This window comes from Pristiophorus japonicus, chromosome 4, assembly GCF_044704955.1.
Source record: "Pristiophorus japonicus isolate sPriJap1 chromosome 4, sPriJap1.hap1, whole genome shotgun sequence".
In the NCBI taxonomy this organism is placed as follows: domain Eukaryota; kingdom Metazoa; phylum Chordata; class Chondrichthyes; family Pristiophoridae; genus Pristiophorus; species Pristiophorus japonicus.
The window spans coordinates 130,023,988-130,096,076 of record NC_091980.1 but is presented as its reverse complement, the minus strand read 5'-3'; the positions used below and the strand labels follow the sequence as shown (position 1 = coordinate 130,096,076).

At 46.9% G+C, this 72,089-nt stretch overlaps 2 protein-coding genes across 2 annotated transcripts in view; both read right to left on the bottom strand.

Annotated features, from left to right (window-relative positions):
- Positions 1 to 34,848: 34,848 nt before the first annotated feature.
- Positions 34,849 to 37,949, bottom strand: LOC139262211 (ferritin heavy chain, oocyte isoform-like). Its single transcript, XM_070877357.1, has 4 exons — positions 37,849 to 37,949; positions 35,788 to 35,935; positions 35,256 to 35,381; positions 34,849 to 34,887 (listed from the first exon to the last, which is right to left on the bottom strand). The coding sequence occupies exons 1-4, from the start codon at positions 37,947 to 37,949 to the stop codon at positions 34,849 to 34,851; spliced, it is 414 nt and encodes a 137-aa protein (XP_070733458.1).
- Positions 37,950 to 69,269: 31,320 nt separating this feature from the next.
- Positions 69,270 to 72,089, bottom strand: part of LOC139262210 (ferritin heavy chain, oocyte isoform-like) — a 2,925-nt gene continuing 105 nt past the window's right edge. Inside the window, exons 2-4 of the mRNA XM_070877355.1 lie at positions 70,297 to 70,443; positions 69,764 to 69,889; positions 69,270 to 69,422 (exon numbers count right to left, since the gene is read on the bottom strand). Of these exons, the coding sequence (XP_070733456.1) occupies positions 69,270 to 69,422; positions 69,764 to 69,889; positions 70,297 to 70,443 (426 nt within the window). The remainder of the gene's footprint in view (positions 69,423 to 69,763; positions 69,890 to 70,296; positions 70,444 to 72,089) is intronic.

Sequence of the window (72,089 nt, the reverse complement as noted above, 5' to 3'; positions counted from 1 at the left end):
GTCTCGGCTACCACAAACCAATGTGTTAGAATATTGAATTACTGCATTAAGTCAAATTTATGAGGTGAATAGCATAGATGTATTTGAGGGGAAACTAAATAAGTACATGAGGGAAAAAGGAATAGAACGATATGTTGCTGGATAAAGCAAGGTGGGAGGACGACATCTGAAGCTGATCACCAGCATGGACCAGTTTGTCCAAATGGCTGCTTCCTGTGCTGTAAATTGGAACCAACTGCTTTACAATGTATTGGGAACAATCAGTCTAAGGGGAACCAAACAGAAGGCCCCTCGTTTATGGAGCCAAACCTTGATGTCTGCCAAGATGATTCGGCCTCCACGCCGATTCTGGAATTCCATCAGTTTCTCAGCATGCTCACGTTCCTCATGTGACTGCTCCTTGAACTCGGCAAAGTGACACAGGGAAACATCATCCCGGTCAAAGTAGAAGGACTGCGGAGGGATCAGAAGAGTAGTTGGGCATCACATGGCAGACCCATTATTGTGGACATTGTACATAAAGCCAAACTCTTGCTTTCAAGGGCTCAGTCTCTCTGAACTTGTATGTACATAATTATGGAAACTAGCACCTACTCAACTAACCTGGCAAAGATAGTGGATAATCTCACCTCCAGAAATAGGGAAACTGGCAAACAGAAACTTCACAAAAACATGAGAAATAGGAACATGAGTAGGCCATACAGCCCCTCGAGCGTGCTCCGCCATTCAGTCAGATCATGGCTGATCTGATCATGGACTCAGCTCCACTTCCCACCCGCTCCCCATAACCCCTTATCGTTTAAGAAATTGTCTTTTTCGGTCTTAAATTTATTCCATGTCTCAGCTTCCACAGCTCGGAGAGAGCGAATGTCACAGATTGACAACCCTCCTGAAGAAATTTCTCATCTCAGTTTTAAATGGGCAGCCCCTTATTCTAAGATCATGCCCTCTAATTCTAGTCTTCCATCAGTGGAAACATCCTCTCTGCATCCACCCAGTCAAGCTCCCTCAATCTTATACATTTCAATAAGATCACTTCACATTCTTCTGAATTCCAATGAGTACAAGCACCCCCCGCCCCCAGTCTCATTGTACTGTGGCACTTGCAATCTTTCTCCATTTAAATAAAAATTTGCTCTGATTTTTTTTCTGCCAAAGCACATGACCTCACTTTCCAACAGTCATAATTTTTGCCCACTCACTTAGCCTGCCTATGTCCTTTTTCAGAATTGTGTCTCCTCCTCACACATTACTGACGATACAAAGATGGGAGGAACAAACTAGGCTATGTTACCAACTTGGGAGGGACAGAGTAATAGATTGTAAAAAGTTGGGGTTCAAGCACTGATCTCTCCTAGTTACTGGTTGCCAAACAGAATGAATCAATTATCCCAACTCTGTTCTCTAGCCAATCCTCTATCCATGCTAATATATTACCCCCAAAGCCTGTGAACTTTTATCTTGTGCAGCAATTTTTGTGGCACCTTGTCAAATGCCTTCTGGAAGTCTAAATACACCACATCCACTGGTTCACCTTTATCCATCCTGTTCATTATATCCTCAAAGAATTCCAGCAAATTTGTCAAACACAACTTCCCCTTCATAAATCCATGCCAACTCTGCCTGATCAAATTTTGCTTTTCCAAATGTCCTGCTACATTAAAAATGGACTCCAACATTTGCCCAATCACAAGTATTAGGCTTAACTGGTCAATAGTTTCCTGCTTTTTGTCTGCCTCCTTTTTAAAAAAAAAAATGAGCATTACATTTGCAGTTTTCCATTCTGCTGGGATCTACCCAGAATCCAGGGAATTTGGGTTAATTACAACCAATGCATCCACAATCCCTGCCACTGCTTTTCTTAAGACTCCAGGATGTAAGCCATCAGGTCCAGGGGATTTATCTGCCTTTAGCCCCATTATCTTACTGAGTACTACCTCCTGAGGTGAATGTGATGCAGTAAGTTCCTTGCCCCCTAACTATGCACTGTTGGAATATTGTTACTGTCCTCTAACATAAAGACTGAAAATATTTGTTCAGATTTTCTGCCATCTCTGTTCCTCATTACTAATTCCCCAGTCTCATCCTCTTAGGTGATTTGCAAACATTTGCAGGCTATGGGAACAGAGTTGGATCACTCCACCAAACATTCAGCGAGGCACAATGGACTGAATGCCCTCCTGTGCTGCATCATTCCATGATCACCAATTCAGCTTTAATTAAACTTCAAAACTGATCCTTAACACCCAATAGTCATTGTAGCCCTGGAAATTAGAGAAGGAATTGCCACAAAATGTATACCCTGGTCACCAATAATCATTGTTTATTGACAAATACATTTTCTACAGGCCAGTTGAGGGGTAGTATTGGAAGTCAAAGCAACTCCCTTAAAGTAGAGATCTAGTCACATTGCAGAATTCATAACATACAAAAAAAAAGAGAAAAACTAGCTGAGTTTTACTGGCTAGATTCATGCCAAGGAACTAAAACTACAACATGCAGCTTTAATTTGGCACAGTCTACACAGATCCAAAGCATTTCAGAGGAGAACCAGATATCACAGAATAAAAGTTATGAGAATCCCTCAGAATTTGAGGTGCTTGGTGAAGGTCACAGGGGTTAAGGGAGAGTCCACTGAGTGCAGACAATTGACAATTAACTTTCTTTGCTTTATTGGTGCCAAGTTAGAGGAAAGACAGAAGGATACAAACTGGTACTTAAAATTAAGAGGTTAGAAACACTAGGAACAGGAGGGAAGCAGAAACATTTGTAACACTTTCTTCCCATCCTCCCCCTGTGGAGGCGAGGGATGGCTGGGAAAGAAAGTGTTTCAGATTTCCACCACACTGGTGGGAAAGAATACTTCTTTACTTCCCTCCTAAATGGCCGAGCTGTATTTTTATGACATCACCCATTGAACCAGCAAGGTAAGGAAAGTCCATGCAGTGATTTAGAATGAGGATACAAATTCTGAATTATTTGCTTTGTGTGCAGAATGTATTCCAAATAAACTTCATCAAGCTCACAAGAGCCCAGGAAAAAGAATCAAGATAATCAGAATATGATACAATTGCTGCAAAGAACAGAGAAAGTTTGTTAATGAGTTCACAGGAAGATGAATTGTATCATATTATAGCTTTAAAATTGAATTCACTGCATAGATTGAAAGTGGAAGGGGAGAGCAGAGAGAGAAATAGGTGAGCTGGGTACAGCACAGGATTTCATAAATTCACATTACATAGTCTCCATTGTGAAGTGAAAAAAAACACAAAACTCACCAGAAAGAGATAAACATAGGAGGAATAGAGCTCCATGTCGATCTGCTTGTTGACAGCATCCTGACAGTCCTGTGGTAATTTTGACACACTTGAGAAGCCATCTTAATATTTTATTTTTCCTAAGTAACAACTTTATAGAAGTACGAAAGTAACATTTATTCAATCGCAAACTCCTGCATTTATACTGCTGGATAATCCAGGGTGTGGCAGCCTAGAGGATGAGTGACAGTCCTCAATGCCCAATCAGACGCAGCATCCTCTCAGAGCACCAATCAACTAAAGGGAGGAGGGGAGATGGACTCCCAGAGCCAGTCAGATCTTTGAAGAATGAGCATCATTGGCTGACAACTCAATGAGGATCTCAATTCTCCGAACTTTCCTCAAACACAGTTCAAATATCCAGAGACACAGGTTTAATTGGATCCTCTATTCTTTGGGCTAATTAATTGGAATGATTAAATCAGCTGTCGGAAACACTTAAACCATAAGTGCTCCATTACGGTGTCCACGGGTACGCTCGCGGCCTTCCGCGAGAGGTGGGCACCGGAGGGACTGGAGTGCATCATCATGCCCGGCAACCAAATTTTAATTTGATTTTATGTTTGTTTAAGTTAATTTGTTTTAATTGCCGGTGCTTTTAGTGTCCCCCTCCCCTTTTATAGGGGGCACTGTGGAAAAATTGTGATTTTAGTGCCCCAAAAAAAAACAAAAAAAAGGAAAAAAAGGGTCTTGTAAATGTCTGGTGTGTCACCCAGGTCGGGTGGCACGGTTTAATGTTTTATGTTTTGCAGATAAACTCCAAAAAGAGTTTCATGCACAAGGAACCAATTGTGGAGCAGTGGAGGCGTGTCCTGCACAGTTGGAGCTGAGCTGCAGTGAGGAGAGGAGCTACCAACTTTTGCTCTTGCCTTTGAAGGCCTGGAGAGCCCTGAGACCAGCCCAGGAAGAGAAGGAAGGAAGGGGCTTCACCATCAACTTTCACCCAGAGGGAGAGGAGGAAAAAGCAGAAAACTTTTACATCTTAACCATTTCTGCAAAGAGTTGGAGAGAGGGGGAAAGACCAACAACAACATCCAGTGTGGAAGGAGGGAGACTCTACCATTCTACAGGTGGGTGTGGGTGCATTTCCCAAAAAGACTTTGTTATATCGGTGGGGGGAGGAAAGAAGACCACTGAGGGCCGGGGGGGTGTGTGTGTGTGGAAGTGTGTGTGGGGGCCTTGCTTACAACTAGGCCCCCCCCACAATTGAAACCCCCCCCCCCACATTTGCCTAGCCTGGGATAGCTGGAGCTACCAGGCTGAAGATTTATTTTCTTTAAATCACCTAATAAACATCGTTAGGAGTGTGTGCCTGGTTGGCTCTAGCTGCCCCAGGTGAAGACATCTTCTCCCCTCACCTGAAGACCACCCCAAAGACTTTGTGTTTTGCCATCTGGGGATTGCACCCACCCACAGCTGCGAGGGGAGACCTCCCTCGCAGTTTCCCCCCCCTTCCCACCCCCCTCTCTCTTTCTCTGTTACTCTCTGTTTCTCCCCTCTCTCTCTGAGAGCCATTTTCCTCCCAAATTGATTGGAAAAATTTAAAACAATTAAGACAACTGAGCAGAGGGAGCAAGGCCCCTCCCCAATTGTCAACTAGGGGAGAGGTGTGCCTTGTTAAGAGCTCCTCTGCTCAGTCTATTAAACGAGGCCATTTAAAGACCATTAAGGCCTGTGACTTTGGGGTGGGTGTAGCCCTTAAAGGGACCCCGTGATGGCGACTCCATCCACGCCGGTGGCGGGGTCAGCAAAGACATATGCGCAGGCGGCGTCGACATCCACGGCACGTCCTGCGCCATCTGCTGCCCTGCCAGCATTCAGATTAATTACGAGAAAACACGGGGTCAAGAGCTACACTCACCCCACAATGAGCATTGAGGAGTGCGTGCGGGCGATGGCTGGGGTAGTCGGCCCTTCGGCCATTGTTGCAGCCTCCAAAATGTCTGGGAAGGCTGTGTTCTTCCTGGGGTCGGAGCGGGCGGTGTCCCTGGCCCTCGAAAAGGGGCTCACGGTGGGCGGGACGTTCCTGCCGGTGGATCCTCTCGAGGCCACCGCGCAGAGGGTCATCATTTCAAACGTCCCGCCCTTTGTTCCCACTGAGCTCTTCCTCCCTCACCTACAACAACTGGGGGAAGTAAGGTCGGGGATCAACCCCATACCGCTCGGCCTCAGGGAGAACAGCCTGCGCCACGTGTTCTCCTTCCGCCGCCAGCTCTTTGTCCAGCTGGCGCGGGAGGAGACGACGGAGGGCTATTTTAATGTGGTGCACGAGGGGACTGCCTACCGCGTCTTCTGGACGTCGGACGGCGTGCGGTGCCATGCCTGCAGAGAGGTGGGGCACATTCGCAAGAACTGCCCCGCCTCCAAGGCCGCCAAACCACCGAAGGCGGCCAAGGCTGGCGCCGCCGCCACCCCTCCCCCTAGTTGCGTCCGCGTGCCGGGAGCCATAGGTGCGCGGGCATCGTCGGGGGCCTTTGTTTTCACGGCCTCCGGCGGGGGGGAGGGAGAGCATCCGATCGAAAAGAAAGCGCGGAAGAAGACGAAACATCTAGAGGCGGGTCCCCTCAGTGCGCCAGAAAGTTTGACCACCGCGCTCAGCCCAACCCAGTCACCGGCGAGCGCGGGGCGCCCTGAACCGGTGCCCGAGCCCTTGATCAATACCGCAGAGGGGCTCGGGCGAGGGCAAGATAAGGAAAAGGGGGGGGCGGAGCGGGAGGCCTTGGCAGACATGGAGGTCTCCCTGCCTCCGCGCACCCCCAGGAACAAAAGGAGGCACCGCCCCAATGAGGCGGAGGGGGAACAACATCCCTCCGCGGAGGAGGCGGTGCCCGCCGCGTGTCCCGCGTCCCCCACCAGCGCCCCCAAATTGCGCTGCAGGCGCGAGGAGTCTGTCCCCGGGGAGGGTGAGGCAGGCGAGGCTGCCCAGCCGCTGCCTCCTGGGGATGGAGTGGAAGATCTGCCTGTCATGGGGGGCGTGGGGCCAGCGGAAGAATGCGTAGCCGCCGGGTCGAGCATCCCGGGGACTGAGGCGGGCGGGGCCGAAAAGGCCGGACCTGAGCCCGCCCAGCCAATACCCAACTTCCCCCGGGATTTGCTCGACTCGGCAGAAACTGGAAACATGAAAATTTTTACTGAATCTGTACACGCTGGGCTGGGGGGGTGGCGGCGGGGATGGAGAAGAACAACAACCCTCGCCCCCTACTGTGGAGCTGGGGGAATTGGAGGACCTGGAACATTACTTTAACCAGGTCTCTCCCTGTTCCCCGGTTCCTGGGGCGGAGGGGGAACCCCTTCCGCTGTCGCTTCCCGACCCAGCACCAATTTTAAAAGAGCCCAGTGGGGACTCCTCTGCCGACGATCCTGGGGGTGGGATCGGGGCAGAGCCAGGGCCAGATGGAGCGGCCGGGCCGTTTGCCGTACCTCGTGCGGTCGACGGGCCAGCTGCTAGCGGCGACCTCCCGGAGGGGGACGGGGACTCGGTGGAGGACGCGGGTGAAGATCTCGAGTCCATCGCCAGTGAGGCGGTGGATCTGCTCGCGGCCGCCACTGAGACCCTCCTCATTCCCGCAGAGGAACTCCGGGACTTTTTGGTCCAGTGCCGGGGTCGCCGCGATCAAGCCCGTCTGGCCCTGGAAAGATGGTCCGAGCCGGGGCTGCTCGTCGCGTCCGTCCGCGCCGCCACTAAAACCATGGCCGCGGGCGGGCCCTTATCAAAGGCTCAAGGCCTTGAGCTGCGCCGGCTCAAAAAGTTCCTCGCTGGGCTGCTGAAGGAGTGGAGGTCAACAAACGACTCCACTCCCTCCCCACAATAGGTTAAGGTAGAGGTTGCACTATGCTTTTGCCATGAAGATAACCATAGCCAGCCTCAACATCAACGGTGGCAGAGGGGCACGCCGTAGATTTGACAATTTTTCGCTCCTGCGGGAGGGGAAATATGCGGTGTGTTTCCTGCAAGAAACCCACACCGTTCCGGGAGACGAAGCCACGTGGCTCCTGGAATGGCAAGGAGAGGTCCGCATGAGCCACCTCACCGCCATTTCTAGTGGGGTGGCCATCTTGCTGGGCCCGCATTTTCAGCCGGAGATCTTGGGGGTCGAGGAGCCCGTGGCAGGCCGCTTGCTGCACGTAACGGTTCGCCTGGGGGACGTGCTGCTCCATCTCGTGAACGTGTATGCCCCTCATCCCGGCCCGCAGCAAACGCGCTTCTTTGAAGAGGTGTCCGCTCTTCTTGGCTCCGTCGACGTCGGTGACTGCATTGTCCTCGGGGGGGATTTTAACTGCACCCTCGAGGCGAGGGACCGCTCCGGTGCCCCGCAGTGCATGACGGCGATGGAGAAGTTGAGGGACCTGGTCGGGTCCTTCGACTTGGTGGACGTCTGGCGAAATCTCCACCCCGACTCCAGCGCCTTTACTTGGGTGAGGCCTGGAGTAGGATGGTCGAGAGTCGACCGCCTATACGTGTCTCGGGCGTACGTTTCCTGCGTCCCGGCGGCCTCCATGCGGCCGGTGCCGTGTTCGGACCACCACCTGGTGTGGGCGGAGCTCGCTTCGCTCCGCGCGAGGACGGGGTCCACGTACTGGCATTTTAACAACCGGCTGCTGGAGGACATGCGGTTCCAGGACTCGTTCCGTCGATTCTGGTCCGACTGGAGAAGGAAGCAGGGGGGCTTCCCCTCCTTGAGGCTATGGTGGGACGTGGGCAAGGCTCACGTCCGCGTCTTCTGTCAAGAGTACGCGAGGGGGTCGACCAAGAGGCGGGCGGCCAGGGTCGGGCGCCTGGAAAAGGAGGTGCTCGACCTGGAAGCCCGTCTCGGTCAAGTCGTCCAGGTCCCGGCCCTGCGGACGGTGTACGAAGCGAAGAAGGCCGCACTGAAGGACCTACAGCTCGTCGGGTCCCGAGGCGCGTTCGTGAGGTCGCGGATCCGGTTCCTGCGGGATCTGGACCGCGGCTCCCCCTTCTTCTACTCGCTGGAAAAAAGGCAGAGTGTCCGTAAGCAGCTCTTGACGCTGCTGGCCGACGACGGCTCTCTCGTCTCGGATCCGGAGGGCGTCAACAACAGGGCCCGTGAATATTACGGGGCTCTGTTCTCTCCGGATCCGTCCAGCGAGGAAGCGCGTAGAGTTTTGTGGGAGGACCTGCCGAAGGTCAGCCCGGAGGGCGCCGAAAATCTGGAAGCTCCGCTAAGCCTGGCGGAGCTGACCGGTGCCCTCGACCGGCTCTCGAGGGGAAAATCCCCGGGGCTGGACGGGCTGACCGTGGAGTTCCACAGGGCGTTCTGGGACGTCCTGGGGGGCGACTACGCGCGGGTCCTGGGGGAAAGTCTGGCGACCGGGGAGATGCCCCTCTCTTGGCGCAGGGCAGTCATCGTCCTGCTGCCTAAGAAGGGCGATCTCCGCCTCCTTAAGAACTGGCGCCCGGTCTCCCTCCTCAGCACAGACTACAAAATTTTCGCCAGGGCGATGTCTGCTCGCCTTGGTGCCGTGCTGGACCACATGATCCACCCCGACCAGTCCTACACGGTCCCGGGCCGGACAATCCACGATAACATCCATCTGGTCCGGGACCTCATCCATTGTTCCCAGGAGGCTGGTCTGTCGGTCGTCTTCCTATCCCTCGACCAAGAGAAGGCGTTCGACAGGGTGGATCACGGCTATCTGCTCGGAACTCTGCGCGCTTTCGGGTTCGGGACGCATTTCGTCGCCCGGATCCGACTTTTGTATGCCGCCGCGGAGTGTCTGATTAAGGTTAACGGGTCCTTGACGGCGCCCCTTCGCTTTAGGAGAGGGGTGCGCCAGGGATGCCCCATGTCCGGCCAGTTATACGTCGTTTGCGTGGAGCCTTTCCTGCGCCTCTTGCGGACGAGGTTGGCGGGACTGGCTCTGCAAGGGCCGGGCGTGGAGGTCGTCCTCTCGGCTTACGCCGATGACGTGCTCCTCGCGGTAGAGGATCCCGCTGACCTGCGGAGGATGCGTGAGTGCCAGGAGATTTACTCGGCCGCGTCCTCCGCCACGATCAACTGGGAGAAATGTTCCGGACTCCTGGTGGGTCAGTGGCGGGTGGACTCCCTGCCGGAGGAGCTCAGGCCTTTTGCCTGGAGCACGACCCATCTCCTCTATCTGGGAGTCTACCTTAGCCCCGACGAGGGAGCCTGGCCGGCGAACTGGCAGGAGCTGGAGGCCAAGGTCGCCGCTCGCCTAGGGCGCTGGACAGGACTGCTCCGAGTGCTGTCCTACAGGGGTCGAGCGCTAGTCATAAACCAGCTGGTGGCCGCAATGTTGTGGTACCGGCTGGTCACTTTGACCCCTCCCCCTGCGTTTGTCGCCAAAATACAGAAGAAGCTGGTGGACTTCTTCTGGAACAACAGGAAGCACTGGGTCTCTGCCGCGGTCTTGAGTCTCCCGCTTGAGGAGGGCGGTCAGTTGTTGGTGTGCGTCAGCGCCCAGCTCGCGACTTTCCGTCTTCAGACCCTGCAGAGATACCTTTACGTCGAGCCCCCTCCTAGGTGGTGTGCTCTGGCGACGTATTTCTTCCGCCAGCAGCGCGATCTCAATTACGACACGCAGCTCCTGTTTGTGAACTTGGGGGGTGTCAGGACCGCCCTCCGGGAGCTGCCTGTCTTTTACAAGGAACTCATCAGGGTCTGGAACAAAGTCTCCACCAGGCGCAGCTCTCCGCCGGCTGGAGTGGCGGCCGTCCTGCAGGAGCCGCTGCTCGGGAATCCGTACCTCCACGACCGAGGTTTTATGTGGCGGTCGGAAGAGAGGGCTGTGGCTGGTGAGGTGACCAGGGTCAGGGATCTGCTCGATGGTGGAGGAGCGGGCTGGATGGCGCCAGACACGCTGGCGCGGCGCCTAAATTCTGCCAACGTCCGCCACACGGCCAATGCCATCGAGTCGCTAAAAACAGCTCTGGGCCCTGACTCCGTTAGGTGCATCGAGGAGGCTCAAGCACGTGGGGAGATCCCGTCCGAACTGACCCCCATCCGGACGGAATTCCTCATCGGCGCCAAACCCCGGAACCTCCCTTGGGGGCCGGCGCCTCACAACTTGAGCCGCCTCGGGGAAATCCCCTCCGTGCCTTTCAGTTCCGCGCGGATGGGTTTCTTGTACGGGCTGCTCCTGCACACTCTCAACTTTGCCATCCTCGCCTGCCGTCCGGACACGCCATGGCGTACCATCTTGCCGTCCGGAGGAGGCGGGGGTCCCCGATGGAGGGCACTCTATGCAGGGGTCCTCCCACTATTCGTCGGGGACTTGGCCTGGAGGGTGGTGCACGGAGCAGTGCCGTGCAACAAATTTTTAAGCCGGTTCACGGACTCCCAGGCCGCCTGCAATTTCTGCGGTCTGGAGGAGTCCGTGTTCCATGTTTTTATTGAGTGCACGAGGTTGCAGCCCCTGTTCCATTATTTGAAGGGGCTGCTCCTGAAATTCTGGCACTTCAGTCCCACTCTCCTGATCTTTGGGCACCCTGTGCGGAGGAGAGCGGGTAGGTCCGAAGGCCTTCTCGTAGGACTGCTCCTGGGCACGGCCAAGGGTGCCATCAGCCGGTCCAGGCAGCGGGCGGTCGAGGGGGTCGTTCAACCTGACTGCCTGCCTCTCTTCCGCTCTTACATCCGGTCCAGGGTGTCCTTGGAGATGGAGCACGCGGTGTCCACCGGTACGGTCGCGGCCTTCCGCGAGAGGTGGGCACCGGAGGGACTGGAGTGCATCATCACGTCCGGCAACCAAATTTTAATTTGATTTTACGTTTTAAAGTTTAATTTGTATTAATTGCCGGTGTTTTTAGTGTCCCCTTCCCTTTTATAGGGGGCACTGTGGAAAAATTGTGATTTTAGTGCCCAAAAAAAAACAAAAAAAAAGAAAAACAAAAAAAAAACAAAAAAAGGAAAAAAAGGGCCTTGTAAATGTCTGGTGTGTCACCCAGGTCGGGTGGCACGGTTTAATGTTTTATGTTTTGCAGATAAACTCCAAAAAGAGTTAAGTGCTCCCTTACGGTGTCCACCGGTACGCTCGCGGCCTTCCGCGAGAGGTGGGCACCGGAGGGTCTGGAGTGCATCATCACGCCCGGCAACCAAATTTTAATTTGATTTTATGTTTTTTTAAGTTAATTTGTTTTAATTGCCGGTGCTTTTCGTGTCCCCCTCCCCTTTTATAGGGGGCACTTGGAAAAAATTTGATTCTGTGCCCAAAAAAAACCCAAAAAATAAAAAAAGGGCCTTGTAAGTGTTGGTGTTTCCCCCAGATCGGGGGGCACGGTTTAATGTTTTATGTTTACTCCTAAAAGAGTTAAGTGCTCCCTTAAAAGAGGGAATCAACTGTAAAATCCACATTATGACAAAACTAAAATAAAAACTTAAAAATGTTTACTTTATTTACCTGTATCCACGCTGCACTCCACTCCGCTGGTGCACATCGCCTCAAGCATACCGGCAGACATTGCCTGCTCCCTCTCCAGGGACACCCGGGCACGGACATAGCTGCGGAAGAGGGGCAGTCAGACGGAGAGAACACCCCATTGACCGTGCTCTGCCTGGACCAGTTAATGGTCACCTTGAAAGATTAATTGAATCCTGTTGTTTGCGAGTCAGTGTCTTTTTAATAGTTCTGGATTGTTCAGTGGGTTGGTCATTTGCAGATATCTGCAGGTTTGAAGCAACATCCAAATCAATCATTGGATATTTGTTGATAGACTTATGTCTAGAAATAGAGACACAGAAGTCGAGAAAGGGAAGTGAAGTGACAGAAATGGACCATGTGAAGGTGAGTGAAGGGTGGAAATTGGAAACAGAGACTTAAATTTTCCAGTTTATTGTGAGAGCAGGAAACAGCACCGATGTTATCAATGTGCTGGAAAAAGAGGTGAGGGAGGAGCCATGGTGGGATTTTAATGCAAGAAAATGAATCTTGAATTTGAGGCGCTGTCAGACCGGGAGCCAATGATGGTCCACAAGCACAGTGGTCATGGGTGAGTGGGACTTGGTGTGTGTTAGGATACAGGCAGCAGAGTTTTGGATAAGCTTAAGTTTATGGAGCATGTAAGGCCAGCAGGAGAGCATTGAAATAGTCAATTCTAGAGATAAAAAGACATAGATGTGGGTTATCCATTAGCACAGTTCTGAGCGCAGAGCGAGGAATACCTGCAGCTGAACCCATCATCATAGGCAGTCCCTCGGCATCGATGAAGACTTGCTTTCACTCCTAAAGTGAGTTCTTTGGTGGCTGAACAGTCCAACACGAAAGCCACAGACCCTGTCACAGATGGGACAGATATTCGTCGGGGGAAGTGGGTGGGTGTCACTGATTTACCACATGCTCCTTCTGCTGCCTGACCTCTTCACGCTCGCAGTGTTGAGATTCGAAGAGTTCAACGCCCTCCCGGATGCATTTTCTCCACCTAGAGCGGTCTTCAGCCAGGGTCTCCCAGGCATTAGTGGTGCTGTCGCACTTCATCAGGAAGGCTTTGCGGGTGCCCTTGTAACGTTTCCGCTGCCCACCTTTGGCTCCTTTGCCATAAAGGAGCTTCACATAGATCAATTGCTTATGGAGTCTCGTGTCTGGCATGCGAACGCATTGGCCTCCCAGCGAAGCTGATCGAGTGTGGTTAGTGCTTCAATGCTGGGGATGTTAGCCTGAGCGAGGACACTGATGTCGGTGCGTCTGTCCTCCCAGGGGATTTGCAGGATCTTGTGGAGACATTTTGGTGATATATCTCCAGTGACTTGATGTGTCTTCTGTAAGTCGTCCATGCCTCTGATCCATACAGGAGGGTGGGTATTGCTACGGTCCTGTAGACCATGAGCTTGGTGGTAGGTTTGAGGGCCTATTCATTGAACACTATTTTCCTCAGGCGGCCAAAGGCTGCACTGATGCACTGGTCGTGATGTTGAATCTCCACATCAGTGTCTGCCTTTGTTAACAGGAGGCTCCCGAAGTATGGGAAGTGGTCCACGTTGTCGAGGGCCGTGCCTTGAATCTTGATGTCTGAAGGGCAGTGCTGTGTGGCGAGGACAGGGTGGTGGACGACCTTTGTCTTACGGATATTAAGCGTTAGGCCCATAATTTCATATGACTCGGTGAATACATCAACGATATCCTGGAGCTCAGCCTCAATGTGCGCAAACGCAGGCGTTACCCGCGTACTGAAGTTAAACGGCAGATGTTTAGGTGGCCTTGGACCTGGTCTGGAGACGACATAGGTTAAACTGCTTCCCACTGATTCTCTAGTTTAGTTCCACTCCAGCGGGGAGCTTGTTGACAGTGAGGTGGAATGTGGCACCGAGTAAGATTGAGAAAAGGGTTGGAGCGACGACGCAGCCCTGTTTGACCCCGGTTCGGACATTGAATGGGTCTGTAACAAATCTGCTGGTAAGGATCATGGCCTGCATGTCGTTGTGGAGCTGGCGAAAGATGTTGACAAACTTTTCGGGACATCCAAAACGGAGGAGGACGCTCCATAAGCCCTCATGGTCGACAGTGTCAAAGGCCTTTGTAAGTTCGAAAAATGGCATGTATAAGGTCTGGCGCTGCTCCCTGCATTTTTCCAGCAGTTGTCGTGCTGCAAAGATCATGTCCGTTGTTCCCCGTATGGGACGAAATCCGCACTGTGACTCCGGGAGGAACTCCTCGGCTACAGGGAGAAGATGGTTGGGGTGAACTGAACCACATCCATGTGCAGCATGTAAAGTTTATATAGAACCTTGGCTAGACAACACTTGGAGTATTGTGCACAGTTCTGATCTCCATAGAATTATATAAAAAGTTAGAATTAATAATCTAAGAGAGACTTCAAAAGAAACTTCTTTACTCAGACTGCTTAGAATGTTTAACTCGCTATCAAAAGGAATAGTTGAGACAAAAAGCATAGATGCGTTTAAGGGGAAGCTGGATAAACACGTGAGGGAGGAAGGATTGGAAGGATATGCTGATAGGGTTAAATGAAGTTGGGAGGAGGCTCAGTGTGTGAAGTCAAGTCCTCTCAGTACTTCGCTCTCCATGCTCATGATTGAAAGACTATTAAATCGATCTTGTCCCATTTGGTTCATCACCTCATCCTTGATGCATTTTATGTTTGAGAAGGACCACTCACCACTGCAATTTGCCAGGTTATATGGCCGTTTTCTGTGCTGTAAATTCTATGTAATTCTTAAAACATGGGCACCTGTAAAGTTTTTCACATTGAGTGAGCTGAAGAATTTGTTTTGTCTGAAACATGAAGCGGCCAAACTTCATCATCATGCAAACCCAACCTGAATTGTAGAATTGTGTCTCATCAACATATGAATTGTGGTGACATTGCATCTCTCAATGGCACTTTTGGAGAATCAAAGTGTTATGTATTTAACCCCTTGCACCCTGTATTACATCACCACCAGTGGGCCTAACTGTGGGAGTCCAAAGGTATCCCAGCATCCCTTGGGAGCATCGTATATAAGCAGGCGACCCACAAGGTACCTGTACTCTGGAGACTGAGTAAAGGAGCTAAGGTCACACTTGCTCATTGTTCACAGTACTCAGTTTCATCCTTTATAATGAAAGCATCACAAAGTGTACGGTAATATAATGGTTATGTACTGGACGAGTAATCCAGAGGCCTGGACTAATGATCCCACCACGGCAGCTGGGGAAATTAAATTCAGTTAATTAAATTAAAATCTGGAATAAAAAGCTCGTATTGGTAATGTTGCCCAGGGAGCTATCGGATTGTCATAAAAACCCATCTGCTTCACTAATGTCCTTAGGAAAGGAAATCTGCTGTCCTTACCCGGTCTGGCCTGTATGTTACTCCAAACCCAGAGCAATATGGTTGACTCTTAACTGCCCTCTGAAATGGCCCAGCAAGCCACTCAGTTATAACAAACCGCTACGAGAAACAATAATAAAAATAAAACAGGACGGACCACCCGGCATCGACCTCAGCTCCGGCTTCTGACATGACAATGGTACACCCAGCCCAGTCGACCCTGCAAAGTCCTCCTCACTAACATCTGGTATCTTGTGCCAAAATGGGGAGAGCTGTCCCAATGGTTAGTCAAGCAACAGCCCGACATAGTCATAATCACAGAATCATACCTTTCAGTCAATGTCCCAGATTCCTCCATCACCATCCCTGCGTATGTCCTGTCCCACCAGAAGGGCAGACCCACCAGAGGTGGCGGCTCAGTGGTATACAGTCGGGAGGGAGTAGCAATAGGAGTTCTCAACTTTTATTCTGGACCCGATCAAGTCCCATGGGTTCAGGTCAAGCTTGGGCATGGAAACCTCCTGCTGATTACCAGATACCGCCCTCCCTCAGCTGATGAATCAGTACTCCACCATGTTGAAGACCACTTGGAAGAAGCACTGATTGTAGCAATGAACTTCAATGTCCATCACCAAGAGTGGCTCGGTAGCACTGAAGGTCATAGCTGCCAGATTGGGCTTGCGACAGATGGAGAGAGAACCAACACAAGGGAAAAACCTACAATTCTCGTACTCACCAATCTACCTGTCACAGATTCATCTGTTCATGACAGCATTGGTAGCAGTGACCACACACAGTCTTGTGGAGACAAAGTCCTGTCTTCACACTGAGGACACCCTCCTTCATGGTGAGTGGCTCGCCCACAGTGTTAAATGGAATACTTTCAAAACAGATCTAGCAGCTCAAAACTGGGCATCCATGAGGCATTGTGGGCCATCAGCAACTGCAGAATTGTATTGCACCTCAATCTGTAAATTCATGGCCATACCTCTAGCCAAGCTGTTCCAGTACAGAGACACTGGCATCTACCCGACAATGTGAAAAACTGCCCTGGTACGTCCTGTCCAGAAAAAGCAGGACAAATCCATTCAGGCCAATTACCACCCCATCAGTCTACACTCAATCATCAGCAAAGTGATGGAAGATGTTGTCGATAGTAATCTGCTCACCAATGACCACTCAGCTCCTGACTTCATTGCAACCTTGGTCCAAATATCCACAAAGGAGCTGAATTCCAGGTGAGGTGAGAGTGACTGCCTTTGACAGCAAGGCAGCATCTGACTGAGTGCGGCATCAAGTAGCCCGAGTAAAATTGAAGTCAATGCGAATATAGAAAACTCTCGACGAGCTGGAGTCATATCTAGCACAAAGGAAGATAGTCGTAGTTGTTGGAGGTCAATCATCTCCGCCCCAGGACATCGCTGCAGGAATTCCTCAGGGCAGTGTCCTTGGCCCAACAATCTTAAGCTGCTTCATCAATGACCTTACTTCCATTATAAAGGCCAGAAGTGGGAATGTTTGCTGATGATTACACAGTGTTCTGTTCCATTTGCAACACATCAGAAAATGAAGCAGTCCATGCCCACATGCAGCAAAACATGGATGACATTCAGTGTGGGGCTGATAATGGGCAGGTAACAATGGCACCACACAAGTGCAAAAAGCAAGAGTCTAACCACTATCCCTTAACATTCACTGCCGCTGAATTCCCCAGAATTAACCCCTGGGGGTCATCGCTGATCAGAAACTGAACTCGCCCGGCCGCATCAATACTGTGGTAATAATAGCGGGCCAGAGGCTGGTTATTCTGCAGTGAGTGTCTCACCTCCTGACACCCTAAAGTCTTTCCAGCATCGACAAGGCACAAGTAGGGAGTGTGGTGGAATACTCTCCACTTGACTGGCTGAGTGCAGCTCTAACAATCATCAAGAAGCTCGACACCATATCGGACAAAGCAGCCCGCTTGATTGGCACCCCATCCACCACCTTCAACATTCACTGCTTCCACCACTGGCGCACCATGCCTGCAGTGTGTACCATCGACAAGATGCACTGCAGCAACTCGCCAAGGCTTTTTCAGCAGCACAAGCCATCCCACGAGCTCTACCAATTAGAAGGACAAGGGCAGCAGGAATTTGGGAACACGATCGCCTGCAAGTTCACCTCCAAGTTCCACACCAACCTGACTTGGAAATATGTCGCTGTTCCTTTTTCATCACTGCGGCAAAATCCAGGAACTCCCTCCCTAACAGCACTATGGGAGTATCTTCACCATAAGACTGTAGCAGTTCAAGAAGATGGTTGACCAGCACCTTCTTAAGGGCAGTTAGGGACAGGCAATAAATGTTGGCCTTGAGCTCAGACATTGCGGGTCTCTATAGCGGTTACTCACTTCTTTGCCCACACATCTTAACAGGAAATCCACAGCAACAGCGGTGTTTACTGAGCTACCCGCAGTAATAACTCTGAATGCAAAGAGTATAGATGCATTTGAGGGGAAGCTAGATAAACACGAGGGACAAAGGAATAGAGGGATATGCTAATAAGTCTCGATGAATTGGGGTGGGAGAAGGCTCACATGGAGCATGAACCACAGCATGGCCCAGTTGGCCCGAATGGTCTTTTTCTGTGCTGTAAATTGTAAGTAATTCTTAAAACACGAGCACCTGTAAAGTTGCACATCGCGTGAGCTGGAGAGTTTGTTGATACATGAAGCCATCAAACCCATCAGCACGCAAACTCAGGCCGACTCGTAGAATTGTGGCTCATCAATATATGAAATTTTGTAACATCGATATCCCAAAGGCGCTTGAGTGTTGCTCGGACATTAACCTGGAATGTCTGTACATGGCAGTTTAATTGCACTCAATACAGTTCTCAACTAAATTCTGAAAAATAACTTGTAAACACTGGATTATTGGAGCTGCAACATTAACTTTTGAATCCATTCATACCCACGAAGGAGAAGGAATGGACATCTAATCCAGGGTGATAGTAATGAAATTCACAATGGTACTAAAAAAAATGATAGTGGGCTTATAAATTGAGTGTTTCGGGTGGAGCGCGGTTTCGGGGTTCGCTGGATGTGGTCGGGTCTGCTTGCCATACCCTGAATGTCGGAGAAGATTTCCAGCTTAGCAATCTTCAGTTGGATTGAGTCCGCTGATGCGGTAAGTTGCGTTTTGGATCTGTGGGGTAAGTACCCGCTTTCTTTGGTTAGAAATAGGCTTGTACAGTCTTTCCGGTAATTTTTTACCCATTCGTAGGTCAGGATCAGATTGTAGAGTGGAAACTTTTCGATTCTTCGTTTTTTTTCCCGTTGGAGTTTTGTTTCGAGTTTGGTCGATCGCAGTGGTTTTCCGTTGATACCACGTTGGTTGTAGTCGGTTGCTGCCGCGATGATGATGTTCTTCCTTCCTTCGGGACTTCAGGACTTCGAGGCTGGAGACGTTAGTTTATAACTGTCGTGTTAGTTTCTCTCCTTGTCTTGTTGGCATACTCGCAGTATAGCACCTGGTGTAGTATGGCATATCCTCTTTTGAAACAGGGGGCCAGTTATATGGTTTGAGTGGTTCTAATCTTGGCGCCAAATCTGTTCAGAATTCTTTTAAATTTGGCGGGCTTGGCTCTTCTTTGTAATATTTTGGTGGGCTCGTTAAAAGTTAATATATCTTAGGTGGGTTGATGTTCAAAAACTGTTTCCTGATGGAAATATTAGTTTGGTAATTGCAATGTCCTTTTGTGCTTAGTTTTTCACATGCAGGCTGACTTGGGCCTCTTTGTGATGTATATGCTGAAATGGCTTCCAGACTCATGTTGATGGGTAGCTATCTCTGGGTGATTTTGTAATGTTCATGTCTCTTATGGAGAAGGATTCTCGAATACCCATTTCTCCAGACAAGCTAACTTTAGTCCTCACACCAGGTAGTCTCACTTAATCAGGTTGTCTCCTGTTAGTCCCTTTTAGACCCGCCCACAGCCTTGAATTTGTTTTGTAAAAGTTGAAAATTCTATTAAAATTCATAGGTTCTTCCATAAGCACTTTAGGGTTCCCAACTTTTTGGTAGATAGTCCCAAATTAAATTTCCTTTCGAATGAGCCCAAACACGTGGGCGCGGGGGATTCTTGTGAATTTTGCACCCCCCTTCAGTCCCCCCTGTTGACACTCCACACGCTTGAGTGTCAATCAAGGTAAGCAAAATTCCTGCTCCCAAGAGTCAACCTTCCCTGCATTTACACTAGTCTAAACATTACCTGCATCTCCTATTGAAATGCAATACAATTTACAGGCAAATACAATCGTTACAATTTGGTTGCAGCATAAAGGGGATATGATGTTCCTCTTTTACTCGGTTTTCACAGTAAAATAATGGTATACAGTCAAACACAGTTTAAGTAAAGTAAAATAAAAGCACATAACCAAAACACATTTCAAGTTCAGTAAAATGAAGGTACGTAGTCAAACATTTTTAAGTGACACTCATACAGCATTTGATATTAGCACCTTACAGCAGGTAAAGTCAAACACAAATTAAGCATGGTAGTATGGTGTCTCCCCTCCCTACATGATTCCCAAGTTCGGCCAAGGAGTGTACAGCACCCTTTGCTGTCTGATCTGATGGCCTCTGCGTTTCATTCGGCAAGTGAGACTCCATAAGTAAAGAATAATTGCGAGTTGACAGATAAGTAAAGTGTGGGAAGCGATTCGGATCCAGACTGGGACTTCTATATTTCTGAAAAAGGTCCCATCAAGGCAGAATGGTGATCTCGAGAATCCTTTTCCTATCTCAATGGTTGTCTGTTCTAGAGTATAGAAGTGTTTTGTGAGATAATTACAGCTTTCAGCAGAGCAGAAAGATGTTCGGGTAGAGGGGGAATTGCATTGCCAAAATGTACAACATAATCCTGCAGGTTTGTAATGTTTTCCTTCACAGTGAGGTGGACAGTGGAGGGTTCAGGAATGGGGACAATCTGTTCCTGGGCCACTTGAACTGATGCCTTAGGTTTGAAGCAAAAACTGCTGTCACTTACCGGACACTAGAAGTGTCCATGCTGGTAGTGGGACGCACTGGTGGTGACACAATATGTCCCACCCCCTATGTATGCTATCTGTGGAGGGACATGGTCTTGTGCCATTACCTCCATGGTGCTGTTAATAGGCTGTGCGCCGGCAGCTTTAACCCACACTGTGACTTTGAATGGGCACTGAAGTACTGGGGACACAGTATTACGTGTGCACCCCGTCTCCGGCACCTGGAGAGGTTAGTACCCGTTACAGCGTGCTCCCACTTTATGACATAGGGTGGGACCGCTGCGAAACGAATGTGTGCACCTCCCTGAATAACTCCAATGTTTTCCACCCGCTATACCGGTGCGGGTCCCACCCATGACCGGCATCCTTAATACTATTCCCATAATGGTGTGGTTAGATTTCCCACAGTCTACTGGGACAGGGTAAGCTTCAGAGGCTAGGCGGAGCTGGCACGGGCTTAGTGAATTGCTGTATGGGTGGAGGGCTGCAAGGTGCTTGTTCCTGATCCAAGAGGGGACTAAACCTTGTTTTAAATCCTCCAGGTTGTTGCAGCCCTCGCCCAACAACCATGCTCCATACAGTGCGCACACCTCGTTCTGTGCAGCCTGGTCCGTAGCGTTTCTATTCTCCCGTACATGTGCATTCACTGTCTGTGCATGTTTTTCCAGCTCAGACAATATTTCTATGAAATGGACAGTCATAGCCTGGTCCTCGTGTAGTTCTGAACCTACTACGGTGTTTTCTTGTTTCAGGATTTTTCTCAATTGGTTCTTTAAATTGTTTATCTGTGTTTGCAGATCTATGTCATCTAAGCGATTTATTACAGAGGATGCTGTATTGTAGGTAGTGAAAACGTCGTTTATGATTCCCCTTCTCGGTCACCCCGAGCCCATGGTGTCCCTAGTGTTTAGGGTGTATAGGTCTGCTTTGTCTACATTACCAAAGTCTAACTCATAAACTTTCTTCAACATGAATCTAAGTAGGGCCTGGTAGAGCAGCTCTGTTTCCTTCGGACACCATGCAGGTAGGTGTACCTCGGTAAGGTTTAGAATTACTGAAGCTACTGCATAATGTACTCCCTGATATAACACCTTTTCGGTTGGTACCAATACTGATCCGTTCCCAAGTCCCTTGGTGCTGGTAGACACCTTTCTATTGCTGTGCGTATTGGCGGGGTTGTGGGCAGGGATTTCTTAATGTGTGCTCTTAGTTCGGTGGCGTTAATTGGGAATGGGGAGTGTGGGACCGTGCACCCGTGTAGGCTAGAATCCCATGCCATCCCTTCCCCTTCATCTTGCCATTGCCTGGTGAAGACGATCAATATGCCTGCGGGGCAAATACTCCCTGAACCCCACATGCAAACGTAAATTCCTTGTTTGGATTCCCACCATTTGTCCCAACACACTTTTACTCCTCCCCGTATCCCCATGATGGTGCGGTACGTATCATTACCGAGTTGTTCCCAGTCCGATTTTTGGTCCCAGCATCCTTGCTGAGTTTTCTGAGCCACCCCCATCTTCCCAGGGGAATGTTCCCTTTGCAAGTCAAACATACATGTTTTCCCTCTGTAACACTGATTCGGGCAGCGATGATCCGTATCTGGGGACATGGAACTGAGGCCTCCTCGAAGGTAAAACCTTCCTGGCTGGAGTAGCGGGTAGAATTAGATCCCAGCCACCCTGGTCATCTTACCTCGTGGGCGTAAAGGGTGAGTTCTTCCACGCCTGGGGTGCCACCCCTGGCGGTTACGAGCGGTGCTCTTCCTCCTGAACACCCGCAAATGATGGATTTTTCCACGTCTCCTCGGTCGCCGCTGCTCATCCTTATCAGGGTGAGCAGGAACAGTATCTTTCTCATGCTGCTCTCTTTCCTATAGGGGCACATAAAACAGATTGTCTAGCCCTGAGAAAGCTCTCTGGCTTGACAAAGATGACTGAGTTCCAATTTGGGCTCTCTTCCTTTCAGACATAGTATAGTCTCTTATCGACTGGCTGTCTTATTCAGTTCTGTCATGTATCTTACATTATTATATACAACTGTATCCTAACATGCTATACATGACTGTAATAAGATATGACCTGTAACCACCAGCATACCTTACCACCAGGGGTGCACTTGCAAGAGACAAGTATATAACGACAGGTCTCAGGCAAATGCAGCATTCCAGAACTATGAAATAAAGGTGCAGGTCCAGAGTGACCTTGACTTCACTACATGCCTCGTGTGAATCTGTACTGAGGGGACAGGACTTTACAGTGGCGACGAGTTACAGGATTACAGAATCTACAGAATGGCGAACAATGGATCAGATGAAAAGTACAATGCGGGAGACAATTGGGAGGACTTTATAGAAAGGCTCCAGCAAAGCTTTGTACCCAAAGACTGGTTAGGCGACGATAAGGCAGACAAGAGAAGAGCCCATCTCTTGACCAGCTGTGGCTTGAAAACATACGCTTTAATGAAGGATCTGTTGGCACCCGAGAAACCAGCAAGCAAATCGTTTGAAGAATTGAGCACACTGGTAAGAGACCACCTGAAGCCAGCGAGCAGCCTACACATGGCCAGACACAGGTTCTACAATTACAGACGCTGTGTGGGCCAGAGCATACCCGACTTCGTGGCGGATCTTCAGAGGTTAGCTAGTTTATGTGAGTTCTCTGATGAACTGAGGAGAGAATTGCTGAGAGACTTTTTCATTGAAGGAATAGGCCACGCAGGCATATTCCGAAAGCTCATAAAGAACAAGAACCTGACCTTAGAGGCAGCAGCACTGGTTGCACAGACATTCTTGGCAGGGGAAGAATGAGGTTGATTTACAATGCAGGAAGACAACTAACGAAATATCGGAAGAAGAAGTTCACAGCACTAAACAAGCTGCTACCCCCACACACAGACAAAACTGGGAGAACAGGCTCTCGACAACAGGCAGAAGCCATCAACCCACAATGCGAGCAACAACTACAAACTGAGAGAAGCTCAAGAGAGATCAGCCAGACGCAGCTCATTCTTTGGGAACACTTTGAACAATGGAACAGGTCTGTGCTGGAGGTGTGGGAGTGGGCACTCGTCAAGGGGATGTCGATTTCAGCAGGCTGTTTGCAGAAATTGTGAAAATACAGGGCATTTGGCCCGCATATGCAAAAAAATGGCAGCTCGGCTGGTATACGAATCGGATGGGTCGGAAAGCGGACCAGAAGATGGTGGGGACAGTACCCGGGACACCGATGTACAGCGGGTCAACACGATGAATGACCGCTGCTCCGACAACAGGACGTCTCCTATAATGATGAGGGTCCTACTCAACGGGATATCTGTCACCATGGAGCTGGATACGGGAGCGAGTCAATCTCTCATGGGCACTCAAAAATTTGAACAACTGTGGCCGCATAAAAGAAACAGACCAAAACTCACAAGGGTCGACACCAAAATAAGGACCAATACCAAAGAAATCGTACAGTCCTCGGCAGTGCCATGCTCTCTGTCACACACAAAGGGACAGTGAACCGACTTCTCCTGTGGATTGTCCCCAGAGACCCCCCAGCACTGCTGGGGAGAAGCTGGCTGGCAAAACTAAACTGGAAATGGGATGATGTCCATGCCATGTCATTAGAGGAACGGACCTCCTGCTCAAGAGTTATAAAGCGATTTGAACATCTCTTTTAGCCAGGTGTGGGCACTTTCAAAGGGGCCAAAGTCAAAATCTACATCAACGGGATGCTAGACTGGTCCATCACAAGGCCAGAGCTGTACTCTTTGTGATGAGGGAAAAGATTGAACACGAACTAGACAGGCTTCTGCGGGAAGGCATTATATCACCTGTGGAATTTAGCGACTGGGCAAGTCCCATCGTCCCAGTCATGAAGCCTGATGGATCCATACAAATCTGTGGGGACAATAAATCTACCATAAGCAGAGTCTCCCGACAGGACCAATACCCGCATCCCACATTGGCTGGAGGTAAACTTTTCTCAAAATTAGACCTCACATCTGCGTATATGACGTAAGAAGTGACCGAGGAATCCAAGCTACTCACCACCATCAACACACAGAGGCCTTTTCATGTACAATCGATGCCCATTCGGCATCAGGTCGGCAGCTGCCATATTCCAGCGCAACATGGAGAGTCTGCTCAAGTCCATCCCGGGGACGGTTGTATTTCAAGACGACATATTAATCACGGGCAGGGACATCGACTCCCATCTCCGTAATTTGGAGAAGTACTAAAGCGGTTGGATCGGGTAGGCCTCCGAGTCAAGAAATCCAAGTGCCTGTTTCTCGCACCCGAGGTTGAATTTTTGGGCAGAAAGATTGCCGCTGATGGAATCCGCCCAACAGAGTCCAAAACAGAAGCAATTCGCCTGGCACCCAGGCCCCGGAATTTCTCAGAACTGCGTGCTTTTCTCGGGCTACCCAATTACTTTGGGAACTTTATGCAGAGCTTAAGCACGCTGCTGGAGCCTCTCCACGTGCTACTCAGGAAGGGGTGATATTGGTTTTGGGGGGACGCCCAGGAACGGGCCTTCAATAAGGCATGCAACCTTCTGTGTTCCAACAGTGTTTTGACTTTCTTTGACCCAGGTAAAAAGCTAGTTCTCACATGCAATGCGTCAGCATATGAGGTCGGGTGCGTTTTGCAACATGTCAATAGTGCGGGCAAATTATAACCCATAGCTTATGCCTCCAGGTCACTTCGCGGGCGGAGCGCGGGTACGGAATGGTAGAGAAGGGGGCGCTCGCATGCGTGTACAGTGTCAAAAAGATGCACCAATACCTTTTCCGGGCCAAGTTCACGTTAGAAACTGACCACAAGCCCCTCACGTCCCTCCTATCCAAGAGCAAGGTAATAAACGGCAACGCGTCGGCGCGAATTCAACGGTGGGCACTCATGCTGGCATCCTACGACTATACCATAAGGCACAGACCAGGCACAGACAACTGTGCCGACGCGATCAGCAGGCTACCCCTGGCGACCAAGGAAGGGTCTGACGAATAGGACTGTGAGATCGTCATGACAATCAATGCCTTCGAGTCCACAGGTTTGCCCATGACGGCTCACCAAATCAGAGCCTGGACAGCCAGCGACCCCACGTTATCCTTAGTAAAAAGATGTGTCCAAACCGGTGACTGGGCAGAGGCTCACGATGCCTGCCCCGAGGAATTAAAACCCTTTCACAGGCACATGCATGAGCTCTCACTACAAGCAGACTGCCTGATGTGGGGCAACCAAGTACTCATGCCCCTGCGAGGAAAAGAGGCATTTGTCCAGGAGCTCCACTGCAAGCACCCGGGGATCGTTCTCATGAAGGCCTAAGCCAGATCCCACGTCTGGTGGCCTGGTATTGACGCGGACTTGGAGCTCTGCATCCGAAGGTGCACCAATTGTGCCCAACTCAGCAATGCCCCCAGGACGGCTGCACTGAGCCCCTGGCCCTGGCCTACCAAACCGTGGTCGCGGGTGCACGTAGACTATGCGGGCCCATTCATGGGCAAAATGTTCCTCGTAGTTGTAGATGCATTTTCAAAGTGGATCAAATGCACCCTTTTAAACTCGAGCACAACCTCCACCACTGTGGAGAGCCTCGCAACCATGTTTGCAATGCACAGAATCCCTGACATATTGGTCAGTGACAATGGTCCGTGCTTCACCAGCGCAGAATTCCAAGACTTTATAATTGACCGCGGCATAAATCACGACAAGACGGCACCGTTCAAGCCAGCCTCCAACGGCCAGGCGGAGAGAGCAGTGCAAATCATTGAACAAGGCATGCTTAAAATCCAAGGTCCCACGCTGCAGGGTCGCCTGTCGCGACTGCTGCTGGCATACAGATCTCGTCCGCACTCACTGACTGGGATCCCCCCCGCGCAACTGTTGATGAAAAGAACTTTAAAAACAAGGCTCTCATTAATCCTCCCAGACATGCACAAAATCGTTGAGGCAAAGCGCCGTAAGCTGACTGAGTACCATGACAGAAATTTGAGGCGGAGATGGAATGAGATAGGGGACAAAGTGTTTGTACTAAACTATGGCAGGGATCCCAAATGGCTTGCAGGGACAGTAACGGGCAAGGAAGGAAACAGGTTACTAGTAGTACAAATGGACAATGGCAAAACCTGCCGGAGGTATATAGACCAAGTCAAAAGCAGATTTACCAACAACACTGCAGAACCAAAGGCAGACTACAATGTGGAACTCGCACCACACCTGGTGGACAGACAGAGGGAACAACCTGAGGAAAAGGCAATCGAAACAGACAGCCCAGGTGAGATAACAGCAACCACACCCAAAGAAAAACAGACACCAAGGCAAACAACTGAACCACAACTCAGACGCTCCACGCGAGAGCGTAGACCACCTGAGAGACTGAACCTATAAAGACAATAAGACCTTGGGGGAGGGTGATGTCATGTATCTTACATTATTATATATAACTGTATCCTAACATGCTATACATGACTGTAATAAGATATGACCTGCAACCTTACCACCAGGGGTGCACTTGCAAGAGACAGGTATATAAGAATAGGTCTCAGGCAAGTGCAGCATGCCACAACTGTGAAATAAAGGTGCAAGTCCAGAGTGACCTTGACTTCACTACATGCCTCATATGAATTTGTACTGAGGGGATAGGACTTTACAAGTTCCTTGTGGACTGATGTCTGCTGCTAACTTTTATCTCACCACCCTTTTGTTTGTTATCTCACCGGTGCTTCCTTAATGGCCATACCGGTAGATTTTTCTTACTCCCGGTATTACCCGGCCTGTGCCTCTTTTAATAGCTGCACAGGTAGACTCTTTTCATTCCCCCAGTTACTAATACATATATATTTATCATTACACATAATCTTACACTATTCTAAATTACTCACTAAACATTTGTTAAACTTATATCGTACTATATATGTACATCTGTCACCTGTCTCCGGGTGGCCAGGTTAATTCCTGCCTTCTTTCTTTCTTCTTCCACTGGGTGTCCAGAAAGGTCGGTACTAGGTCAGCCTGCACCGCCGGACCTGGAGTATACTGACCGGAGGTGGGTTAGTGTCCCACACTATCGGGGGAACGTCCCCTCCAGTGCTGCAGCACACCGCTCCTTTGCGGGTGGCTACCTGGTTCGTTTCTTCCCCTGGGGCCTCTTCCTGGTCGAGCGGTATGGGCTGAGGACTCTCACTTGGTGGCTGGTCCACCACTATCTCTTCTGAGGGTTGCCCGAGGCTACCGGCTGGGTGTCCTTGCTCGCGGGCTGGTCTCTGACCTTTGGTGCCCTTTTGCGGCTGGTCCCTTTCCCGGGGCTGAACCATTCGAATTGGAGCGCTGGTGACCACGGTGTCTTTGGCCGTGGTGTGCGGCGAGTCCTTCTTAATGCTCCGGCTGTTGGGGTGCGTCCGAGTCCCAAATGATTGGGGGGACAGCTCCGACAGTAACACTGTCCACCGCCCCTCTAGGTGCAGTTTCTGGGTCTGCCACGTCCCCTGTGTCAATTCCACAGTCAGGAGCTGTTAGCTGGGGCTCCCTTTCTTTAGTAAGGTTTACAGTTTTTGGCTGTCCCTTGCGTTTAGCTGTGGCCCCTTGGTTGAAAAGTTTGCACTGGTTTATGTGGAACCACTTTGTTCGGCGGGGCAATTTTATGGAATAGACCATGGGCTTGCCTTGTCGACAATGTAGTACGGTCCCATGTACAGTGCCTCAAAGACCCCTACTCTAGCATAGCTCCTCACTATAACCTGGTCCCCTATCTCCCACTTGTGGTGCTTGCGGGTTCTTGCAACAGTCGGTTGCTCCGATGCTGTTTTCCCATGTTGTTAGCAGCCTGCCAGTGAATCTGTTTAAGGTGTTCAAACAGATTCCTGACAAAGCTGTCCCAGTTTGTTTCCCTTAGCTGACCTTCCGTGAGTACTGGGGCTAACACATGGGTGGGGGTTCGCATGGCTCTGCCGGCCATGAGCTCGTACGGGGAGTACCTCGTGCTCTTTGACTGACTGGCTGGCCCGGATCTCCATGAGGACCAGTGGTAGGACCTCGACCCACCCTTTGGGTGAGTCCCCTGTCTCTTTGCGCAGCCTTTCTTTGATGGTGCGGTTTAAACACTCCATAGGCCCGGAAGACTGCGGGTTGTGGGCGACATGCCATTTTCCTTTGATGCCGAGTACCATAAGGGTCTCCTGCATCACCTGCCCAGTAAAGTGACTCCCTTGGTCGAACTCCACATATTGTGGTAGTCCCCATCGGGAGAACACTTCTCTGACCAGGATCCTAGCTGTTCCCAGAGCAGTGGCTGTTCGGCATGGGAAGGCTTCCACCCATTTTGTGAATACATCCAATAATACTAGGCAGTACTTGTAGCCTGCCTGGGCAGTGGGTAGGGGCCCGATGTGGTCGATTTAGATTGACTGCCAGGGTCCCTATATCCTCCTGATATGTCCCATAGACACCTTTCTTTTCTGGGGGTTGGGGTTGTTGGCCACGCACACCAGACAGCTAGCACAGAACTCGCGGACATCTTCCCTGAGTCTTGGCCGCCACCCTGCCTGTTCCACTCGTTGCCAAGTGGTCTCAGGTCTGGGATGTCCTGCTCCTGGACCCTCGTAGGCCGCTGGACGAATTCTCTCCAGTGTTGTTACGGTACTACCCATTGCTCCCCCCGAACAGCATGCCTTCTTTTATGGCAATTGCTGCGGTGCCGTACGGGCTGTCTATCCTTTCCCCTTTTGCTAGCATGTTCAGGACTGTTTAGAGGACGGGGTCTTGGGTCTGAACCATTTTTAGGTCCGGGGGCAAAGCTATCCCTGCCTTCCCTGCTGTCCCTATCCTGCCCCTGACTGCTGCTATGGGTCCTGAGTTGTACGGATCCCAGAGCTTGCCCGTGCGGGCACCTTGCTTGGCGAACATGTCAGCCTGCTGGTTTCCCTCGCTACGGGGTTCAGTGGTGGAATGTGCCTTTACTTTATGTAGGTAGATATTCCCTTCCTCCCCTATGGCTTTCATGATCTTTTCCAGTAGGGGCTTAATTGCCAGGGGTCTCCCATCTGCGGATGTGTATCCACGGCGGGACCAAATAGCCAGGTACTCCGTACACGAATTGCATGTGAACATACTGTCTGAGCAAAACGTGTATGGGGTAGGGAATTCTTTGGGGTGTGTGACTACATATACCACCGCAGACAGTTCAGTGTGCTGGGCGTTCATAGTACTGGGGAGTTTAATCGCCAGGGCAATGCCTGCCTCGGGGTCATAAACTCCGCAGCCTGTGAGTCGTTCACCAGCAGATACTGTGCTTGAACCGTCCACATAGATCTCTCGGCCTGTGGGGTGTAACCCAGCCTGAAAGCCTATGTCAATTTCCCATACCCCTTCTATGGCACACCTGTGGGCTGTCCCTGGATAAATCATGTTGGTTGTGAGTCTTGGCTCGCAGAGACCCTTTACCCTTAGGTCTATTTGAGAGAGGAGCAGAGTCCAGCGAGCAATGCGTGGACTGCTCACTGTTCCATCCTTGATTCTCCCATCCAGGAGCATTTGGATGGGTGTATGGTGGGTAAGGAGTGTGATAGGGGACCCCCCTGTGAAGATCAGTGATCTTTTCACAGCCCAGTGAGTGGCTAGGAGGTGCCATGCACAGTTGGAATATCCCTTCTCCACATCTGTGAGTATCCTGGAGGAGTAGACCACTGGTCTCAGCTGGCCGTGCCGCTCTTGGAGCAGTACTGCACTGAGGCTGTCCCCACTGGCTGCTACCTCCAGGAAAAACTCTTTACCCCCATCTATGGCTCCGAGAGCTGGCATGGTCTGCAGGTCTTTCTTTAGTTGGATAAATGCTGTTTCGCAACCTTTGTACCATTCCCACTCCACTCCCTTGTATAGGAGTCGGAGCAGGGGGGCTGTGGTGGCTGCATAATCCTCAATGAAATCTCTGCAGTACCCGGTTAGCCCTAGAAAAGATCTTATTCCTGTTACTGTGTTGTGGGCGGGTAACTTCTGCACTGCTTCCCTTCTAGCTTTGACTATGGCTCTTTCCCCAGCGCATACAGCCAGTCCCAGGAATTTTACTTCCTTCAGGCCGATCTGTGCCTTCTTGGGGTTTACTTTAAATCCCTCTTCATTCAACAGCTCCAGCAGCTCTGCCAGCAGTGGGCCATGCTCCTCCCACTCATCGGTGAACAGGAGCAGGTCATCCACATACTGTACAAGCTGCTGGGGTCTGCTGAAACTCTTTAAACATTTGGCCATACACTGATGGAAAATACTGAGGCTGTTGTGGAAGCCCTGAGGGAGACAGTTCCAAGTGTATTGCTGTCCTTTAAAGGAAAAAGCAAACTTGTACTGATCTTCCCTTCTTAAATGTATGGACCAGAACCCGTTGGAAATATCCAGCACCGTGAGGTGGTCGCAGAGGCTGGGATACTTCCAATGAGGTCGGTGACAGCAGCAACAGTGGATGCACAGGTGGGAATGCTACGGTTGAGTACTCGATAGTCCACCGTGGCTCTCCAGGAGTTGTCCGGTTTCTTAACCGGCCACAATGGAGAGTTCACATGGGTAGCTATTGGTCTCAATAGCCCCTGTTTAACCAGCAAACCCAAGGCTGTTTCCATGTCTGCCTCCGGCTCCCTTGGGAAGTTGTACTGTTTCTGTGGTCGGGTCATGGGGTCCCCATCTATGCTAACCTCGACCCCGTTTATTCTCCCACAGTCGTGTTTGTGAGTGGCAAAAGCTGCAAGGTTTGTCCTCACATATTCTTGGTATTCTATCGGAGTGTTACTGACCAGTGATTCAAGGTCGTAACCCTCCTTTGGCTTCATGGTGCACACTGCCTTTTTCCCTGTTTTCCCGGAATAACCATTACCTCACTCTCCTGTCATGTACAGACTCATCCCCAAAGACAGTTGTTTCTCAAATCCACTAGGGTCCCATGGCCTCGGATGAAGTCAGCCCCATAGGATCCCTCTCCCTTCCTGCTCCCACTTCATCAGGACACAAGTCCGCTTAGTGTGGAGTGTACCTAAATGAATGGAGAGCGGATCGGAGAATGAACCAGTCTTCAGTGCCTGTGAAACCCACCAAACTGTAGGGGACCCCTTTAGACAGAGGTGAGGTGGCGGGGTTAGCTGCATAGACAAGGGTGCTTGAGGTACCGGTGGCCAGCAGGCAAGTCACTTTTCATCTTTTCCAATTCCATCTGCACGGTCGGTCTCCCCGACGCATCATACTCGAGGGAACACAGGTGGACAGGCTGTGCCTGTCCTAGTCACAATTTTGGTTGGGAGGGGGTAGATGGGATTTCGGTACCGGTGGCGATGGCTACCTTCCCAGGGCCATTTAACTTGGCTGAGAGTGTGGTTATAAAAGTATCGAATGAGTGGGGAGGGACTGGCTTATCTCTCTCGGCCTTTTTTGGCCAGGGCTGGAGAACTCGTTCCTGCGCTATTCTTCCAAGGATTTTTACCATCCTTTCTCCAGTGCCCACTCTTTTTGCACCCGAAGCAGGTACGTTTTGTATCAGAGGGGTTGCCCCCTCGTGGCGCCATTCCCTTTTGTCTTGGTTAGGTCGGATTTCATGAACCCTTCCCTTTTGTGGGAATTTTTCGGTCCCTCTGCCGTTTCTGTAAGCTGGGGTCAGCTGCCTAAGCACTCCCTGTTTGGTGACTTGGGGATCCCTTGGGTCGAACCAGGCCTCAGCCTTGGTTCTTATTCGGGGTAAACTGTTAGCTACTAGGCTTCGGAGCCAGTGTGCTAACTCGTCCAGGCTTAAGTTATCCCTGTCTATGTCCCCACAGGTGCTTTGGTACACAGGCCACAGTCGGTCTGTGGGGTTTCCCCTGTGAGCTGCACTGTTTTCTCTACTCTGGAGAAGGTACTCCTGTTATTGCAGCCCATAGCTTCTAAAATGTTTTTCTGGATGGCAGCAAGTGTTTTCTGTCCTCTTTTGCTCTCAGTAGAGAGGGACTGGTAAAGTTTGCTGTCTCGGGATAGGAGAAGCATCTTTGCCATTTCTGCATCATTGCACGCATTAATATCCCCTGCCTGTTCCACCTCTACAGAGTGAGCGGAGGGGTCTCCCTTTGGAGTTAGCTTTCCCAGGTGGCTTATCATAGCCCTAAGCTTGTGGGGAGCGTGGGAAACCACAAACTGACTTTCCAGGGGCCCTGGACCCCCGACAAGGGTGGGCGGATCAAACTTCTGTTGCCGGACCGGGCACATTGGCCCTGGTTCTGGCTCTCCCAGTTCTAGCTCGCCTCCCTCTCCTCCCTGTGGCCAAGCCGAGCCGAAACTCAGTGCCACAGGTGATGGTGGTTCATTATCCCTGTCCGCCTCGTAACTGATTTGCCCCTCCTGCTGCTGAACCGGTGTAGTCACCAGTGCCACAGGTGGTGGCCTGGTAGTTTCCTCCTTCTCTTCCAGGTTTACCTGGGGCGTACCTGGGCTTATTAGGCATACCATGCCTTTTGCCTTGGACAGAGCAAGGTTTAAACTCTTAATTTGTTGCTGGCAGGGACCGTGGTCTCCCGATTCAAACCCATTAGTGCTAGCTACTATATACGCTGCTTGCACATCTTTTTATCTTTCCTGGAGCTCTTTTACTTGTCGGGTGAGGCGAGTGCTTTCCTCCCTCAGTGACCTTTCATTACTTTTGGCCTCAGGAACCTGACAATGAAAATAGTCCTGACTGTTTTTGAACCTTTCCATTATTTGGGTCCTTTCCTGTTTTTAGCTTTCAGAGTTCTCCCGATAATCTTTCTTCTGACAATCCTTTCCTGGTAGTTCTCTGCGCATTCCCATAACTCTGCCTGTATTGTCTCATTGGTTTTATCTAGGAGTTAGACCTGTCGCTGTGGACAGACCAACTAGATTGCCTTCTCTACTGTTTCCTTGTGATCCTTGCTTGCTGTCCACTGGGCTGCAGCATCAGCTGGACACTCAGCACGCAATAGACTAAGCACCCATTCCTTAGTTACATTGACTTTCTTATACACATAGGAGGAAATACTCTTCCATTTTGGTTCTTTGCCCCAAACCAGCATTCTCCACAACACACCCCTTCTACCAGAGTCCTGCCGCACTCGCCATTTTGTAAGGGGGTGGTCTCTTTGAGGGGTTAGGTTCCCTTCTGACCAATTGGAGCGGTTCGAATCGCTCCCACTCCCTTGGGTTCTAGACTCTGGCTTTATTTGGGGGATATGATAAAGTGCAAAGGACACTGGTTTGATGCAAAAGAACTTTGATTTTATTACAGTCAAGAAATTACAAAATTACTCTAAGTAGAATGTCAAAACTTATTCAAACTTAGTAAAGAACAATACCTTACACACTCAGAGGGGGTTACAATGGCTTATAATGACTAATAGAGAACACATTACATTCAAAGGGGGTTATAGTAGAATTACACCTCCCAATACCTAATTCTAGCTCGGTTGGCCCATTTCTCCAGATAAGCTAACTTTAGTTCTTACACCCAGGTAGTCTCACTTAATAAGTTTGTCTCCTGTTAGTCCTTTTAGGACTGCCCACAGCCTTGAATATCGTCTTGTAAAAGTTCAAAATTCTATTAAAGTTCGTAGTTTCGTCCATAAGCACTTTAGGGTTCCAAACTTTTCGGTAGATAGTACCAAATTAAATTTCCTTTCAAATAGGCCCAAACACAGGGTCGGAGGGGGTTCGTGAATTTTACACCCAATTTAAGTATAGTTAGTCTTGCAATACCTTACCCAATTCCTTATTCATGTGAATGGAGATGGTATTGGCAAGTTATTCAACCATGATGGGAGCAGGCAGAATAGAATCTGTCCCAGGACCACACACACTAGGGTATCCACACTAACCACTGAAGCTGTGACAGCAAGCTGATGCCAATTATTGCTTTCCCTCATCACCCAATTGTAGTACCCAGAGTTCCATGTGCTGAGACATTGCTGGTTTGCCTACAACGCTTAACAGAAGGGTACAGCAGCAGTGGTGAGTCCCATTACTGAACAGGATCTGTTGCAGCTACTGAATACAAACTGTTCTTCACAAGGCAGATACACTAAATAGGAAGCAATCCACGACTTTCTTTCACTGGACTGAAATGGTGCAACAATGATTTACTGGCAAATTGGCCTTGAGTTTCACAGATGTTACATCTTATTAGATTGAAGTGTCATTATTGCAAAGACAGATAGTTGGAACAGGTAATTGTATACAGCTTCTAAGTCCCAAGCTCTGGGGATGCCTCCCTAAACATCTCTGTACCTCCATAATACATATACCTTACCAGGCTTTTGATCACTGAGCCAATATCCCATGGGTCTGTCAGTTATCCGAATGCACCATTGAACATTTTAGATCTTACAACAGGTGCCTGAATATCCCAGTCAATACATAGACATTACACGAGAGGAAAAACACATTTCATAGGACTGAATCCCGGAACACTATTGCACAGCTCAGTGTAATTCTTATTTGATGTAAACCAAGTTATGTCAAATGAAAAATAAGCTACCACTCAAGTTTACAAGGCAAGAAAACAGTCCAATTTTGAACAATTTATTTACAGTTATGGGTCTCAGCTCTTTGTACAAAGGCACAAGCCATCATTCCCTACAGGACAGAGTTCCCAATTATATAAATACAAGAATTAAGCACAATAAGCTTGATCCCATCAGTCAGTTTAGTCACTCTCCCCCAGGGTGTGCTTGTCGAACAGGTACTCTCCCAGGTCATTCACAGGGGCTCCCAGTCTCTTCTGGTTGGTGATGTGATCTCCAAGCTTCTTGATCATCTTCACTTATTCATCTAAGTAGTGAGTCTCCAGGAAGTCACACAACTGAAAGAGGGAAACTAGTAATGTCCAGCAGCAGACATCAAGAAACATCAGAGCATCCCCTCAAATTGGGATTTTAATCCTCTTCGACTGGAGTATAGTCAAGTAAGGCAATTGAGATTGATGTACATTTGCTCTAATGATCCAGTAACTCGTGTACAAGGTGAGCTTAGATCCTGGAAACACTGGGACACATTTACTGCTCAATGTCCACAGTAGGCCAACTTCCCAGTCCTGTCCCTAAGCCTCTGAAGAACCCAGGAGTGACCCCCAAAACAAAGCTATTGGGCATGGAGCTCTTTTGAAACAGCTCAAGGACAGCAATGTCCCACCACCTCCAACTTACCCAGAAACCCACATGAGGAACTTACATGAAGTTCAGTGCTCCCAGTAGAGAGTTTGTGCAGGTCCAGTAGACTCTGGTTTACATTCTTCTCCATCTGCAGAGCTCTCTGCATCACCTCCAGACCATTGCTCCACTCATCCTGCTCTGCTTTCTGAAAAGAAAAGTCACAGTTCCTTTACAATGGATTAAACCAACAAGTATTGAAGGAATTAGGGATGAAAAAATGCAATCCGAAGTCAAGGTTACCATGAAGCAGTGTTAGAATATAGAATTACTGCATTAAGCCATCAACCACTGGAGTCAAATTGATCAGGTGAATAGCACAGATATATTTGAGGAGAAGCTAAATAGGTACAAGAGTGAAAAAGAAATAGAAGGATATGTTGCTAGATAAAGCAAGGTGGGAGGAGACATCTGGAGCCTGATCACTGGCATAGACCAGTTTGTCCAAATGGTTGGTTTCTGTGCTGTAAATTGGAACCAACTGCTTTACAATGTATTGTGAACAATCAGTCTAAGGGGAGCAGACAGAAGGCCCCTCGTTTATGGAGCCAAACCTTGATGTCTGCCAAGATGATCCGTCCTCCACGCCGATTCTGGAATTCCATCAGTTTCTCAGCATGCTCACGTTCCTCATGTGACTGCTCCTTGAAGAACTCAGCAAAGTGACGCAGGGCAACATCATCACGGTCAAAGAAGAAGGACTGCAGAGGGATCAGAAGAGTAGTTGGGTATCACATGGCAGATCCATTATTGTGGGTATTGTACATGAAGCGAAATTCAATTTTTCTTCCTTCAAAAAGGGTACATTGTCTCCCTGAATTTCCATGTACAATGTTACACAAGCTAGCACCAGCCGACTGACTTCACTAATGTGGTAGAGAGTGGATAATCCCCTAGCAATAGGGAAGCTGGATAATGGAAAATCAAAAGTGATTGGCGAAAGGCAACGAGAGACAACTTTTTTTTTAATATAAATGCATGGGCTGCTTGAAAGGATGGTGCAAGTAAATTAAATGGCAACAGTGTAAAAAAATTAGACATAATACAGACAATTTTGCAGGGCTATGGGATGGAGCAGGGGAAAGGGACTAGTTGGATAGCTCCACCCAACTGTCAGCACAGGCAGGATGGGCCGAATGGCCTCCTTCAGTGCTGCATCATCCCATGGTTACCAATTCAGCTTTGATAGAACATGCTCAAAACTACAACCTTAATCTTGGCACCCAATGCTCAAGTGTAGGTTTTGAAATGAATGAATGATTATTATTAACAGTTCCACTCCAATCACGGTTTATTGCCCAAGATCCATTTTGTACAGGCTATGCAAGGGGCACTACTGGAACTAGAAGCAAACACCTTAAAATAGGAGATCTAGTCACAACACACAATTCACATAGTACATCTGGCCCAAGTGTTACTGGCTACATTCATCCCATGGAACCAAACCTAAGCAGCATTCATTTGGCACGTTCAAAACTAAACATCAAGGCATTCCAGTGGATAACCAGATACTACCCTTCAGTTTGAGGTCATCGATGAAGGTCAAGGTAGGGAAGCCGAGGGGTTAAGGGAGAGTTCCACCGAGTAGGTGGGAAATGGCTGAAGGCTTCACCACCAATAAAGCAAATGGAGGTAAAAGAAAAAAGACAGAAGGGCAAAAGCTACAGCAAGGATTTCAAGAACATTAGGAACAGGAGTAGGCCATTCAGCCCCTCAAACTTGTTCCACCATTCAATTTGGTCAGATCTGCAGCTTAACTCCATTTACCCAGCAAGTAATTAGGAAAACAAATGGTATGTTAGCTTTTGTTACGAAGGGATTAGAGTTCGAGAGTAAACAAAGTCTTGCTATAATTATACAGGGCATTGGTGAGGACACACCTGAAGTTGTGTGTACAGTTCTGGTCTCCTTACTAAACGAAGGACATACTTGATTTAGGAGGTGGAACAACAAATGTTCATTAGACTGGTTCCTGGAATGAGATGGCCCGATGGGGAAAGATTGAGTAGACTAGGCCAATGTTCTAGAGTTTAGTAGAATGAGGTGCTTGAGGGGCTTGACAGGGTTAATGCAGAAATAATGTTTACCCTAACTGGGGAAATCTAGAACCAGGGGGTCACAGTCTGAGAATAAGGGGTTGGCCATTAAAGACTGAGAGGAGTTGAAATGTCTTCACTCAGAGGGTGATGAATTTATGGAATTCTCTACCCCAGGGGGTTGTGAATGCTCAGTCATTCAGTATATTCAAGACGGACGTTAATAAAAATGTTTGGAAACTAAATAAATTATGGCCAATGGGGATAGTGCAGGGAGGTGGAATTGAGGGAATAGATCACCCAAATGGCCGACTCTTATTGCTTATGTTCTAATCCCTTGATACCCTTACCCAGGCAGCCACAGCTTTGGGTGGGTGGAATGCAGAAAGCAAGGAGAAAGAATATGTTCCAGACTTCCACCACATGTGAAAAATTTCTTCCTGACTTCTCGTATAGTATAGCTTTAACAAATGAATTCACTGTGCATCAAGTGAGGGGTGGGCCGGATACAGCACAGAATCTAGTAAATTCACATTGCAGCAGGTCCATTGTGAACTGCTCAGAAATAGAAGACTCATCATGGAGAGATAAACATAGGAGGAACAGAGCTCCATGTTGACCTGCTGGTTGACAGCAGCCTCACAGTCCTTGTGGTAGTTCTGACGTACTTGAGAAGCCATCCTAATTTGCTTTTCCAAAAATCTAAGCCTTGTTGAAGCAAGAAGCTGAGAGTTAGCTAATTTCAAACTCCTGTCTTTACACTACTGGATAATCCATGGCGGGACAGTCTAGCTGTGAGTGACATTCCTCAATACCCAATCACAAGTTACAGCCTCTGTCAGAGCACCAATCAAGTAAAGGGAGGAGGGGCCATGACTCCCAGAGTCAGTCATGAACTTTGAAGAATGAGCATCATTGGCTGACTCTTTTTGCGGCCGGCAATTGTCAATTTAAAGGCAAGCATGGGCCCCTTTTTAAAGAGGCACAAACAATAAAGACTGCAAGTTCACAAAATATGTTAAAGGAAACTTAACAAATTAAATTAAAATTCTATACCCGGGGTGATGATGCACTCCAGTCCCTCCGCGCACAGAAGGCTGCGAGCGTGTCGATGGACACCACATACTCCATTTCCAGAGACACCCAGGTGTGAACGTAGCCACGGAAGAGAGGTGGGTAGTCGGGCCGAACGACCATCTCGAATGCCCGCTGGCCAGTCCTGTTGACGGCCTCTTGCCCAGGTTAATTGAATCCTCCGTTGTTTGCGAGTCAGTGTCTTTTTAATTGTTCTGCACGGTTCAGTGGGTTGGTAATTTTCAGGTATCTGTGGATGCAACATCCAAAGACAGCAGTGTGTCTGCAAAGCAACCGGCAGCGGGTCAGGTGAATGGACAGTTCGTGTGAGCAATTTGACAAGCGCAAATGCTCAGATACTCCATCACTTCCAAGTTTAGTGAGTACCTGTACACACAGGAGCTAGAATGTGGCGCGGACCATGAGATTTTGAGTTCTTGTTATGTTACCATGACATTTTACAAGCAATGAAATGGACTGCAGTCCAAAAAGAAAGAATATCTCCTTGCACCTGGACTTCATTTTGGCAGCCTTGGGAAGGCTTATCCTCTGAGAAAGAAGAAAGAATTACATTTATATCACCCTTTCATGGCCTTAGGATGTCTCAAAGCTTTTTACAACCAATCAAGTTCAGATATTCTGTTTTGGTTGAGGGATAAATATTGTCAAGGACACCGGAGAGAAATCCCCCTGCACTTCTTCGAAATAGCATCCTAAGATCTTTTCCATCCACCTAAGAGAGCAGATGGTCTAGCGTCTCATCTGAAAGGCGGCACCTCCGACAGTGCAGCAATCCCTCGGTACTACCCCTCTGACAGTGCAATGCTCCCTCAGTACTTCCCCTCCAACACTGCAGCACTCCCTTAGTACTGCCCCTCTGACAGTGCAGAACCCTGTCAGTACTGCCCTCTGACAGTGCAACGCTCCCTCAGTACTGGCCCTCCAACACTGCAGCACTCCCTTACTACTACCTCTCTGACAGTGCAGCACTCCCTCAGAACTGCCCCTCTGATAGTTTGGCACTCCCTCAGTACTGTGTGAGTGTGTGTGTGTGTGTATGTGTGGAGTCAGGGTCATTGAATACATTTAAGCTGGAGGTAGAAAGATTTTTGAACAATAGGGGAGTCAAGGGTTATGAAGAACAGGCAGGAAAGTATTGAGACCAAGATCAGACCAGCCATGATTTACTGAATGTCACAGCAGGCTCAAGTTGCCAAATGGCATATGCATGTTATTATGTAAACCTCTCTGCCTCCTTTAAGACACTAAAATTTACCTGTGGTCCCACTGCCTTATGTGGCTGAACAAACGTGAACTTTTTCAACTGTTGCATTACAGCATTACAATGCTTGATTGAAATGCATGAATAGAATTTGCAAGATATACTCTTATGCTTTAATGCTTCGGTGTCACAAGACACCAAAGGGCGCCGTGGTCGGAGGTCATCGGGCTGCACGCATGTGGCATGTGTGCTTGGTCACCTGTATATAAGCTGGGTGCCTTTATCACGCTGGCACTCTTGGGCTGGAATAAAGATGGATCAGGTTGCACATGAGTGAGTTTACAGGAACCAGACTTTTGAGTTATTATGTATACGTAGAATTGAAATTAGGTCTGCAACATGTCTGAATGGCTGTCGTAGATTGGGTATTGTGCAATGAGAAGGGGTTAACTAATAGTCTTGTTGTGCAGGGTCCTTTCAGGAAGAGTGACCATAACATGATTGAATTCTTCATAAAGATTGAAAGTGAAGTAGTCCAATCCAAAACTAGGGTCCTAAATCTAAACAAAGGAAACTACGAAGGTCCTGTACCACGTGGGAACTCAGGGACACTTCCGGTGTCCCTGACGACTACGTGTGCGGGAAGTGTATCTGCCTCCAGCTCCTGCCGGACTGCGTTGCGGAATTGGAGCTGAGGTTGGATTCACTCTGGAGCATCCACGATGCTGAGAATGACATGAGTAGCACATGTAGCGAGTTGGTCTTACCGCAAGTGAAATGTCCACAGCCAGATAGGGAATGGAAGACCAGCAGTAAGAGCAGTGCAAGGAAAGTAGTGCAGGGGTCCCCTGCGGTCATCCCCCTGCAAAACAGATACACCGCTTTGAGTACTGTTGAGGGGGATGACTCATCAGGGGAGGGCAGCAGCAGCCAAGTTCATGGCACCGTGGCTGGCTCTGCTGCATAGGAGGGCAGAAAAAAGAGTGGGAGAGTGATAGTGATAGGGAAGTCAATTTTAAGGGGATTAGATAGGTATTTCTGCGGCTGCAACTGAGACTCCAGGATGGTATGTTGCCTCCCTGGTGCAAGGGTCAAGGATGTCTCCGAGCGGGTGCAGGACATTCTGAAAAGGGAGGGTGAACAGCCAGTTGTCGTGATGCACATTGGTACTAACGATATAAATAAAAAAAGGGATGAGGTCCTATGAGCTGAATTTAAGGAGCGAGAAGCTAAATTAAAACGTAGGACCTCAAAAGTAGTAATCTCGGGATTGCTACCAATGCCACGTGCTAGTCAATAGGAATCGCAGGATAGCTCAGATGAATACGTGGCTTGAGCAGTGGTGCAGCAGGGAGGGATTCAAATTCCTGGGACATTGGAACCGGTTCTGGGGGAGGTGAGACCAGTACAAACTGTATGGTCTGCACCTAGGCAGACCGGAACCAATGTCCTAGGGGGAGTGTTTGCTCGTGCTGTTGGTGAGGAGTTAAACTAATATGGCAGAGGGATGGGAACCAATGCAGGGAGACAGAGGGAAACAAAATGGAGACAGAAGCAAAAGACAGAAAGGAGATACGTAAAAGTGGAGGGCAGAGAAACCCAAGGCAAAAAACAAAAAGGGCCACAGTACAGCAAATTCTAAAGGGTCAAATTGTAATAAAAAGGCAAGCCTGAAAGCTCGGTGCCTCAATGTGAGGAGTATTCAGAACCCAGGAGAGGGCTCTGAGCTAGTTAGAGTGGGTGAGAGCTCAGATGAACAGGACCCCAAGAAAGAATGCAAAAGACAGGAGGCAACAGAGCAGAGTAGCACTGGGGTAAGTGTAAACCACAAGCTGATAGGAAGGGACAATATGTATGAATATAAAGGAGCTGCAGGAGGGGTCAAAACTAAAAATCATGGTTTAAAAACTAGTATTAAAACACTCTACCTAAACACATGCAGCATTCGAAATAAAGTAAATGAGTTGACGGCACAAATCATTACAAATGGGTATGACTTGGTGGCCATTACAGAAACATGATTGCAGGGTGGCCAAGACTGGGAATTAATAATTAATAATAAAGGCACTGGTGGGCGTAGTTAATAGGCCCCCAAATAATAACTTCACGGTGGGGCGGACAATAATCAAGGAAATAATGGAGGCCTGTGAAAAAGGAATGGCAGTAATCATGGGGGATTTTAACCTACATATCGATTAGTCAAATCAAATTGCACGGGGTAGCCTTGAGGAGGAATTCATAGAATGCATACGGGATTGTTTCTTAGAACAGAATGTTACAGAACCTACAAGGGAGCAAGCTATCTTAGATCTGGTCCTGTGTAATGAGACAGGAATAATAAACAATCTCCGAGTAAAAGATCCTCTCGGAATGAGTGATCACAGTATGGTTGAATTTGAAATACAGATTGAGGGTGGGGAAGTAGTGTCTCAAACGAGTGTACTATGCTTAAACAAAGGGGACTACAGTGGGATGAGGGCAGAGTTGGCTAAAGTAGACTGGGAACACAGGCTAAACGGTGGCACAATTGAGGAACAGTGGAGGACTTTTAAGGAGCTCTTTCATAGTGCTCAACAAAAATATATTCCAGTGAAAAAGAAGGGCGGTAACAGAAGGGATAACCAGCCGTGGATAACCAAGGAAATAAAGGAGAGTATCAAATTAAAAACCAATGTGTATAAGGTGGCCAAGTTTAGTGGGAAACTTGAAGATTGGGAAAATTTTAAATGACAGCAAAGAATGACTAAGAAAGCAATAAAGAAAGGAAAGATAGATTACGAAAGTAAACTTGCGCAAAATATAAAAACAGATAGTAAAAGCTTTTACTGATATATAAAATGGAAAAGAGTGACTAAAGTAAATGTTGGTCCCTTAGAAGAAGAGAAGGGGGATTTAATAATGGGAAATGTGGAAATGGCTGAGACCTGAAACAATTATTTTGCTTTGGTCTTCACAGTGGAAGACAAAAAAACCATGCCAAAAATTGCTGGTCACAGGAATGTGGGAAGGGAGGACCTTGAGATAATCACTATCACTAGGGGAGTAGTGCTGGACAGGCTAATGGGACTCAAGGTAGACAAGTCCCCTGGTCCTGATGAATTGCATCCCAGGGTATTAAAAGAGATGGCAGAAGTAATAGCAGATGCATTCGTTATAATCTACCAAAATTCTCTGGACTCTGGGGAGGTACCATCGGATTGGAAAGCAGCTAATGTAACGCCTCTGTTTAAAAAAGAGAACAGACAAGAGGCAGGTAACTATAAGCCGGTTAGTTTAACACCTATAGTGGGGAAAATGCTTGACGCATTAAGGAAGAAATCGCAGGACATCTAGACAGGAATAGTGCAATCAAGCAGACGCAACATGGATTCATGAAGGGGAAATCATGTTTAACTAATTTACTGGAATTCTTTGAGGATATAATGAGCATGGTGGATAGAGGTGTACCGATGGATGTGGTGTATTTAGATTTCCAAAAGGCATTCGATAAGGTGCCACACAAAAGGTTACTGCAGAAGATAAAGGTACGCGGAGTCAGAGGAAATGTATTAGCATGGATCGAGAATTGGCTGGCTAACAGAAAGCAGAGAGTCAGGATAAATGGGTCCTTTTCGGGTTGGAAATCGGAGGTTAGTGGTGTGCCACAGGGATTGGTGCTGGGACCACAACTGTTTACAATATACATAGATGACCTGGAAGAGGGGACAGAGTGTAGTGTAACAAAATTTGCAGATGACGCAAAGATTAGTGGGAAAGCAGGCTGTGTAGAGGACACAGAGAGGCTGCAAAGAGATTTAGATAGGTTAAGCGAATGGGCTAAGGTTTGGCAGATGGAATGCAATGTCGGAAAATGTGAGGTCATCCACCTTGGGAAAAAAAACAGTAAAAGGGAATATTATTTGAATGGGGAGAAATTACAACATGCTGCGGTGCAGAGGGAGCTGGGGGTCCTTGTGCATGAATCCCAAAAAGTTAGTTTGCAGGTGCAGCAGGTAATCAGGAAGGCGAATGGAATGTTGGCCTTCATTGCGAGAGGGATGGAGTACAAAAGCAGGGAGGTCCTGCTGCAACTGTACAGGGTATTGGTGAGGCCGCACCTGGAGTACTGCATGCAGTTTTGATCACCTTACTTAAGGAAGGATATACTAGCTTTGGAGGGTGTACAGAGACGATTCACTAGGCTGGTTCCGGAGATGAAGGGGTTACCTTATGATGATAGATTGAGTAGACTGGGTCTTTATTGTTGGAGTTCAGAAGGATGAGGGGTGATCTTATAGAAACATTTAAAATAATGAAAGGGATAGACAAGATCGAGGCAGAGAGGTTGTTTCCAATGGTCGGGGAGACTAGAACTAGGGGGCACAGCCTCAAAATACGGGGGTGCCAATTTAAAACCGAGTTGAGAAGAAATTTCTTCTCCCAGAGGGTTGTGAATCTGGAATTCTCTGCCCAAGGAAGCAGTTGAGGCTAGCTCATTGAATGTATTCAAATCACAGATAGATAGATTTTTAACCAATAAGGGAATTAAGGGTTATGGGGAGCGGGCAGGTAAGTGGAGCTGAGTCCACGGCCAGATCAGCCATGATCTTGTTGAATGGCGGAGCAGGCTCGAGGGGCTAGATGGCCTACTCCTGTTCCTAATTCTTATGTTAAAACAATTTGATACTTGTTGAACAATCAAACCTTGGAGGACATTTCTTTGTGTGATAATGGACTATTTAGTGACCCAGGATGGGGAAGTGACCAAATGTTACATCAAAGGGGATATTGCATCCCACTGAGCCACAGCTGGCAAGTTGATGCTGTTGCAGTAATTTCAGTGTCGAGCCTATCGACTGCAACAGTGCACCCTCTGGAGGAGCAGAGTATCTCTGACAGCACCTTCTGGTTTTCCACATTTAACTGCGCATGTGCAGATACCAGAAGCTCCTGTCAAATTTCCTCCATTATAACAGTGAGCGCCGATGGCGTCACTGTTCTTCTCATCACAAATTCCAGGTCCATGTATCTTGTTTTTTATTGAACACGATAACATTAATGTAAAATAATTTTGTCAATGTTGGGACTTCCCTTTGAGAATCGTCAATGCTATACAGAGGTGTTAAAATACTTTTAAAAAACTAATACACTCAGGAGCCCTGTTACTGAATTACAATTTTCTGGTCAACTGCTGACTGTGGATGTCATCAGAATATTGCAAGGTTAGATTATTTCCTTTAAATGAATTGAACTGTGCTCTTGTCTCAATTCCATCAAAGTGTTGGTCATACTCAAAACAGCTTAGATGTAGTAGAACACCTGATGTAATTACATTTTGTTCTAGAATTTAAGATTTTACTTTAAATAATTTGATTGTTATTGCATCTCGGGGTGGGGCGGTGAGCAGATGAAAGAATGCAGCTTGGATGATTTTGGACTCTTTCCAAGATTTGTCCAAGGCGCTGAAAATATTGGGGTCAGGTTTGGACAGGGGTGGGCCAAATGTGGCCAGCAACTGTATCCGGCCCACCGCTTCATTCTCTCTGGACAGGAATAGAACGCGAGCCAGAACTCGAGCTGATCATTAGGCTGAGTCGAGTCATGGTTGCTCATCACAACGAGTCTTTCCTCTCCCGGTACGCAGAGTACAATGGCTAGAGGGCTCGCATTGCCATCTTAGACATGGGAGTGGATCCTGGAGCACAAAGATTCCAAGTAACAGCATGCGATTGTAGTTCAGGCCTTGCGAAGCCTTGGGCTGCCGTACTCAGCATGTCTGAGGCACCGCAGACACAAACCGCTCTGCCAAATAGCCAGAGAGACTTTAATCTAACATATATTCGATCGATCATTGATTTCATTCATTTAGCAATGGCAGATTTTACGATTTTACACTACATTTTGTGTACTTAAGAGGTTTAAGGTCTGTAAGCTTGTAATGTTTGTAGCTCCACACTGTGGATGTGGACGTATTGTCTACTGCAAGTGCATAGTTAATCATTAAACAGAACTAGGCAGTTTCCAGAGACTTCCGAGAGAGCTGCCTCCATGTTAAGAGCTGTGAGTGCTTGTGCTATGTGAATATATCACAGTTGGCGACGAGGATGGGATTTTTCGGATGATTTAAAGCTAAAATTTTGTTGGTGAAGTATTCAGCCAGCTGACAGAGAGACTTTGGAAGTTTCTGTTTTTGGAAAAAAAACTACAAAATCCGAGGTAAAATACAATACATGGTGTGAACAGCTGGAGATTAAAATAGCAGGTTCTAGAAGGCAATGTCCCCAATACATTGCCGAATATAGAAGATTTGTTCACAACACTGACAGGTGGTCAGATCTTCTCAAAACTGGATCTTACGAATGCCTACTTACATTTGAACTAGATGAGGAGTCCAAGTCATGTTTGACTATAAATACTCATTTAGGCCTATATCAATTTAATAGGCTACCGTTTGGAGTGTCTTCTGCTCCTGCCATATTCCAAGGGATGATGAACTAGATTTTGCAAGATATTGAAGGGGTAGTATGTTATTTGGATGACATACTAATTTCAGCACCAAATAGGCAAATTCATAATAACACTTTGAATGAAGTCCTCAAACGGCTAGAGAAGCACAGAGTACGAGTGTCTGCTCATAAGTGTGAGTTATTTAAAAACTCAGTGGAGTATTTAGGGTACAGAGTAGACAAAGATGGTTTATATCCAACCATGGAAAAATTGAATGCAATTAGAAATGCACCCACTCCCAGGAATGTCACTGAACTTCGTTCATTCTTGGGTCTTTTGAACTATTATGGGAAGTTCTTACCAAATTTGGCTACAGAATTACATCCACTGAATGAACTTTTGAAAAAACAGGCCCATTGGAAGTGGTTAAAAGAATGCGATACAGCATTCAAGGAGTGTAAAAGCAAATTGGTAGAGAGCACCATGTTAGTTCACTATGACTTATCTCAGGAGATTAAGCTAGCATGTGATGCCTCTCCATATGGAGTTGGGGCAGTAATCTCTCATGTATTAAGTAGTGGGGAGGAGAGACCAATTGCTTTTGCTTCACGCATTCTCAGTGCCAGTGAGAGTAATTATGCGCAAATTGAAAGGGAAGCTTTGGCATTAATTTTTGGGGTCAAGAAGTTTCACAAATACTTGTATGGTCATAATTTTACCATCGTTACAGACCATAAGCCCCGAACAGCAATCCTCCATCCAAAGTCCCCAGTTCCAACCTTAGCTGCAGCCCGAATGCAGAGATGGGCTTTGATTTTGTCAGCATATACATATGATATTGAATACAGATGATCAGCTGATCACAGTAATGCTGATGCAATGTCTAGATTGCCTTCTCCATTAAAAGTTACACCCGATAGGGAAGAAGTGTTTTATTTTTCATACATTGATGAACTGCCAGTCACAGCTGAAAAGATTGGTAGAGCAACCAAATGTGACCCAGTGTTGTCAAAGGTGTATGAGTATATTGCAAATGGATGGCCAAACCAGGTAACAGACAAAGATACACATCCATTCTTCATTCGTAGGAATGAATTATCAGTCGATAAAGATTGTATCATGTGGGGTGCAAGAATGGTTATACCAAATAAATTCAGGTCCAAATTATTCGGCGACCTCCATGACCAGCACCTGGGAATGTGCTTGACCAAGAGTTTTGCAAGCAGTTATTTATGGTGGCCAGGTCTTGATAAAGATATAGAATACATCATGAGGCAGTGTACGACATGTCAATCGGTAAGCAAGCAACCACCACCAGTACCATTACAACCATGGAAATGGCCTTCCAGGGTGTGGCAAAGGCTACATATTTATTTTGCTGAGTTAGAAGGACAACAGTTGTTCATTGTGATTGATAGCAATTCGAAGTGGGTTGACATGTTTTCAATGTGGAAAATAACAACTGGTAAAACATTGGACATTTTACAAAAATCACCATAACTGGTTAAAGTGGTTACCAGGAAGAGTGATGAAGATATGTGGTCCTTGCACATATTTGTTAAAGATGTTTGATAATGGACAGGTTAGGTTTGTTCATATTGATCATATTTTACCGACAGACATGGAAGGAGTTGAAGGTGGGAATGATTCAATTATTTCTGACTCATCAGATAGTTTTGACACACCAATAGCAAATCCTAAATTCAATGTACTGGAAATAAATCCAGGAGAGAATCAGAATGAAAGTCTGAGTCCGAGTCAGGAAAACAAAGAGCCTGAAGTTATAGTGAGTTCAAATGAAAATCAAGGAAATTCCGTGGAGGAAAACATTCCTCAGGATGAGCCTCGAATGAGTTTAGATTCAACACCATGTTTGGAAGGTTCTGTTCGAGAGTGAAGGTATCCTCTTCGAAACAGAAAACAAGTGGTGAAGTTAAATTTGTAAATATGGAAGAAAAATAAGTTTATATCATGTGTTATGTATAAACATGAAAGTTATGTATGATGTTTGTTATAATAACTTATTCATTAAGGAGGGGGAAGTGTAATATCTGTAAGCTTGTAATGTTTGTAGCTCCGCACTGTGGATGTGGATGTATTCTGTACTGCAAGTGCAGGGTTAATCATTAAACAGAACTAGGCAGATTCCGGAGACTTCCGAGAGAGCTGCCTCCATGTTAGGAGCTGTATGTGTTCTGTGAATATATCACAAGATAGTATCTGACTACTTTCTGAATTTATGTTTATAAATTATTGGGAGAGTAGGCGTGAGAGTGATCACCAACAGTAACCTTACCAGCCCTGCGAGTGCAAGTTCGGAGGTAGGCCCATTGTCAAAATGGCCTTGATTGACAGCAGGGCGGAAGACAACCCTGAATCCGCCTCCTTGTGAATTTCCAAAGTGCCTGTTCTGGCTGCGGTTTGCAGACCTGGCATTAAGCGGCATGTCAGGCAACTGTGTGAGTTAAGAAGCTGCTTACAGCTATTTAAGCAGCATTTTACCAAGTCCAAAGGATTTTTCCAAGATTTTTACAAGGTGCCCATCCCTTCGGTATTACATGAGGTAAGTGCGTCGGTTCTCAACAACTTTGCATTGGTTTGACAAGTTGACAACTGCAGAAGTGGTATAAAAGCTTCCATTGCACAGCTATTCAATTTCCAATCAAAGAAGCTGGAGCCTTCAGGATTTAGAGTACACTCTTCAGCTTTATGAAGTGTTTCCAATGAACTTTCTATTCACTCTCACCTCCTTGGAGCAACCTGTCTCACCACTGACAGATCGCTTCTGTCATCTCAACCTCATCTGCCATCTATTCAATCTGCATCGGTGCCTTGAAACAAATCTCACCTTGGTCCTCAGAATCCCACCACGATCAGCCCCAATACCAACATCACCAGGCACACCATCAGCACCAACATCAACTTTCTCCGCAATCATCTGATGCTGCACAGGACACAGGGCATCAGGAGCTGACCACATTGCTGCCCGATACGCCAGGGATGGCCTCACCATGGCCAGATTTACTTCACTTGACACTGTACACGCTGGCTGCCACATGATGTGCCACGTTGGCACCATCCCACACCAACACCTAAAGCATCCTTACAATGTCTAAGCCATTCCTTTCATATTCATCACCATTGGTTGGATGGTACTGTTAGGTCTCACCATTCACTTCAACTCACTAAGCCACACAGATCTGTCCAAGAATGCAAAGTGTTGAACATATAGATTTCAATGTTTGACAACACATTAGCAGAAACTTTACATCAGCATTGGCTAAAAGACCCAAGTGCCCACCCTTATGTGTTGTTAGTTGGTATGATTGGACAAGGATGAGGGTGCGTGTGAGAGATGGCTAGTGAGATGAGGATGTAATAATGTAGATAGATAGACAGAGAGAGAGAGGGTGAGTGTGACGGGTGGCATATGAGAATGTAGATAGAGAGAGATGAACGGAGGCGCAAGATAAGTTGGTGTGAGTAAGGATGTGCAGAAGTAGGGTAGGGAAGGCAGAGTGATGGGGATGTTGAGTGGCACAGCAGGATGAGGTTGAGTGTGGTTTGCAGTAACATTTCGTGATCCACTGTGATCATTGAAAGGTTTGCGCCACTGCAGCCAGGTCCTCCTGACGACAGCCCTGCTTGTGCCCTCTTGTACAATGTGCAACCAGGCTGCGTTGGTGTCCTGGGGAGGTCTCTTCCAAACATGGGAAGAGAAGAGAACCTCCCTGCGTGCTGTGACTCCCTCCAGAAGCATCTGGAGAGAGTGATGGGAGAGCCTGGGTGCAGCCATGCACCTTTGCGCAGTGCTTGTCAGTGTTTGCAGCACTTCAATGCTTCAGAACACTAACAAAATGTATGTGGACATGGTCCCTTTAAGGAAACCGGCTGATCCGCTTCCTTTTAATTGACCGGGAACCCCACCAAGGTAAGATCATGCTGGAGGCTGGGATCAGTACAGCTGCGGGGTTAGGACTCACCAAGGATGTCGCCTGCCCTGGACCCACCGAGGTTAATAAAATCCACCGCTATGAGTTGGCCTGTTTCAAATTCACCAACTTTACACTTTGCTCACACCAATGACACTCGGTTATTAATTCTTGCACAATTATTCACTTGTTTTATTATCCCACTTAATTAACATAGTATCGCCATAACTAAATGGACCCGGGTATATTGGACATTGCATTCACGGTTTTTAATTTCAGCCCTTTTCCCCATATGAACAATGTAAGTTTGTCATGGCATGGAAGAGGGTTGTGGAGATGTATATCATTGGCCAGTCCTAGTAATAAATAATGCTTGGGGAAGAAAGAAAGAAATGTGTATTATAATTGTGTGTCCATTCTAAAGTGAAAGTCCACAAACTCTCCAGGCGTCTTAGCTTTTCTCCGGAGTGATAGTACATTGACAATGAACAAGCCCAATTTGATGGCTGATCTGGGACAGCATTTGTGTAAAAAAATCATTTTCTGAGTCACCTAATTATTTCTTAGTGAGGGGCTAGATGGCCTACTCCTGTTCCTAATTCTTGAGGAATGGCTGATAGTTTGAGAAGAGTAATTAAAAGGCATGACGGTGGATAGATCCAAGAGGAGTCATACAAAGTTGCCAGAAAAAGTAGCAAACCTGAGGATTGGGAGCAGTTTAAAATTCAGCAAAAAGGACCAAGAGATTGATTAAGAGGGGGAAACTGGAGTATGAATCTAAACTTGCAAGGATCATAAAAACAGACACAAAGTTTCTCCCAGTATGTAAAAAGAAAAAGATTAATGAAGACAAATGTAGGTCCTTTACAGTCACAAACAGGAGAATTTATAATGGAGAACAAGTTAATGGTAGAACAATTAAATACTTTGCTTCTGTTTTCACAGGAGAGGACACAAAGAAGATCCCAGAAATGCTAGGGAACCAAGGGTCTAGTCTTGTGAGCAAGAGAAATTAAAGGAAATGATTTGTAAGAAAATAGTGCTGGAAAAATTAATGGGACTGAAAGCTGAAATCCCCAGGGCCTGATAATGTGCATCCCAGAGTACTAAAAGTGGTAGCCATGGAAATAGTGGATGCATTGGTTACCATCTTCCAAAATTCCATAGATTATGGAACAGTTGCTGCAGATTGGAGGGTGGCAAATGTAATCACACTATTTTAAAAACAAAACAAGTAATTGGAGCCCGGTTAGCCTAACATCAGTAGTAGAATGTGATAAAGGGACACTTAGAAAATAACGGGATTAGACCAAGTTTATGAATGGAAAATTGCATTTGACAAACCTATTGGAATTTTTTTTATTTTTTTGAGGATGTAATAGACTAGATAAGGGAGAACCAGTGGATGTAGTGTATTCGGATTTTCAGAAGGCCTTTGATAAAGTCCCACAAGAGGCTAGTGTGCAAAATTAAAGCACATCAGATTGGGAGTAATATACTGCCATGGATTGAAAATTGGTTAATTAACAGTAGGAATAAACAGGTCTTTTCTTGGGTGGTGGGCAGTGACTAGTGGGATACCACAGGGATTGGTGCTTGCCCCCCCCCCCCCCCCAACCACCCTAGTCACATAGATCAATAGATTTGGAGGAGGAAACCAAAATGTAATATTTCCAATTTTTCCCAGTACAGGAGCAAAGATATCTTACTACAATTATACAGGGCCTCAGTGAAACTACACCTGGTGTATTGTGCACAGTTTTTGGTCTCCTTAAGAGCGAGCAGAGTGAAGTACCACCAGACTGATTCCTTGGATGGAAAGATTGTCATATGGAGAGATTGGGTTGACAACGTCTGTATTCACTCAAAGAGTGAAAGGGGATCTTATTGAAACATAAAATTCTGACTGGGTTAGATAGACTGGATGTGAGGAGGAAGTTCCACCTGGCTGGGAAGTTGAGAATAAAGGGTCACAGGCTCAGGACATGAGGTAGAAAATTTAGCGAGATGAGAAATGTTTTCAGTCAGAGGGTGGGGAAGCTGGGGAACTGTTGACACAGGAGCCCAATCACTGAATATATTTGAGATAGATATCTTCATACAAAAAGGCATCAAGGACAAAAAGGATAAAAGCATGAACATGGTGGTATTAAAGGATCAGCTATGATCATATTAAATGGCGTTGCAGGCTTAAAAGGGCTACTACTGCTTCTATTTATGTTTTTATTAATAGACATGTCAAGATATTGAAATTACCCCTGCTTAAGAAAAATTATAGGACTGTTCCTACTGGCAGAAGGGTAGAGAACCAGCCAACAAATTTAAGGCAATTGGTAGAAAAACCACAGCTGACATGAGGAAAAACTTATGCAGAGTGGTTAATATCTGGATTGTGCTGCCTGAGGGTGGTGGAGGCAGATTCAATCATGGCATTGGACAATTTCCTGAAGGAAAAAAAATTGCAGGGCTAGAGGAAAAGTGCAAGGGAATGGGACTAGCTGAAGTGCTCTTGGAGAGCCAGCATGGGGTCGATGGGCTGAATGGCCTCCTGTGCTGTAACCAATGTATGACTGTTGCATAGCCTAGTGCAATACTTGTGCTGCAACCAAGTTATGGTAAATGAAAAATAAGCAACCACTCAAGCTTGCAAGGAGACAAAACCCAGTCCAATATTGAACTGTTTATTTACAGTTCATTACATTTCACATCAGGAGCCTGGGTCTCAGCCTGTGCAAAGCCACCATTCTATGTAGGACAGAGTCTCACACACATTGTATGAACACAAGTACTGATCAGAAGCTTCAGTCACTCTCCCCTAGGGTGTGCTTGTCAAACAAGTACTCTCCCAGGCCATTCTCAGGGGCTCCCAGTCTCTTCAGGTTGGTGATGTGATCTCCAAGCTTCTTGATCATCTTCACTTGTTCATCCAAGTAGTGGGTCTCCAGGAAGTCACACAACTGAAAGAGGAGAAGAGGGAAACAAGTTATGACAGTAGCAGATATCAAGGAACATCAGAGCTTACCCATCAAGAGTTTGGATTTTAATCCTCTTGGACTGGTAGGATAGTAAAGTGGTGTAATTGAAATTGATGGAATTACTGCATCATTTAGATGAAAACTTGCTATACAAAAAGGTGCTGCAATCAGACACATTTACAATATCTACACCAAAAAATAGACCCAACACAAAGCTATTTGGCATGGAGATCTTTTTAAATTAGGTTCAAGGACAGCAACTTAGCCAAAGGCCCACATTAAAGCATTAGGAACTTACATGAGGGTCATTTCTCTCAGTGGAGTGTTTGTGCAGATCCAGCAGACTCTGGTTCACATCCTTCTCCATCTGCAGAGCTCTCTGCATCGCCTCCAGACCATTGCTCCACTCATTCTGCTCTGGTTTCTGAGGAGGAAATTCTTGTTTGTTTAATCCATTGTAAGTGAACAAGTATTTTGTCTTCAGATGCTCTGATAATGACTCCACGAGGCAATGTATTGTACTTTAACTGTAGTGACCTTAGTCCATTTAATGCAACTCCAGAGTGTGAGGATCACATGGTGGCCTGCCTTTTATACTTGGCCTGGCACACCTGTACATGTAAGCTACAATCTGACTGCAGTGCCCTCTAGTGGCACATATGTAATAGTACAAGCAGTAAACAGGTTTGAAAGCAGGACAGTATTGAAGGAAATTAGGGATAAAAAAAATGCAATCAGAAGTCTAGGTTACCATGAAGCAATGTGATAAAATATTGAATTACTGCATTAAGCCATCAACCACTGGTGTCAAATTGATGGTGAATAACAGATGTATTAAGGGGAAGCTAAATAAGTACATGAGGGAAAAAGGAATAGAAGGATATGTTGCTGGATAAAGCAAGGTGGGAGGACAATGTCTGGCACCTGATCAGCAGTCTAGACCAGTTTGTCTGAATGACTGGTTCCTGTGCTGTAAATTGGAACCAACTGCTTTAGAATGTATTGGGAACAATCAGTTTAAGGGGAGCCAGACAGAAGGCCACTTGATTATTGAGCCAAACCTTGATGTCCGCCAAGATGATCCGTCCTCCACGCCGATTCTGGAATTTCATCAGTTTCTCAGCATGCTCACATTCCTCATGTGACTGCTCCTTGAAGAACTCAGCAAAGTGACACAGGGCAACATCATCCCGGTCAAAGTAGAAGGACTATGGAGAGGTCAGAAGAGTAGTTGATTATTGCATGGCAGACCATTATCATGGACATTGCACATGAAGCCAAACTTGTCTTGCTTTCAAGGGCTCAGTATCATTGAACTTGTATGTACATAGTTATGGAAACTAGCACCGACTCAACTAATCTGGCAAAGACATTGGATAATCTCACCTCCAGCAATAGGGAAACTGGCAAATGGAAACTTCACAAGAACATGAGAAATAGGAACAGGAGTAGGCCATACAGCCCCTTGAGCCTGCTCCGCCATTCAAGATAATCACTGATCTGGACATGGACTCATCTCCACTTCCCCACCCACTCCCCATAACCCCTTTTCATTTAAAGAAACTGTCTATTTCGGTCTTAAACTTATTCAATGTCTCAGTTTCCACAGCTCTGGGGCAGCGAATTGCCACAGATTGACAACCCGAAATTTCTCATCTGTTTTAAATGGGCAGCCCCTTATTCTAAGATCATGCCCTCTAGTTCTAGTCTCCCCCATCAGTGGAAACATTCTCTCTGCATCTACCCAGTCAAGACCCCTCAATCTTACATGTTTTGATAAGATCACCTCATTCTTCTGAATTCCATTTAAATAAAAATTTATGATTTTTTTCTACTCAATTGCATGACCTGTTTCCAACAGCCAAATTTTTGCCCACTCACTTAGCCTGCCTCAGTCTTTTTGCAGAATTGTGTCTCCTCCTCACATTACTGACAGATGGGAGAAAGAGCAAACTAGGCCAAGTTAGTGTCCCTTCTTCCAAGTCATTAATATAGATTGTAACTAGTTGGGGTTCAAGTATGGATCCCTGCAGCACTCTACTACTTACCGATTGCCAGAGAATGAACCATTTATCCCTACTGTTCTCTAGTCAATCCTCTATCCATGCTAATATATATTACCCCCAAAGCCCATTAAATTTTATCGTGCAGTAATCTTTTATGTGGCACCTTGCCAAATGTCTTCTGGAAGTCCAAATACACCACATCCACTGGCTCCCCTTATCCACCCTGTTGATTACATCCTCAAAAGAATGCCAGCAAATTTGTCAAACATGGCTTCCCCTTCATAAATCCATGCAGACTCTGCCTGATCAAATTTTGCTTTTCCAAATATCCTGCTACTTCAATAATGGACTCCAACATTTTCTCCAATCACAGCTATTAGGCTAACTGGCCTCGTTTCCTGCTTTTTGTCTGCCTCCATTTTTAAATAGGGGCATTACATTTGCAGTTTTCCAATCTGCTGGGACCTCCCAAGAATCTAGGGAATTTTGGTTAATTACAATCAATGCATCCACAATCCATGCTGCTACTTCTCTTAAGACCTGAGGATGCAAGCTATCAGGTCCAGGGGATTTATCTGCCTTTAGCCCAATTATCTTACTGAGCACTGCCTCCTTAGGTGATTGCGATTGCATTACGTTCCCCCCTCCCCAATCCCCCCCATTGGAATATTGTTGCTGTCCTCTACCGTATAGACTGATAGAAAATCGGAAATATTTTCTGCCATCTCTGTTGCCCTTTACTAATTCCCCAGTCTCAGCCTCTTACTGATTTGCAAGAAATTTGCAGGCTATGGGAACACAGTTCTTTCGCTCAACCCAATATTCAGCGAGGCACAATGGACTGAATGGCCTCCTGTGCTGCATCATTCCATGATCAACAATTCAGCTTTGATGCACAAAACTTGAACTTCATATTGGCACCCAAGATTCATTGTAGCTCTGGAAATTAGTGAAGGAATTGCCACAAGATGTATACGCTGGTCACCAGTAGCACATTCCAATAATCATTGTATATTGACTCAAATATATTTTGTATAGGCTAGTTGAGGGGCAGTATTGGAAGTCAAAGCAACTTCCTAAACTAGAGATAGTATCAATGCAGAATTCATAACATACAAAAAAGGAGAAAAACTAGCCAAGCTTTACTAGCTACATTCATGCCAAGGAACTAAAACTACCACAAGCAGCATTAATTTAGCACAGTTTACACAAATCAAAGCATTGTAGAGAACCAGAGACCACAGAATAAAAGTTATGAGAACCCCTCAGAATTTGAGGTGCTTGGTGTAGGTCACAGGGGTTAAGGGAGAGGCCACTGAGTACAGACAATTGATGATTTACTTTCTTTGCTTTATTGGTGCCAAGTTAGAGGAAAGACAGAAGGATACAAACTGGTATTTAAAATTGAGGTTAGAAACACTAGGAACAGGAAGGAAGCAGAAACATTTGTAACATGATTTCATATTCCTCGGTGAATACATCAACTATATCCTGGCGTTCAGCCTCAGAATGTGCGCAGACGCAGGTGTCGTCCGCATACTGCAGGTCAACGACAGAGGTTTGGGTGGTCTTGGACCTGGTCTGGAGAGGGCATAGGTTAAAAAGGCCCAGCGGGAGATCGAGAGCCAGCAGCAGTGGGTGAGAGGGGAGCGGCCTATAAAAGGCCCAGCGGGAGATCGAGAGCCAGCAGCAGTTGGTGAGACGTGGGAGCAGCCTATAAAAGGCCCAGCGGGAGATCGAGAGCCAGCAGCAGTTGGTGAGAGGGGAGCGACCTATAAAAGGCCCAGCGGGAGATCGAGAGCCAGCAGCAGTTGGTGAAACGCGGGAGCAGCCTATAAAAGGCCCAGCGGGAGATCGAGAGCCAGCGGCAGTTGGTGAGACGCGGGAGCAGCCTATCAAAAGGCAGCTACAGCGGGAGAGAAAGCAAAATAGAAGTAGAAAGTAATCAAAAAGTGACGTCACAGCCAATGAGGTAAGTGATTGGCTGGTGATTGGTGAGTAGCTTTTCTTTTATTTTTTATATCAGTAAGTGAACTGTAACATTGTTATTACCAATTTAAGGGTATCTAAGTTTAAGACATGGCAGGAGAGCTCGGCCATGTGATATGCTCCTCCTGTACCATGTGGGAACTCGGGGACACTTCCGGTGTCCCTGAACACTACGTGTGTGGGAAGTGTATCCGCCTCGAGCTCTTGACGGTCCGTGTTGCGGAATTGGAGCTGAGGGTGGATTCACTCTGGAGCATCCACGATGCTGAGAATGACGTGAGTATCACGTGTAGTGAGTTGGTCTTACCGCAGGAGAAGGGTCCACAGCCAGATAGGGAATGGAAGACCAGCAGGAAGAGCAGTGCAAGAAAGATAGTGCAAGGGTCCCCTGTGGTCATCCCCCTGCAAAACAGATACACCGCTTTGGGTACTGTTGGGGAGGATGACTCATCAGGGGAGGGCAGCAGCAGCCAAGTTCATGGCACCGTAGGTGGCTCTGCTGCACAGGAGGGCAGGAAAAAGAGTGGGAGAGCGATAGTGATCGGGGATTCGATGGTGAGGGGAATAGATAGGCGTTTCTGTGGACGCAACCGAGACTCCAGGATGGTATGTTGCCTCCCTGGTGCAAGGGTCAAGGATGTCTCGGAGCGGGTGCAGGACCTTCTGAAATGGGAGGGAGAACAGCCAGTTGTCGTGGTGCACATTGGTGCCAACGACATAGGTAAAAAAAGGGATGAGGTCCTACGAAAAGAATTTAAGGAGCTAGGAGCTAAATTAAAAAGTAGGACCTCAAAAGTAGTAATCTCGGGATTGCTACCAGTGCCACGTGCTAGTCAGAGTAGGAATCGCAGGATAGCGCAGATGAATACATGGCTTGAGCAGTGGTGCAGCAGGGAGGGATTCAAATTCTTGGGGCATTGGAACCGGTTCTGGGGGAGGTGGGACCAGTACAAACCGGACGGTCTGCACCTGGGCAGGACCGGAACCAATGTCCTAGGGGGAGTGTTTGCTAGTGCTGTTGGGGAGGAGTTAAACTAATATTGCAGGGGGATGGGAACCTATGCAGGGAGACAGAGGGAGACAAAAATGAGGCAAAAGCAAAAGACAGAAAGGAGATGAGGAAAATTGGAGGGCAGAGAAACCCAAGGCAAAGAACAAAAAGGGCCACTGTACAGCAAAATTCTAAAAGGACAAAGGGTGTTAAAAAAGCAAGCCTGAAGACTTTGTGTCTTAATGCAAGGAGTATCCGCAGTAAGGTGGATGAATTAATTGTGCAAATAGATGTTAACAAATATGATGTGATTGGGATTACGGAGACGTGGCTCCAGGATGATCAGGGCTGGGAACTCAACATCCAGGGGTATTCAACATTCAGGAAGGATAGAATAAAAGGAAAAGGAGGTGGGGTAGCATTGCTGGTTAAAGAGGAGATTAATGCAATAGTTAGGAAAGACATTAGCTTGGATGATGTGGAATCTATATGGGTAGAGCTGCAGAACACTAAAGGGCAAAAATCGTTAGTGGGAGTTGTGTACAGACCTCCAAACAGTCGTAGTGATGTTGGGGAGGGCATCAAACAGGAAATTAGGAGTGCATGCAATAAAGGTGCAGCAGTTATAATGGGTGACTTTAATATGCACATAGATTGGGCCAGCCAAACTGGAAGCAATACGATGGAGGAGGATTTCCTGGAGTGCATAAGTGATGGTTTTCTAGACCAATATGTCGAGGAACCAACTAGGGGGGAGGCCATCTTAGACTGGGTGTTGTGTAATGAGAGAGGATTAATTAGCAATCTCATTGTGCGAGGCCCCTTGGGGAAGAGTGACCATAATATGGTGGAATTCTGCATTAGGATGGAGAATGAAACAGTTAATTCAGAGACCATGGTCCAGAACTTAAAGAAGGGTAACTTTGAAGGTATGAGGCATGAATTGGCTAAGATAGATTGGCTAATGATACTTAAGGGGTTGACTGTGGATGGGCAATGGCAGACATTTAGAGACCGCATGGATGAATTACAACAATTGTACATTCCTGTCTGGCGTAAAAATAAAAAAGGGAAGGTGGCTCAACCGTGGCTATCTAGGGAAATCAGGGATAGTATTAAAGCCAAGGAAATGGCATACAAATTGGCCAGAAATAGCAGCGAACCTGGGGACTGGGAGAAATTTAGAACTCAGCAGAGGAGGACAAAGGGTTTGATTAGGGCAGGGAAAATGGAGTACGAGAAGAAGCTTGCAGGGAACATTAAGGCGGATTGCAAAAGTTTCTATAGGTATGTAAAGAGAAAAAGGTTAGTAAAGACAAACGTAGGTCCCCTGCAATCAGAATCAGGGGAAGTCATAACGGGGAACAAAGAAATGGCAGACCAATTGAACAACTACTTTGGTTCAGTATTCACTAAGGAGGACACAAACAACCTTCCGAATATAAAAGTGGTCAGAGGGTCTAGTAAGGAGGAGGAACTGAGGGAAATCTTTATTAGTCGGGAAATTGTGTTGGGAAAATTGATGGGATTGAAGGCCGATAAATCCCCAGGGCCTGATGGACTGCATCCCAGAGTACTTAAGGAGGTGGCCTTGGAAATAGCGGATGCATTGACAGTCATTTTCCAACATTCCATTGACTCTGGATCAGTTCCTATCGAGTGGAGGGTGGCCAATGTAACCCCACTTTTTAAAAAAGGAGGGAGAGAGAAAGCAGGGAATTATAGACCGGTCAGCCTGACCTCAGTAGTGGGTAAAATGATGGAATCAATTATTAAGGATGTCATAGCAGCCTTTGGAAAATGGTGACATGATAGGTCCAAGTCAGCATGGATTTGTGAAAGGGAGATCATGCTTGACAAATCTTCTGGAATTTTTTGAGGATGTTTCCAGTAGAGTGGACAAGGGAGAACCAGTTGATGTGGTATATTTGGACTTTCAGAAGGCTTTCGACAAGGTCCCACACAGGAGATTAATGTGCAAAGTTAAAGCACATGGGATTGGGGGTAGTGTGCTGACGTGGATTGAGAACTGGTTGTCAGACAGGAAGCAAAGAGTAGGAGTAAATGGGTACTTTTCGGAATGGCAGGCAGTGACTAGTGGGGTACCGCAGGGTTTTGTGCTGGGGCCCCAGTTGTTTACATTGTACATTAATGATTTAGACGAGGGGATTAAATGTAGTATCTCCAAATTTGCGGATGACACTAAGTTGGGTGGCAGTGTGAGCTGCGAGGAGGATGCTCTGAGGCAGCAGAGTGACTTGGATAGGTTCGGTGAGTGGGCAAATGCGTGGCAGATGAAGTATAATGTGGATAAATGTGAGGTTATCCACTTTGGTGGTAAAAACAGAGAGACAGACTATTATCTGAATGGTGACAGATTAGGAAAAGGGAAGGTGCAACGAGACCTGGGTGTCATGGTACACCAGTCATTGAAGGTTGGCATGCAGGTACAGCAGGCGGTTAAGAAAGCAAATGGCATGTTGGCCTTCATAGCGAGGGGATTTGAGTACAGGGGCAGGGAGGTGTTGCTACAGTTGTACAGGGCCTTGGTGAGGCCACACCTGGAGTATTGTGTACAGTTTTGGTCTCCTAACTTGAGGAAGGACATTCTTGCTATTGAGGGAGTGCAGCGAAGATTCACCAGACTGATTCCCGGGATGGTGGGACTGACCTATCAAGAAAGACTGGATCAACTGGGCTTGTATTCACTGGAGTTCAGAAGAGTGAGAGGGGACGTCATAGAAACGTTTAAAATTCTGACGGGTTTGGACAGGTTGGATGCAGGAAGAATGTTCCCAATGTTGGGGAAGTCCAGAACCAGAGGTCACAGTCTAAGGATAATGGGTAAGCCATTTAGGACCAAGATAAGGAGAAACTTCTTCACCCAGAGAGTGGTGAAGCTGTGGAATTCTCTACCACAGAAAATAGTTGAGGCAATTCACTAAATATATTCAAAAGGGAGTTAGATGAAGTCCTTACTACTCGGGGGATCAAGGGGTATGGCGTGAAAGCAGGAAGGGGGTACTGAAGTTGCATGTTCAGCCATGAACTCATTGAATGGCGGTGCAGGCTAGAAGGGCTGAATGGCCTGCTCCTGCACCTATTTTCTATGTTTCTATGTTTCTATGTTAAACTGCTTCCCACTGGTTCTGTAGTTTAGTTCCACTCCAGAGGGGAGCTTGTTGACAGTGAGGTGGAGCGTAGCAGCGAGGAAGATTGAGAAAAGCATTGGAGTGATGACGCAGCCCTGTTTGACCCCGGTTCGTACGTGGAATGGGTCATGTAACAAATCCACTGATAAGGATCACGGACTGCATGTCGTCGTAGAGCAGGCGATGGATGTTGACAAAATTTTGGGGGCATCCAAAACGGAGGAGGACGCTCCATAAGCCCTCACGGTCGACAGTGTCAAAGGCCTTTGTAAGATTGAAAAATGCCATGTATAAGGGCTGGCGCTGCTCCCTGCATTTTTCCTGCAGTTGGCGTGCTGCAAAGATCATGTCCGTTGTTCCCCGTAGGGGACGAAATCCGCACTGTGACTCTGGGAGGAGCTCCTCGGCCACAGGTACAAGACGTTTGAGGTGAACTGAACCATATCCCTGTGCAGCATGTTAAATTTATATAGAACCTTGCCTCGACAACACTTGGAGTATTGTGCACAGTTCTGATCTCCACAGAATTACATGGAAAGTTAGAATTAATAATCTAAGAGAGACTTCAAAAGAAACTTCTTTACTCAGAGAGTGTTTAGAATATTTAACTCGCTATCGAAAGGAATAGTTGAGACAAAAATCGTTTTGGGGAAGCTGGATGAACACATGAGGGAGGAAGGATTGGAAGGATATGCTGATCGGGTTAAATGAAGTTGGGAGGAGGCTCAGTGTGTGAAGTCAAGTCCTCTCAGTACTTCGCTCTCCATGCTCATGATTGAAAGACTATTAAATCGATCTTGTCCCATTTGGTTCCACACCACATCCTTGATGCGTTTTACATTCGAGAAGGACAGCTCACCACTGCAATTTGCCAGGCTGAATGGCCTTTTTCTGTGCTGTAAATTCTATGTAATTCTTAAAATATGGGCATCTGTAAAGTTTTTCACATAGAGTGAGCTGAAAAATTTGTTTTGTCTGAAAAATGAAGCCGTCAAACCCTTCAGCATGCAAACCCAACCTGACTTGTAGAATTGTGAGCCATCAACATATGAATTGTGGTGACATCGATACTCCAAAAGTGTCATTGAGAGATGCAAAGTGTTATGTATTTAACCCCTTGCACCCTGTATTACATCACCACCAGAGGGCCTACGTGTTGGAGTCCAAAGGGATCCCAGCATCCCTTGGGAGCACAGTATATAAGCAGCCACCCACAAGGTACCTGCAATCTGGAGTCTTATTCAAGGGGCTAAGGTCACACTTGCTCATTGTTCACTGTACTTAGTACAAAGAGTACGGTAACATAGTGGGTATGTTACTGGACGAGTAATCCAGAGGCCTGTACTAATGATCCAAAGTCCCACCGCGGCAGCTGGAGAAATTAAATTTAGTTAATTAAATTAAAATCTGGAATAAAAAGCTAGTATCAGTAATGTTGCCCAAGGAGCTATCAGATTGTCGTAAAAACCCATCTGCTTCACTAATGTCCTTTGGGAAGGAAATCTGCCGTCCTTACCTGGCCTGGCCTATATGCGACTCCAAACTCACAGCAATGTGGTTGAGTCTTAACTGCCTCCGAAAAGGCCTAGCAAGCCACTCAGTTATAAAAAACCGCTGCGAGAAACATTAATAAAAATAAATCAGGACTGACCACCCGGCATCGACCTCGGCACCGGCTTCTGACATGACAATGGTACACCCAGCCCAGTCGACCCTGCAAAGTCCTCCTCACGAACATCTGGTATCTTGTGCCAAAATGGGGAGAGCTGTCCCACAGGTTAGTCAAGCAACAGCCCGACATCGTCATAATCACAGAATCATACATTTCAGCCAATGTCCCAAATTCCTCCATCACCATCCCTGCGTATGTCCTGTCCCACCAGAAGGGCAGATCCACCAGAGGTGGTGGCTCAGTGGTATACAGTCGGGAGGGTGGAACTTGTTTGAACAAAGTAGGTTTCGCGCCCGATCAAAAGCCCGTTCCTGACAGTTTCCCCAAAACCAATTGCAACCCTCACGCAGGAGCACGTATAGCGGCTCCAACAACGTGCTCAAGTTCAGCAGAAAGTTCCCGAAATAGTTCAACAGTCCCAGGAATGAACGCAACTCCGATGTGTTGCAGGGCCTGGGTGCTCATCGAATTGCCTCTGTTTTGGATTCGGTGGGCCGAATCCCATCTGTGGCAACCCTCCTGCCCAGAAACTCAACCTCAGGAGCTAAGAACACACATTTAGACTTCTTGAGTAGCAGGCCTACCCGGTCCAGTCGGCGTAGCACCTCCTCCAGGTTGTGGAGGTGTTCCTTGGTGTCTCGACCCGTGATGAGGATATTATCCTGGAATACGATAGTTCCAGGAATGGATTTAAGCAGGCTTTCCATGTTTCTTTGAAAAATCGCGCCTGCTGATCGAATGCCAAACGGGCCCCTGTTATAAACGAACAGTCCCCTGTGCGTGGTGATAGTGGTCAACAGTTTAGATTCATCGGCCAGTTCCTGGGTCATGTAGGCTGAAGTGAGGTCCAACTTGGTGAACAACTTGCCGCCTGCCAGCGTGGCGAAGAGGTCCTCCGCTCTCGGGAGCGGGTGTTGATCTTGTAGGGACACCCGATTGATGGTGGTCACAGATCCTGCCAGAGCCATCCGCTTTTAGGACGGGAACGATGGGGCTTGCCCACTCACTGAATTCAACAGGCGAGATGATGCCCTCTCTCAACAGCCGGTCCAATTCACTCTCGATCTTTTCCCGCATCACATACGGCACCACTCTGGCTTTGTGGTGCACTGGCCTGGCATCAGGCGTGGTGTGTATCGGTACTTTAGTGCCTTTGAAAGTCCCGACGCCAGGTTGGAATAGTGAATCGAATTGTTGTAGGACTTGTGAGCACGAACTTCGCTCCACAGATGACATTGCGTGAACGTCCCCCCAGTTCCAGTTCATCTCGGCTAACCAGCTCCTCCCCAACAGTGCGGGAGCATTGTCCGGGAAAATCCAGAGCGGCAGTCGATTCACTAACCCATTGTGTGTGACAGCCAACATTGCACTGCCTAGTGCCGGAATGATTTCTTTAGTGTAAGTCCGTAATTGTGTCTCAATACATGCTAATTTGGGTCTACTGGCTTTAAGTGGCCATAGCTTCTCAAATTGCTGAACGCCCATGAGTGACTGGCTGGCCCCATTGTCCAGCTCCATGCATACTGGGATACCATTTAATAAAACCCTCATCATCATTGGTGGCATTTTGGTGTATGAACTGTGAATATTCGCCACATGGACCCACTGAACCTCGGCATCTATCAATTTGCCCCAAAAGTCATCCTGCCTCAAAGAACCCTCTTCTGGTCCATCCGCCTCATATATTAGTCTGGTTGCAGACTTCCTGCACATTCGAGCTAAGTGGCCACTGAGATTGCAGTACCTGCAGACAAATTGTTGAAATTTGCAAGATCTAGCTGAGTGTTTTCCCCCACACCTCCCGCATGAGTTAAAGTTTCCATTGTTGGGAACAAAGTGACTATGGCCAGGCATTCCGCACTGACTGTCCCTTTGACTGCTCTTAAGTACCCTATTAGTGGGTGTCAATGGCCCCATCCCGGGCCGCATTGTCCACTGTGATGGCGTGAATGTCCGTTCAGCCTGTCATTGTCTCTGTTGAAGTCCTACTCTGGGGTCTATTGCTGCCTGGGGAGTGTCGGACTGTGCCTGCCTGCCTGTGGAGCTCTGAGTCGCATTGCTGATGTTGACTCCCTGTACCATTGCCACGTTAGAGGCAGAATTGCGCATGTATATTTTTTCCTCTCTTCCTCCTCCACCATGAAAGTTTGAGCTATCAACGCCGCCGCTTCCAAGGTTAAATCCTTGGTCTCAATTAATTTGCGGAAAATTCCCGCATGACCGATGCCCTCGATAAAGAAGTCCCTTAGCATCTCCCCCCTGCAGGCGTCTGTGAACTTACAGAGGATGGCAAAACGCTGGAGGTCCACTACGAAGTCCGGTATGCTCTGACCTTCACGATGTCGGTGGGTGTAGATTCGGTGTAGGGTCGGGCCATATATATGCTACTCGCCGGTTTGAGGTGCTCCACGATCAATTTGATAAGTTCTTCAAAGGTTTTGTCCGCCGGCTTTTTGGGTGCTAGTAAGTCCTTCATGAGCACGTAAGTCTTTGGTCCGCAGCTGGTCAAAAGATGAGCCCTTCGCTTGTCGGCCGCTGCATCCCCCAGCCATTCTTTCGTAACAAAGTTCTGCTGAAGCCTCTCGACAAAATCGTCCCAGTCTTCCCCAACATAGTACTGTTCCTCTGTGCTATCAGTGGCCATTCTCGTGGGTTATGAATTCCCGTTTCTTGTCCTTACTCTACAGTATGAAACCACATGAGGCACATTCTGGAGAAAAGGTCACTCTGTGACCTTAACTCTTTATTCACATGACTCCAAAGACGATGACCCTGCGTGGGACCTCCCTTTTTATACCTGTGTGATCAGGTAAGGAGTGTCTCCCACAAGTTCACCCTTTGTGGTAAAGGTGTGCATCTAGTTTGAGTGTATATAGTAATACAGTGGTGTTACATTGTGGTTACATACATGACAACTGTGGCAGCCTTGGGAACGCTTATCCTCTTAGAAAGAAGAAAGAATTCCATTTATCTCACCCTTTCACGGTCTCAGGATGTCTCAAAGCTCTTTACAACCAATCAAGTTCAGCAGTGTGTTAATGACCAGATAATCTGTTTTGGTTGAGAGATAAATATTGTCAAGGACACTGGAGAGAACTCCCCCTGCACTTCTTCGAAATAGCATCCAGCGATCTTTTACGTCCACCTAAGCGGGCAGATGGTCTAGCAACTCATCTGAAAGACGGCATCTCCGACAGTGCAGCAATCCCTCAGTACTGCCTCTCTGAGTGCAGCACTCCCTCTGTACTGTCCCTCAGACAGTGCAGCAATTCCTCAGTACTGCCCCTCTGACAGTGCAGAATCCGGTCAGTACTGCCCCTCTGACAGTGCAACGCTCCCTCAGTACTTTCCCTAAAATACTGCAGCACTCCCTTAGTACTACCCCTCCGACAGTGCGGCACTCCCTCAGTACTGCCCCTCTGACAGTGCGGCACTCCCTCAGTACTGTGTGTATGTGTGTGTGTGTGTGTGTGTGTGTGGAGGCAGGGTCGTTGAATATATTTAAGGTGGAGATAGATAGATTTTTGAACAATAGAGGAGTCAAGGGCTATGGGGAACAGGCAGGAAAGTGAGAGACCAACATAAGACCAGCCATGATCTTATTGAATGGCGGAGCTGGCTCGAGGTGCCAAATGGCATATGCATGTTATTATGTAAACCTCTTTGCCTCTTTTAAGGCACTAAAATTTACCTGTGGTCCCACTGCCTTTTGTGGCTGAACAAACATGCACATTTTCAACTGTTGTATTATAGCATTGCAACACTAGATTGAAATGCATTAAAAGAATTTGCAAGACATACTCTTATGCATTAATGCTTCGGTGTCACAAGACACCAGAGGGTGCTGCGGTCGGAGATCATCGGGCTGTACACATGTGGCATGTGTGCTTGATCACCTGTATATAAGCTGGGTGTCTTTGTCACACCGGCACTCTTGGGCTGGAATAAAGATGGATCAGGTTGCACCTGAGTGAGTCTACAGTAACCAGACTTTTGGGTCATCACATATACGTACAATTGAAATTAGGTCTTCAACATGTCTGAATAGCTATCATAGATTGGGTATTGTTCAATGAGAAGGGGTTAATTAATAGTCTTGTTGTGTGGGGTCCTTCAGGGAAGAGTGACCATAACATGATTGAATTCTTCATGAAAATTGAAAGTGAAGTTTTTCAATCCAAAACTAGGTCCTAAATCTAAACAAAGGAAATTACGAAGGTATGAGGAATGGCTATGATAGATTTGGAAGTCATTAAAAGGCATGATGGTGGATAGTCAATGGCTAACATTTAAGAAACAAATGCATGAATTGCATCAGTTATACATTCCTTTCTGCTGCAAAAACACAAAAGGAAAAGTGGCTCAACTATGGTTTACACAAGCAATTAAGGATAGTATTAGATCCAAAGAGGAGTCATACAAAGTTGCCAAAAAAAGTAGCAATCCTGAGGATTGGGAGCAGTTTAGAATTCAGCAAAAAAGGACCAAGAGATTGATTAAGAGGGGGAAAATAGTATATGAGACTAAACTTGCAAGGATCATAAAAACTGACAAAGTTTCTCCAAGTATGGAAAAATAAAAAGATTAATGAAGACAAAAGTAGGTCCTTTACAGTCACAAACAGAATAATTTAGAATGGGGAACAAGGAAATGGCAGAACAATTAAATACTTCAGTTCTGTCTTCACAGAAGAGGACACAAATAACATCCCAAAAATATGAGGGAACCAAGGGTTGAGTAAGCAAGAGAAATTAAAGGAAATGATTAATAAGAAAATAGTGCTGGAGAAATTAATGGGACTGAAAGCTGATAAATCCCCAGGGCCTGATAGTCTGCATCCCAGAGTACTAAAAGTGGTAGCCATGGAAATAGTGGATCTTTGGTTGTCATCTTCCAAAATTCTACAGATTATGGAACAGTTGCTGCAGATTGGAGGGTGGCAAATGTAACCCTACTATATAAAAAAAAACAGGTAACTACAGCCCAGTTAGCCTATCAGTTGTAGAATGTGATTAAAGGGAAACTTAGAAAATATCAACAGGATTAGATAAAGTCAATATGGATTTATGAAATGAAAATTGTGTTTGACAAACCTACTGGAGTTTTTAAAAAAAAAAAAGATGTAACTGAGATTAGATAAGGGCAAACCAGTGGATGTAGTGTATTTGGATTTTCAGAAGGCCTTTAATAAAGTCCCACAAGAGGTTAGTGTGCAAAATTAAAGCACATAGGATTGGGTAATATACTGCTATGGATTAAAAATTGATTGATAGGAAACAGTAGGAATAAACAGGTCTTTTCCTGGGCGATGGACAGTGACTAGCATGATACCACAGGGATCAGGGCTGGAGTCCCAACTAATCACAAATAGATTTGGAGGAAACAAAATGTAATATTTCCAATTTTTCTCAACACAGGAGCAAGGATATCTTACTACAATTATACAGGGTCTTGGTGAAACCACACCTGGTGTATTGTGCACAGTTTTGGGTCTCCTTAACCCAGAACGAGCACAGCAAAGTCCCACCAGATTGATTCCTTGGATGGAAAGATTGTCGAGAGAGATTGGGTCGACCAGGCCTGTATTCACAAGAGTGAAAGGGGATCTTATTGAAGCCTCAAAGTCAGACTGGGTTGGATAGACTGGATGTGGGGAGGAAGTTGCCCCTGGCTGGGAAGTTGAGAAGGGTCACATGCTCAGGCTATATGAGGTAGGAAATTTAGCACTGAGATGAGAAATGTTTTCACTCAGGATGGGGAAGCTGGGGAATTGTTGACCACAGAAAGAAGTGGAGCCCAATCACTGAATATATAGGAGATAGGTATCTTGATGCAAAAGGCATCAAAGGCTATGGGGTAAAAGCATGAAAATGATGGTGCTAAAGGATCAGTTATGATCATATTGAATGGCGGTGCAGGCTTCAAAGGCCAAATGGGCTGCTACTGCTCCTATTTATGTTTTTATGAATATACATGTCAACATATTGAAATTACCCAAAAGAGAAAAATTATAGGACTATTCCCACCGGCAGCAGGGTCAAGAACCAGCCGACAAATTTAAGGCAATTGGTAGAAGAACCACAGCTGACATGAGGAATAACTTTTATGCAGTGAGTGGTTAATGTCTAGATTGCACTGCCTGAGGGTCGTGGAGGCAGCTTCAATCATGGAATTGGACAAGTACCTGAAGGGAAAGTGCAGGAGAGTGGGACTAGCTGAAGTGCTCTTGGAGAGCCGACAGGATCGACAGGCTGAATGGCCTCCTGTGCTCAACAAATCAGACTTACACCAGAGGGAAAAGAGGAATGAGACAATTACACAGCCCAGTTGAATTCTGGGCTGACAATCTGAAAATAAGCAACCACTCACTCAAATATACAATGACACAAAACTCAGTCCAATTCCAAACAGTTTATTTACAGTTAATTACATGGTCACATCAAGGCCAGGTCTCACAGCCTGTACAAAGTCACAAGCCTTCATTCTGTACAGGACAGAGCCTCACACTTATCTAAACACTGGTATGGAATACAATAATCTTGTTCCTGGCAGTCAGTTCAATCACTCTCCCCCCAGCGTGTGCTTGTCAAACAGGTACTCTCCCAGACCATTCTCAGGGGCTCCCAGTCTCTTCAGGTTGGTGATGTGATCTCCAAGCTTCTTGATCATCTTCACTTGTTCATCCAAGTAGTGGGTCTCCAGGAAGTCACACAACTGAAAGAGGGAAATTAGTTTTGACCAGGAGCAGATCTCGAGGAACATCAGAGCTTACCCCTCGAAAATTTGGATTTTAATCTCTTGAACTGGAGGATAGTTACATGGTGCAATTGAAATCAATGGAATTACTGCATCATTTAGATTAAACTTGCTGCACGATAGTTGCTGGGACACATTTACTGGTCAATGTCCAGAGTTGGCCAGCCTCCTGTCCCTTCCTACCCACCACCCCAAAAAACCCAACATGAAGCTATTGGGCAGAGATTTTTGGAATAGGCTCAAGAACAGAGAGGTTTCACCACCTCCAACTTACCCAGAAACCCACATGAGGAACTTACATGAGGGTCAGTGCTCCCAGTGGAGAGTTTGTGCAGATCCAGCAGACTCTGGTTCACATTCTTCTCCATCTGCAGAGCTCTCTGCATCACCTCCAGACCATTGCTCCATTCATCCTGCTCTGGTTTCTGAAGAGGAAAGTCACAGTTCTTTTACAATGGATTAAAACAAACAAGAATGAAGTCATTAGGGATGAAAAAATGCAATCAGAAGTCTCAGTTAACATGAAGCAATGTGCTAGAATATAGAATTACTGCATTAAGCCATCAACCAATGGAGTCAAATTGAAAGTGAATAGCATAGATGTATTTAAGTGGAAGCTAAATAAGTACACAAGGGAAAAAGGAATAGAAAGATATGTTGCTAGATAAAACAAGGTGGGAGACGATGTCTGGAGCCTGATCACCAGCATGGATCAGTTTGTCCAAATGGCTGGTTTCTGTGCTGTAAATTGGAACCAACTCCTTTACAATATATTGTGAACAATCAGTCTAAGGGGAGCCAGACAGAAGGCCCCTCGTTTATGGAGCCAAACCTTGATGTCTGCCAAGATGATGCGGCCCCCACGCCGATTCTGGAATTCCATCAGTTTCTCAGCATGCTCACATTCCTCATGTGATTGTTGCTTGAAGAACTCAGCAAAGTGACACAGGGCAACATCATCCCGGTCAAAGTAGAAGGACTGCAGAGGGATCAGAAGAGTAGTTAGGTATCACATGGCAGATCCAGTATTGTGCATAAAGCCAAACTCAATTTTGCTTCCTTCAAAAGGATTCAAAGTCTCACTGAATTTCCATGTACAATGTTATACAAGCTAGCACCAGCTGTCTGACTTCACTAATGTGGTAGAGACTGGATAATCCCTGAGTAATTGGCTAATGGAAAATCATACAAGGCAATTGGTAAAAGGACAAGTACCAGAGGCAACAAGAGGAAACTATTTTTTTTATTAAAGCATGGGCTGCATGAAAGGATGGTGGAAATAAATTCAATGGCAGTCAGAGATCCAATATGGAAAAAAATTGCAGGGCTATTGGATCAAGCAGCAAAGTGGGACCAGTTGGATAGCTCCACCCAACAGTCAGACAGGCTTGATAGGCCAAGTGGCCTCCTTTGGTGCTGCATCATCCCATGGTTACCAATTCAGCTTTGACAGAACATGCTCAAAACTATAACCTTAATCTTGGCACCCAATACCAAGTTGTCGGTTTAGAAACAAGTGAAACATTAACAGTACCACTCCAGTCATGTTTTATTGACCCAGATCTATTCTGTACAGGCTATACAATGGGCACAACTAGAACTAGAAGCAAAGCCCTTAAAGCAGAGATCTAGTCACAGCACACAATTCACATAGTATATCTGGCCCAAGTGTTACTGGCTATTCATCCTGTGGAACCAAAACAAAGCATTAATTTAAATTTCAAAATTAAACATCACAGCATTCCAGCGGACAACCAGATATCACCCCTCAGTTTGTCATCATCAATGAAGGTGAAGGTAGGGAAGCAGAGGGGGTTGAGAGAGTTCTACCAAGTAGGGGGGGAATGGCTGAAGTCTGGATCTCCCTGAAGACAGGAAGAGTTGAAGTTTCTTCATTCAGTGCTGAATTTATAGAATTCTCTACCCCAGAGGAATGTGGATGCTCCATCATTCAGTATATTCAAAAGACAGGTCAATAAACTTTTGGGAACTAAAGAAATTATGGGATAGGGAGTTAGTGCAGGAAAGTGGAATTGAGGGAAGATGATCAACCATGATCTAGTTAAATGACCGAGGAGGCTCAAAGGGCCTACTCCTATCTTATGTTCTAATGCCTTGATACCCTTACCTAACAAACACCTTGCCCAGGCAGCCACAGCTTTGGAATGCAGAAAGCAGGGAGGGAGGGAGATCCAGACTTCCACCACACGGGTGAAAAATTGTTTGCCGACATCCCTGCTAAGTGGCTTAGTTCTAATTTGAAGACTGAATCTCCTCATTGCAAACAGCAAGGATAGGGAAAGTCTATGGAGTGGTTCAGAAATGAGGATAGAAATTCTGAATTCCATGCATTGAATGCAGAGTGCATTCCAAACAAACATCAACTACAAGCTCACAAGAGCCCAGGAAAAAGAGTCATTAAGATTCTCTAAATATGGCTTAGGTATTGCATGGAATATAGAAGCAGTTTGTTAAAGAATACACAAGGTGATAAATTCTATTATAGTATAGCTTTAACAAATGAATTCACTGTGCATTAAATAAGGGATGGGCAAAATACAGCACAGAATCTGGTAAATTCACATTGCAAAGATTCCATTGTGAATTGCTCAGAAATACAAGACT

Excerpts from the sequence above, each read along its gene's own strand:
- LOC139262211 (XM_070877357.1), bottom strand. The coding sequence starts at position 37,949 with ATGGCTTCTCAAGTACGTCAGAACTACCACAAGGACTGTGAGGCTGCT. Across the intron at positions 35,382-35,787 it reads TCATCTTGGCAGACATCAAG|AAAGCAGAGCAGGATGAGTG; the intron begins GTTTGGCTCCAT and ends TTTTCTTTTCAG. Across the intron at positions 34,888-35,255 it reads CTGGGAGCACTGAACTTCAT|TTGTGTGACTTCCTGGAGAC; the intron begins GTAAGTTCCTCA and ends TCCCTCTTTCAG.